At 40.7% G+C, this 72,089-nt stretch overlaps 2 protein-coding genes across 3 annotated transcripts; one reads left to right on the top strand and one right to left on the bottom strand.

Moving 5' to 3' along the window:
* Positions 1-5,648: 5,648 nt before the first annotated feature.
* On the bottom strand, positions 5,649-29,378 carry LOC138953276 (leucine-rich repeats and immunoglobulin-like domains protein sma-10). The gene is made up of 9 exons (XM_070325074.1): positions 29,241-29,378; positions 29,010-29,017; positions 20,021-20,372; positions 19,395-19,538; positions 18,961-19,160; positions 15,040-15,288; positions 12,417-13,149; positions 10,733-11,089; positions 5,649-8,911 (listed from the first exon to the last, which is right to left on the bottom strand). Exons 1-9 carry the CDS (start codon positions 29,376-29,378, stop codon positions 8,315-8,317), a joined length of 2,778 nt encoding a protein of 925 aa, XP_070181175.1. The 3' UTR covers positions 5,649-8,314.
* A 16,355-nt stretch (positions 29,379-45,733) lies between these two features.
* On the top strand, positions 45,734-70,242 carry LOC138952286 (uncharacterized). 2 transcript variants are annotated; one of them, XM_070323919.1, is made up of 12 exons: positions 45,734-45,912; positions 46,313-46,773; positions 50,736-50,899; positions 51,476-51,613; positions 58,871-58,925; positions 59,700-59,757; positions 60,092-60,188; positions 61,297-61,408; positions 63,089-63,131; positions 63,362-63,432; positions 67,740-67,848; positions 69,442-70,242. In XM_070323919.1, exons 2-12 carry the CDS (start codon positions 46,538-46,540, stop codon positions 69,658-69,660), a joined length of 1,302 nt encoding a protein of 433 aa, XP_070180020.1. In that variant the 5' UTR covers positions 45,734-45,912; positions 46,313-46,537; the 3' UTR covers positions 69,661-70,242. The 2 variants fall into 2 exon arrangements, with proteins under 2 accessions (XP_070180020.1, XP_070180018.1); XM_070323917.1 differs by having other exon boundaries at positions 45,734-46,773.
* Positions 70,243-72,089: the final 1,847 nt, after the last annotated feature.

Here is a 72,089-nt window from a genome sequence, read left to right as displayed (position 1 = left end):
AGGAACGCACAGACAAACATACAAGGAACACACAAACAGACAAGGAACGCACAGACAAACAGACAAGGAACGCACAGACAAACATACAAGGAACGTACAGACAAACATACAAGGAACACACAAACAGACAAGGAACGCACAGACAAACAGACAAGGAACACACAAACAGACAAGGAACGCACAGACAAACAGACAAGGAACGCACAGACATACATACAAGGAACGCACAGACAAACAGACAAGGAACGCACAGACAAACATACAAGGAACGCACAGACAAACAGACAAGGAACGCACAGACAAACAGACAAGGAACGCACAGACAAACAGACAAGGAACGCACAGACAAACAGACAAGGAACACACAAACAGACAAGGAACGCACAGACAAACAGACAAGGAACGCACAGACAAACAGACAAGGAACGCACAGACAAACAGGACGAGGAACGTACAGACAAACAGACGACGATGGAACCGACGAACATACGAGGATTGCACATTTTAACAGACGAGGAACGTACAGACAAACAGACGAACTATGTAAAGACACACAGACGAGAAATACACAGTACATACAAAGTTAAGTGTTATCAAGTCCTATAGATTCTACCGAAGCCAAGAAAGGTGACAAACGACCATGATTTCTTTCTTGACAAAGAGAACCTTTAGACCTGTTGTATGTCTAAATATTTTTTTGCATTCCATTCGTGCTTCTTTTTACATTTAGTCAAGTTTTGACTAAATGTTTTAACATAGAGGGGGAATCGAGACGAGGGTCGTGGTGTATGTGTGTGCCTATTGTAGCTTGGTTAACCGACAGATGGTTTTTTTCTTCAGTATATCACAGCCAAATTTGTCATGACAAAACCACAAAGTTTGCAGCCGGTTGTAAATCCTTGAGCTAATATACACAAATCGATAGATATATTTGTCTTCTTGATATATAAAACAATAACGGTATGGAAACATACGTACCTCGCTGCTCAGATTTTTACACTGAAACAGTTTGAAAGGTTTTATTTGACTCACCGTATTTCAGCAGCTGTAGCTTGAAATCACTGAGGCTTTTGACTCTGACCTTGAAGCTGCTAGAAAGTGCAATGTACTCTATTGTGCCCGAGTTTGTGGGCAATCCAGCAGTAAGGGTAGTTCTGTTTGTACCACTCTAACCGACGCTTGTGTGTGTGAGTGTGTTGATATCTGTAGAGACACGGTGTGTGTCCTCGTCATAATTTGAGTTCACGTGCTTGTGTTATCAGGACCACACTTTTATCTCACAGGCGCTGAACAGTAGCTGTTGTAATAAAAAAGTGATTCCTTATCGTTTAAATAATTATGTCACCCTTTAACAGATCCGTCTTATATTTCACGAGTGCAAAGAGCATCCTTTTTTATGGACACATGTCAAAAGTTAAAAGCACATGCATGGGAGGAGATCATCCCTCCGCTTGTACTCTTACCAAAAATAAAGACCCTGGGTACAGTAGGAATTGTTTTATGAATCAATTTTGAACAAAAGTTAATTCATGACAAAAATTCTAGTTTACCACAGCAAGCAGTCAGGGTGTTGAGTTTTGGCATGTGTCCAAGTGGAGGGATGATCTTATCCCATGTAAAAGCCTGGACATATTTGTCAACATGATCGTTTACATAAGAGGGAGTGTGCCTATAAACTTTTGACACAAGTAGTTCATTGAAGGTCTTACTGCTGCGATATAGGTCAGTGTTCCATAAGGCCAAAAAAAATTAGGTCTGTTTAAGGTAACATAGGCCCAAAAAATAGGGTCGGTAGGTCGGGATTTTTTTTTTTTTCCCAAAAACCATATTTTTACGTAATTTATTTTTTTTTATTTTTATTTTTTTTCCCCAAATGCCAAAAAAAAGTCTAGGGTCGCGCGAAAAAAATAGGGTCGGTCGGGTTACCGTAAACAGACTATTTTTTTTTTGGGCCTAAAGTGAAACTAAAGTAACTTACGTCGATCGCCAGTGTACGTTCACAAGCAATGCTTTGGCCTTGCCCTACATAACTTAGTTACTTTTCAGTTGTTGGTATTTTTTTGTTTTTTTTGTTTTGTTGTTATTTCGCTTTCAGCCGACCGACATCACGGACATAATGTCTTGGTTATCTGGTAGCAGACTGCTTCAACGGTTACTACATAGCGTATTGGTATTTTGATTTCTAATCCACCCGGGGCCAAAACCTGATCCTTCAAACAAGGGGTTCACCGCGCCACAGCGTTATACTTATTTTGTTGGCCGCTGAACCTGTCCAGGAATTAATCATGACTAATTATTTTCTACATGATATTCCTTTGATCTTTAAACATGGACAACAGGCCTGGACATTTGAGATAGTTTCATGGCTGTCTTGACTGCCAAAAGTCAAAACAAAACAAAACAAAAAAACAACAAACAACAAACAAACAACAACAACAACAAACAACAACAAAAACACAGAAGAGGATGAAAGTCGTTTGTTCATTTTAATGCGTGTTATTCTCTCAGTTCCCAGTGGATTAGTTCCGCATTTTAACGTTCCATTACTCTTGTCGTACAGCCACGCCGTCTATATATTTACAGCGCTTACGTCCCTTTTGTTCTTTTTATTTAGATATTATGCCCAGAGTATAACTACATGTCTTCGAACCGGTCTTGAAAAGCAAAAACAGACAGACAGACATGCACACAGACACACAGACAAACAAACAACCCAACAACCACACACACAAGCAAATTAGGAAACTCTCGAACAACCAGCCAACCAAACAAGCAAACAAATGTTGAAACAAAGAAACGAAGAAAGAAAGAAAGAGTGCATCCGATAGTTCAGAATGCACTGACGTGATTTGTCGTACGTCAAGCTTAAAAAACAAAGGAATACTGTACTCACCGATACTGATATTTTGCTTTGTTTTTATTCATCTCTAGAAATAAAACACCCACACAATTCCTATGCTTTAAAGGCATATGTACGCGCTCCCGTGTTTACAAAGTGTAGTTTGCCCATAATCGATGTCAAACGCACCATAAGACCATGTAATGACGATATGTCGCCATGCGCGGACCATATACATGCATTACAGCTTGTTTTAGAGTCTCAAAAACTTTGGATGTAAACAAAGACGCGGAGTTATTTCCCTTGCGTCAACGCTACCTCTGTTGGCAGATCAAAATGAAAATTAACATATCTCAACATTGAAGGGGTCCTAGACCACAATATTTTGCAGGGAACTTAATTTAGCATGTCTCCAGCTGTTGGTAAAGCAATTAGCGTGTATAGTCATCGAGTACATATGGCTTTAACCCGACAAGGTTAAAAACAAGTTCATCTGTGATAACCAATTTAGCTTTTAGATTTCTCGCTTTAATGCGTAAAGACAGAAACATTATCTCTCACATGATTTTATTGGATTTATATCTGTAAAGATACTTTTGTTATGCGGGATTCGATCAGGAAATGTGCAGAGTGAGCGATAAGTACGAAAGAGATGAAAAACAGCAAAAGCATCGCAACCCTTATTTTGGTGTAGTTTTGACCAATTGAAGTCTTTAATTTCACATTCATTGAGTTTATTCCTGTCTCACTGTTTTTCGTTTTATTTCTCCGTCTGTCTGCTTGTCTGTCTGACTGTGTGTTACGATCAGTCTTTTAGCCACCTGTTAAAAAGAAGCATGATTACCTCTGGTGTGGGTGTGTGGTACCAGTCACGTACAGTTTGACATTTTGTCATTGTTTGAGCTTGATCTAGGACAAAGACAAGTCTGTTCTCAACATACTATTCAGTGTCAAGGCCATTGATAGTGACGAACTCAGAGGGCGTTATTGATGTTGATTTGGTTTTGTTTGTTTTTGAGTAATATGTGTGCGTTATTTTGTGTGATGGGTGAAATTGATTTGTGAGTTCTTGCGTATTTTTTTATATTGTTTTTGTGCGTGTGTGCCATCCGATACTATACCAATAGATTTTAAATGCAAGACATAAAAACAAACAAACACATTTACGCACGCATGTGCACACGCACACATACACACGCACAAACGCTCGCACGCATGTACACACAAGCACATATACACACACACACACACACACACACACACACACACACATACACACACACACACACACACACACACACACACACACACACACACACACACACACACACACACACACACATACACACACCTTGCAAATTAAACCACACCACACAATTATTATTTATACGATTTTTTATTTGATGCAATTACAATAACAGTATGGACACAGACTCACATGTCAGTATAAAAAGTGTTCATGTTCGACGAATGTTACATTTGTACATTATTTGACATGAACCGTTGAGGTTATTTATAGGTCTACGTAAAAAAAAGTCCGCATGGGATGAAGGGGAAAAAGTGTACACATGCTGATAGAAAAAGCGAGAGAGAGAGAGAGAGAGAGAGAGAGAGAGAGAGAGAGAGAGAGAGAGAGAGAGAGAGAAAGAGAGAGAGAGAGAGAGGGGAGAGGGAGGAGAGAAATGGGGAGAGGGTTCATCTAATTACATGTATTAACACATTTACATTGTACAAATATACAAATAAACAATTAGACGAATCACGAATAAAACTTATATTATCACAACATTAGATACAGACAGAGGCAACTATAAAGGTTATGTTTTCTTTGATGTGAGCAAAAAAAATCGAAAGCTTAATCGAAATTGTCCTTTTCCTAGAATAAAAAACAAACAAATTTGAACACAAAACGCTGAGCACATCTTTGAAACAAAAATAAAGAAGAATGAAAACACGAATTAGGATGCATGTGCTTTCGAACGAATGCAGTTTCGTTGCAGTTCGGTTTTGTTTAGCGTGTCGTTTGCATGTATGAACCAGACAGGTTTTGGTGTTTATGTTTAATATCTGCTTTCATTTGAGGAAGACTATGCGCTTCCTAATCCCCCCCAATAAAAAAAACCCAAAAAACACCATCATTTGAAATGACTTGGGGACAAATAAGCTCATTAATGTCCTGCCAGCGCTGAACGTTTTACTTTTCCCCTAATTTCCAAGAACCACGATACAACAACAACGAAGATAATCGATTATGGCGATGACAATAAAGATGTGTAAGATGAATGAAAAGATGTTGATGCTGGTGTGGGACAGGTTTTCACTGAAAGGTCATGCAAACTTTTGACAGAGTAAAACGTAGGTTCCTTGATCTTGTTACCAAGATTATTACAATGGAACCTGTCCTGGCGAACACCGCTCAACATCGACCACCTGCCTACAACAACCAACAAATTTTTTCCCCTGGCGATGTTTGTCTTTATCCCATTGCGACCTCCTGTATATAACAACCACTTTTGGTCGGCCCCTAGGGTGGTCGTTATCGACTGTACTTTGAACGAATGGGACAGTATCTTTGATCAAATACAATCTAAGTCTTTGCTTACATGTGGTAATGACCGGGTAGGTACCGTCCCCCCTCCCCTCCCCCGGTCCTTATCGGTAAACGTGGCAGTGTAAAACTCTAATAATTAATACATCTGTAATGATTGTTTAAACTAATAGTTTCTGTTTGATTGGTGCTGAAATCCGGTAATAGCAAAGAACTGAGTAAAACACGCCCCCCCCCCCCCCCCCTAAAAAAAACCCCAACCTAATACGCAAACAAACAAAATAAACAGAAAAATAAATAAATGTATAAATATACACACACACACACTGAGTACTGTCTGTACAGAAGAAATCACAGTTAATTCGCACCGTGCTCGCTTAATGTCATGTGCGTCTCTCATGCAGTCGCACCATGTACCAACTGCAACAACAAAGCAAACTGATATGTTTCCTCACCAAAAAAAACATGGCAAAGACGTCTCTGAAATTTACTGAATCCAGCATTCAATACAATAACAAAATGAGACAGAGAAACAACGGATGTGCGAGAGAAGGCGACCCGGGGAATAAGATAAGTGGATTGGTGGGGGAAGGGGGGGGGGGTGAGAGGGAGAAAAAAACAGAAGGTTCATTTGTGATTTAAATTGGGTTTGAGGGCCACTGGTGGGAAATAGAGATGAGAGGGGTGATATAACCGGTAGGTTTTTCTCTTGAATTTGTGTCCCTTTATCACACAAATATGTCGTTATTGAAGCTTATAGAGCAGCTGAGGAACCACCAGAAAAGAAAATTAAGCTATTCCTCTATTCCAAGACCTCCCGAAATGAGTAAGTTAGGTCACAGATGAGAGGGTGTCTTAAAGGCATACTAACGCACTCCCGTGTTTACAAAGTGTAGTTTGCCCACAATCGATGTCAAACGCACCATAAGACCATATAATGACGATACGTCACCATGCGCGGACCATAATACATGCATTACAGCTTGTTCTAGCCTCTGAAAAAGTGAGGATGTCAACAAAGCCGCGGTGTTCTCTCCATTGCATCAACGTTACATGTGTTGCCAAATCTATAAATAGGATGACCCAGATCAAAATGAAAATTCAAATATCTCAACATTTAAGGGGTCCTAGACCACAATATTTTGCAGGGAACTTAATTTAGTCTGTCTCCAGCTGTTGGTAAAGCAATTAGCGTGTATAGTCATCGAGTACATATGGCTTTAACATGAAGGATAATTTACCACAATACTCAACTGAAATCAGGGGATGGAAGGATGGATGTTTTTTTCAAGTAAGGCCATAGCCCCATATGAAAATCAGGGGGAAAGGTCGCAAAAGGGAGGTTTCAAAACAGAGGGTCGTTAAACAGAGGTTCCGTTGTACCAGTTTAATACATCAAACCACACAAACAGGTATTTGTCAGCGTAAATTCTGAAGCAACACGAACAACAATTCTCGCCACTGTTTTAATATAGTCTTTGAAGTAACAGTCATGGTCGCCGTATATTGAGGTACTACGGCTTGACCCATTACAGTCACCAGCAAGATCTTCAGTCGAACTTTGCTGATCTTTATTTCACCTTCCTGAAAACAACACGTAACGTTTGAATCGCGCTTTAGTAATAAAGCACATCCATGGCTTGTATCTGCGGTATGGACACCATTATTTTACGGGTTTCAGATTTCACAACAGAGGGTGGGTTGGAGAAAACAGATATTACGACTGGGGTTTTCCTTCAAAGAAAGGAAAGTATTGTCATTTGTATTAGGCCACAGTCAAGTTAATTCCTTATTGTGACATCATCTTGCGACGTCCGGTTGTCAAGTCATCTAGTGCAAGAGCATCTCTTACACCTCACAGATGGAGTTTTAAATTACTGCGAACACACGCTAAACTTGCTTTGTTTCACACGCAAATGCCACGTCATTATGTAACGGGCCCAGAGTGTAGTCTTTGACGCATTTTGTAGAAGTGTCTTGAGCACAACCTCTCTGTGTACGAGTTAGTATCATATTCATGGCGTCATGTTTCACCGGTTCATATTCAGATCTGAATATATAAAATGCCCGAACGAAAATGTAACGGCAAATTAAAATATATGTACAGTAGGACAAGATATTTCTGCATTTGAAACACTGGGTTGACTGAAACTAAGATACATTTAGTGTATTTTTGTCCCTCATATAGACTGTTTTGCAAGGCACCATTAAGAGGAAGGCACAAGGTCAGGGTTGGCCTACCCTTTCGCCCTCCTCTCTGTAAGCTTCTTCAGAGTTTTTTTTAACATCTTCAGTTCACGACAAATACGACATCCTTCCAGGAGAAAGGATCTTCGCGATGTTTTATCAACCAATCTTCCTCAGCCAATTCAAAGCTCAGAACTTTGATCATCCTATATTTTTGCCTTTCTGTCTTCTTCTTCTTCTTCTCGATCGCTCAGACAGGGACTTCGGAACTTTGCCTTTCTGTCGAAACCAGTCTTGCCTTTTCAATCATGAAACATCGAACTCTCCTTTTTACAGTCACTAAAGTTGAGTTTTCTTGTTCTGGCTTTTTTCAATGAGGAATATTGAGTTCTATGGTTTGGCCTTTTTAAATCGGGAATGTTGACTTCACTTTCTTACTCTTTGAGTCAAAAATGACGACTTCTCTTCTTTTAAGTTTTTCAGTTTTTCAAATGGCAATTCCCTTTTTTTGGGTGTGTTGCTTTTTTAGTTCCGAGTAGTGAGTTCTTGTTTTAACGCTCTTAACCAAGAAACTCAAATCATCTTCTTCAGACTTTGTTTTCCGTCAGGTAAGTAAAACGTTCGGTCATGATTATCGATTTTATTCTTTATGGCCTTTTCAACAGGAATTTCGTTTGTCAAATTCTTCTGGCTTTTTCAATCAGCAAATTCGCGCAGGTACCTATGACGTCACACGGATCCTAGAAGTGGAAGAAGAAGTCGTCGCCGTGCATGTCCGTGTTGGTGACGATGTAGTTGGCAGGGAGGTGACGACGAAAAGAACTGACGGTGCTGCAGCGGCCCGTGGTGGGGTAGCTGTTCTCCATTCCCCCTCCGACAAAGGCAGACCCTCCCACCCGCCCACAGGTAGACGGCCTTCTCCCGAGAGTTCCCCCCAAGGGTCCTTCGCAAGGGTACCCCCCTTGGTCCCCTTGCCCCCCGGCGCAACCCACAGCTCCTGTCACACTCGCCCTGTCCACTACGCTGTGGTTGTTGTCTATGCCGTTGATGGTGACCACCAGGCCGTCGTCGTCGCAGCTGCCGACGCTGGGGGTGGTGAAGTAGCAGGAGGACGTCGTCCCGGAGGTCGTCGACGGCGCGGAGTAGCGGGAACCGGTCCAGGCGCTGTAGCCAGGGTTGTAGCCGGCGTGGACGCACTTCTTCATCCGCTGCCGACGACGGACGACGACGGCGAGGATGGCGCAGAGGGTGGAGGCGACGACGCAGCCCGAGATGTAGGACCAGAGCAGCGTGGTGAAGGACATGGGGAGGACTCCGACGCTCTCCTGAGGCACCAGCTGTGTTGTGGGTTTTGGGGTGGTGCGGGGAATGGTGGTGGTGGTGGTGGAAGAAAGATTGATAGTGTTAGGAATTTTGAAAAAAACCCAAGAGTGTTAAGAAGTATACAATGAAAAAATATACACAGACGCACGCAAGCACGCACGCACGCACGCACGCAAGCACACACCCGAACACACACGCACGCACGCACGCACTCACGCAGGCACGCACGCACGCACGCACGCACACACACACACATACACACACACACACACACACACACACACACACACACACGCACACATGGCGCACAGAAATACTGAAAGAAATGTCATTAATGGCAAATATAAAACATCCAACAAAATGAAAGAAAATGAAATTATCTATTGAGGAATCATGACTATGTTTATAAACCGACGATGAAAAAACTCGAATAGAACTAACAGACCAAGAAACAAACACACAAAATGTCCAAGCGAAATACGAAGGAAATTAGATTCGTGTCAATGAGAAATCAAAACAGAATAAGTGTCTGTTAATCTTAGGTCTATTTGTAATTCACGAGGATCTAAAGGATCGAAGGGCTGTTCCGATAGAGTAATCTTAACAGCTTTCTGATCCTATCCTATGAATGCTGTCATTTATGTAAACAAAATTATGACATAATATTATGTCCTTGATAGATATACACAAACACGTTGGTAGGGCCGAACAAATAATCTGACAACAAAATAAGCTCACGATGCGTACCTCTAAATTAAACTCATGAGGCTATGTATCACTTTAAGTAGAAAACTGTGACCTTTTTTTTTGTTGACTGACATATAAACAGCATGTAGTATTGATCATGAACCTTTGCGAAACTACGAGCGGTTTTCACACATGGTTCTATCCATATAAAATTATATCACACACAATCTCGTTTCATATTCACGTTTATCCTACATACGTGAGAGAGACACCCGTGAGATAATAATCGTTCAAATCACACGTGTGTATATCATGTAAATGAGGTCATGTCAAGCAAGTCTGGCAAGGACCTGTTTTTCCACTGCTTATGATGCCAAAGTCACCGAGACAAACGTCATTATAGAAACACAAATTGCGCTCGCTAATTACCCTCGATGAATCTTTAGAACTAACACGTCACGCCACACTTTCAGAGTGACGTTTCTTTGCTTTGACGTAATAGATTGCACGAGGCTTTAGAAGCGATCGAGGTTCCAAAACAAGCGTCTTCAATTTAGCTGCCTCGAATGCAGGACATTTTCAGTAAAATACACGTAAGTACAGTATGTAGGATAAACAGAATACTACATAGCTTGCTGTGTCGTACCAGATTTACACTCGTTGCTTTTTCAAATAGTGAACAGCTCGCTTTCGCTCGCAGTTCAATATTTAAGAAAGCAACTCGTGTAAATCTGGTACCACACAGCAAGCCATGTAGTACTCTCTATATCACATATAAACCTCTATTCATCACGAAACTTAGAGAAACTTTGCGAGGTTTTCGTACATGGTTTATGAATGTACCCTAAAATAGCACACATACTCTCTCCGTGGATCTTTTACTTGGTGACATTACCCATAAAACTTAGTAAGAGTATTTGCCATTTTCCAACTAATATAAACAACCTATACTCATCAAGAAACTTTGAGAAACATTTGTGTTTTTAACCAAAAATATCATTATGTCTCTGTCTGTCTGTCTGTCTCTGTCTGTCTGTCAATCTGTCTGTCTGTAAATCTGTCTGTCTGTCTGTCTGTCTATTTCTCTCTCTCTCTCTCTCTCTCTCTCTCTCTCTCTCTCTCTCCAGAAATCTTTTACGTATTCAAACCTTATTTTCAGCCATCATGGTCCCATTGCTGGTCGATGTCTCAACGCAGTCTCTTCCCATTGGAACCTCGTCTGTCCCCAACACCGTCACGCACGTCTGGTACGAGAAGTCGCCAATCAGACCGGTGAACAGGTAGCGCGTCACTTCCGTCAAAAACGTCATATCCGCTTCCTCCAGTGAGTCGTTGCTTCTGCGCAGGACGACGCGATATCCGGTGACGGGGGAGGGGGTGGTGGCGTTCCACAGAACGAGGAGGGCACCGCGACCTTTAACCTGCACCTCGACGTCCAGTTTGGTGCCCAGGATGTCTTTTGGCATCATAGGGGATGGGGGAGTGTCGCCGAAAGGAGGGATTTTCTGTGGATGAAAGTAAACAGTGAGAACTCCTTCTCATATGTCTGAAGCTAGAATCCCAAGGAAAATCGTACCGTTAGAGTCCAACGAAGCAGTAAAATTGTACATACTCTGTACAGCAAGATACCCCTGTCACGAGTTCATCATGCGCACAGTAGACAGTGATAATATCATTCTCAACATTGCAGAGGGACACACTTACCCCTTTTTATATTTAGTCAAGTTTTGACTAAATATTTTAACATCAAGGGGGAATCGAAACGAGGGTCGTGGTGTATGTGCGTGTGTCTGTCTGTCTGTGTGTGTGTGTGTGTAGAGCGATTCAGACTAAACTACTGGACCGATCTTTATGAAATTTGACATGAGAGTTCCTGGGTATGAAATCCCCGAACGTTTTTTTCATTTTTTTGATAAATGTCTTTGATGACGTCATATCCGGCTTTTCGTGAAAGTTGAGGCGGCACTGTCACGCCCTCATTTTTCAACCAAATTGGTTGAAATTTTGGTCAAGTAATGTTCGACGAAGCCCGGACTTCGGTATTGCATTTCAGCTTGGTGGCTTAAAAATTAATTAATGACTTTGGTCATTAAAAATCGGAAAATTGTAAAAAAAAATAAAAATTTATAAAACGATCCAAATTTACGTTTATCTTATTCTCCATCATTTGCTGATTCCAAAAACATATAAATATGTTATATTCGGATTACAAACAAGCTCTGAAAATTAAATATATAAAAATTATTATCAAATTTTTTTTTTCGAAATCAATTTAAAAACACTTTCATCTTATTCCTTGTCGGTTCCTGATTCCAAAAATATATAGATATGATATGTTTGGATTAAAAACACGCTCAGAAAGTTAAAACGAAGAGAGGTACAGAAAAGCGTGCTATCCTTCTCAGCGCAACGAATACCCCGCTCTTCTTGTCAATTCCACGGACACTGCATTTGCCACGGGCGGTGGAGTGACGATGCTACGAGTATACGGTCTTGCTGCGTTGCGTTGCGTTCAGTTTCATTCTGTGAGTTCGACAGCTACTTGACTAAATATTGTATTTTCGCCTTACGCGACTTGTTATTTTTTGTAGAAGGTAAGGCAAACTTGTACAGGGCACGACTAAGAAAATTTAATAAGCGACAGAAAGATAGCTCCTGTTTGTGGTTCTGCTCCGGCTAAATCCCTTAACAAACTGCCCAAGACTACAACATATGCTACAAGGTGCAAGACAATATTATAATGTACCCCAAAGAGAAACATGCAAGGATGTAAATCAGGAATAACTCTCACCGACAGAAGCAAAAGCTAAAGTCACACAACTTCAAAATTACCTTGTGAACGTAAGGCTTGGCCGTGCCAGAGAAGTTGCAGACAGGGAGCTCCACAGAAGAGTTATCGGGACACTGCAGGTCAGGCATGAAGAGAGATCCGAATAGCCTCCTGCTCAAACTCTGAGGGGCCGCGCAACGCCATTCCAACTGGGAGCGGTGGTACTCGGGCATGGTCATCTGAATCCAGCTGTGCAGCCACGCGAGACGACAGTCGCAGGCCAAAGGATTGTCCCCCAGCTTTATCGCCCCCAGGCGCTGGAAGTCCTCGAAGAGGCAGTATGACAGGGTCTGGAGGTAGTTGTCGTGAAGGTCAACGGTCTCCAGGGAGGCCTCCAGACCCCTGAACGCGCCGTCAGGGAGCTTCTCAATGACGTTCTGGGACAGGTCCAGCTTTTGGAGGTTGTTGAGCTTCTGGAAGATGAGCTCGGGGACGTTGCTGATGAAGTTCTCCGACACGTCCAGCTCCTCCAGCCTGACTAGCCCCGACACGGCGAAGAGGTCCATGGTGGTGAGGTTGGCCCCGCTCAGGGTGAGCTTCCTCAGAGTGATGTTGACGCCGTGGAAGATCCCTTCGGTGAGGGACCCGCCCAGCGATGTGCTGTCGAGGGCGAGGGTCTGGAGGCGGGTGTGGTCGTTGAAGGTGTTGTTGCGGAAGATGACCAGCGGATTGTTGTCCAGCTTGAGGGTCTGCAGATATTTCTCCGTGCCCTTCAGCGTCTGCTTCGTCACCGCGCTGACACGGACAGTAAATGTGACGAGTTATACACCATAGCTTTAACAGCTGCTCAGAATTGAAAGGAATGAATAGGCGTGCTCAATCATACATCCTTTTCCGAACGAAGATATTTGTCCCGTTCTGAATGCTTGAATGCACTATATACTGCCGGATAAAATTCGGTTAGCCCGATGCTTGGCTGTTAATCTGGTGCATATATATATATATACTTGAGTTTATAAAACAAAGATTTGACCTACTCAAGTTCAGGTCTAGGAAAGGCGCAGACTTACCTCCCACATTACAACACCTGGTCCCAAAAGACCTTAACAAAGTTATCAAGAACATTTACAACAGATTCAATCCAATCAAATTTAGAGATCCCGTCCTTTTCGTGCAAGCTATCTTCTGAACCACCATACACAGATCCATCCAAAATGTCCATAGGGTAGGAGCATCCTTTCATTTTTATAAAGCCTGATATTAATGGGGCACGTGTGCATTGTCTACATGTAAGATCATGCACTTGTGATTGGCCCCATTTTTTTTAAAGACTGCGAGAAGTCTTTGCGAAGTCAACTTCGATCTTTGGGCGGGGATGTAGCTCAGTCGGTAGCGCGCTGGATTTGTATCCAGTTGGCCGCTGTCAGCGTGAGTTCGTCCCCACGTTCGGCGAGAGATTTATTTCTCAGAGTCAACTTTGTGTGCAGACTCTCCTCGGTGTCCGAACACCCCCGTGTGTACACGCAAGCACAAGACCAAGTGCGCACGAAAAAGATCCTGTAATCCATGTCAGAGTTCGGTGGGTTATAGAAACACGAAAATACCCAGCATGCTTCCCCCGAAAACGGCGTATGGCTGCCTAAATGGCGGGGTAAAAAACGGTCATACACGTAAAATTCCACTCGTGCAAAAAACACGAGTGTACGTGGGAGTTTCAGCCCACGAACGAAGAAGAAGAAGAACTTCGATCTCAATTACGGAAGGCCTTCAATTCTTGAGAAACAACAGCCTGGATGCTTCCTGTGGTCAGGAGCAAGAATTGTTGCTGAACACGTTTTTCCGATTGACATAAGGTGTGTCAGTTACGAAATTATTCCAGCAAGAAATTGCCACCCTGCATAGAAGACATCAAGGCAGTCGATGTTTGGTTTGAGTCCAAAGGGAAGGATGCTTTTAGCGCATGCAAAGGTCTGAGTATATTTATTGTGATGTGAAAGAGGTTTTACATTGTAAGCAAACACATCAAATAAAGTTCTACATACAACGACTCACATCAAATGGAAAAGAGACAAATTAGAAAATTAGCCGACAGAAATACAGTAGAAGACACTTAGAATACAACTCTTATGGAAACGGTTTCTTCCGCCAGACCTCGTCAAACGTAAACACGGAAGGGATACTCTAGCGACTGTTAATTGAGTGTAAGACTCAGAACAACCTTGCAAGGAACATAACAGATGGATTTGACAAACGCATATCATATGTGTGTGAAGTGAATGAGAATACAGACAGACACACATACGCATGCTCACACGAACGAACGCATGCACGAACTCGTGCTAGTGGAAAGCAGGGACAAAACTTACGGTCGTTACCTACCCTTTTATTTCCAATACCTCCTTTCTCCCCTCTCTCCACCTTTTACTCTCTCTCTCTCTCTCTCTCTCTCTCTCTCTCTCTCTCTCTCTCTCTCTCTCTCTCTCTCTCTCTCTCTCTCTCTCTCTCTCTCTCTCTCTCTTTCTCTCTCTTTTTCTTCTGTTATGTTCTTCGTTTCATAAGTATGTTGTAAGAACTAGCTGTAAGAAAGGACCATTATGGACCTAATGATATTATAATTCTGTAATAAAGTTTTCGAGTTCGAGTTCGAGTTCTCTCTCTCTTCTCCTCGCCGCACCAAACACTCACCTAATTCCATTATCACTGAGCTCCAGCTGACCCAGAAACTCGTGCTTGTGGAAAGCCCCGCCAGGGATGGACGTAATGTTGTTGGCACTCAGCACCAGGTGGCGCAGGTTGCGCAGGTTGTTGAGGGCCTGGAAGACGTCCTTGGTGAGGAGGTTGTCGTGCAGCTTGAGCACCTCCAGGGAGTAGTGCAGAGGCTTGAAAGCGTCCGCGTCCACCTCCGTCATCCTGTTGTGCGACAGGTCCAGGTGCCTGAAGAACACATGGTTACGAGTTGAGATGTGGTAACCTTTTGAGGGAATGTTGACCGTGCTGTTTACTCTTTGGCGTGTTCCCCAAACTGTGGGCCCTTACGTCCTATACGCACTTTATAGAAGCCGAAAAAAAGGTACTAGAAATGTTTTCACGGGAAGGATTGAACTGGCTTTTCTTGGAGTAAGACCATCCCTCCACTTTGACACATACCACAAATTAACAGCGTAGGTGCTCTCTGTACAGAGTAGGATTTGTTTGAAGAATTGATTTCTTAACGAACAGTCGTGGCTTTTTGTTGAAATATTTAAACAAAATTTAAATGCCACTCTGCACAGGAAGGTGTCAGGATTTTTAATTTGTGTTATGTGTCCAAGTGGATGGATGGTCTTATCCCTTGTAAAAAAAAAAAGCCTGGCCAGATGTGAGATGGTGAGCAAGACTGTTTTCACAGCAAGGACTGTGCCTTTAAACTTCCAAACATTGTCACAAATGTTATGGCCATTTCAGCAAAATTGCCCAAGAAAAATAAAATCTCTGACTGTCTCTTTTTCAGAGCCTGCGGCTAAAACAGATTAGAAGTCAGGTGTCTTCAGTACCTGTTGTTCTGTCTGTCTATCTGATTCGTCGTTCAAACAAATCAGAAGTCAGTCAACCTTTCGGTCCGTCTGTCTCTTTCCCAGAGACAGCAGCAGATTTAGCAGTCAGCGAGTCAGTCTCGAGTGTTAGTTTATCTGTCTGATTCGCATCGCTTACATCTATTGAAAACAGATTAAAAGTCAGTCTATCTGTTGGTCACTTCTGAAAGAGAACAGATCAAACAGAACAGCAGTCAGTCTATCAGCTCGTCTGATTTTTCTTAAAGCCTACACCTAAAACAGATTAGCAATCGGTCTGTATGTAGGTATGTCTGTTTCTCAGAGTCTACAGCTCATCGGTCTGTTTGTTTTAGGCTCAGCTCAAACAGATTTCAGACAGTCTATTCGTTGGCCTGAATGTTTCTCTTTGACAACAACTCAAATGGATTAGCAGTCAGCAAATATGTTGGCCAGTCTTTTAACCGATGTCCTCAACTCTAACAGATTAGCAGTCGATCTGTTTTTGTCTCTATTTCTCAGACCCAACAACTGTCAGTCAGTCTATATGGTCTGCGTGTCTTTTCCTCAGACACTGCAACTCAAACAGATTGGTAGTAAGTCTGTATGTTGGTCTGTCTGATTCTCACAACCTTCAGATCAAACAGATTAGCAGCAATTCTATATGTTGGCCTGTGCCATGGTCTACCACACACAAAAATCGACTCGACGACTTGCGATCAACTTGTCTTGTCCTTGTTTTTAGTTTGCATTTTTTATGTTATTTAATTTTTTTAGTGCCTACGTCTTTCACGAATTGTTTATGGTATCCAACATTGTACATATGCGTAGTAGCCAGAGCAGCAATGTGTTTTCTGAGGTATGACTACAGTATCTCTGGGACATGCATACTGTGTTCTGGGAGCAAATACTCAATGCTGCTGTTTTATTTTTCTTCGGCATATGCGCAGGGGGACAGTTGTCCTTTCTTCTATCCAACGGTAGTCTTTCGAACGAGGAGAAGTAAGGTTTATACTTAAACATTGTTTTAGTTAATGGGTATATGAAGCAAAGGACATACAAATGAAAAAAGGAATAGGGAAAAGTAGGGGGGTCTAAAGGTGTAAGCAAGTTTGTGTGTGTGTGTGTGTGTGTGTGTGTGTGTGTGTGGCTGAGTCAGAATAAGACATGAGCGAAAAGGGTGTTCGAAAGGCAGAAGACCTATCCTTTCTCCGCTCTCTCAAATTAAGGCCAAAAAAAAAATAGGTGTGGTTACGGTAACATAGCCAAAAAAAATAGGGTAGGTAGGTAGGCAATCACTTTTTTTTTTTTAACTTTTTTTTCTAATGTGTACAAATTAAACCTACTTGACAGGGAAATAAGTGTGCGACACGGGCGCTTTCGCTTTCATTGCGTTTTTTGCACTCGTTTTTTTTTTTTTTTTGACAAATGTAATAAAAAGTTATAGGATCGGCCCCTAAAAATAGGGTAGGTCGGGTTACCGTAACCACACCTATTTTTTTTTTAGGCCTAACCATAAATGTTTTGATGTGATATACTCCGGGTCACGTATGACAAAATGAACTAATTCTTTATGATGAACCAGTAAAATAACCTATCCTGTGCTCATTCTGTTCTAAAACTTATAATCTGTTCGATAGCTGCAGTAAGTCTAGCTACCCTGAAACCTCTGTGGATAACTTTGATTTCAGTTTTGGAGAAAATTGGCCAGACCATCTCTGAATATTTCCTAAGTGTGTGATGTACATGACTAACTAAGTTTTTATCCTCATAATCTTTCTGATTCCGCATTAAAGGAACTGTCCTTCTCCCGCAAGCAATCATATGCCCCATCACAGACCTGTTCATGCTCCTACGTGAGATTTCATAATCTCTGAACTTAGTAAACCCACTGTCTACTGCCTGACTGGGGTTTTTTTTCTCGTGAAGACTGGGAATTTGTTTTTATAAACTAATTTCGTAAGCGACACTTTCGTTCATATGCAAAATTACTTTCAACACAAAATCCTCCATTTGCACAGGAATCAACCAGATTGTAGATTTGTTGGTATGTGTCCAGGTGGAAGGACTCTCTTCTTATGTGTAAAAATCCTAGATGAATGTTGATTCACGTGACCGCTTAAACGGGAAACGGTGTTCCTTTATGTCTATATACATGTATTGCTATTCTGATAGACACGTTGGGAATTCGGAGTTTTTGATTGGATAGTCTCACAAAGCACTATTTCGGCGATTATTCCATATTTCTACTGAAGTCGTTCAATATCGTTTATATTTACTTCGCCCTGCAGTCCGGACTGACGATCTAACAGCGAACGACAAGAAGAAGAAGAAGAAGTTTATATTTACAACAACATAACTACACATGGTTCTGGTTAAACACAAGCAAGATGGTCTTTCCTTAGCTCTCACTCAATCTAAGATATGCAATTCTTCTTACCAATGCTTGCCAATGCTAAAGATGAGTATAAAATACCCTAATTTGCTTATTTCCGACGAAACATGACAAAGTAATACAATGTATGTCCTTGAACACAGCAAGTTCTCCAAACTGAAAAACTGTCAAGCGCGGCAAGGGACGTCACCTCATTGTCAAGTCTCTCAGACGCGCGTTTACCTCACTTGAAAAAGAACTTTCGGTCAGTCAAAATGGAGAAGTTTTTCGCTCTTCCTCATCGTTGATTTGGTAGTGGGTTTTTTTTTAACAGGCGGAAAACCTCAAACTTCACATTGTGTTGAGTACGAAATCCGCTGCGTTGTTCAGCCGCGAGAGTCAGGTAAGTATGACTGCGCAATAAACATGCACGAAGAACGTTCGTATGCTCTCGTCAGAAAACAGCCGCATCTAAGCAAAATCTTACATTTTGCAAGTATATAACTCTGTACATAGGTCAGAATAGCAAAATAAACGCTACTATTTTTTAGCGCAGCGATGGGGTCGGATATTTTGACTCAAACAAGTATAATACACCTCGTGTTCGACTCTGAGTATTATACTTCTTCTCGTCAAAATAATCGACCCTATCGTAACGCTCAAAACACGATAGCTGGTACTATTTAATCCTCAATTACTCACTTGAGGTGAAGCAGATGGTCAAAAGCGTGGTTGGGAAGCTTGGTGACACGGTTGCGGGACAGGACCAGATTCCTCAGCTCGTACAGTTTAGCGACCTCCGCCAGATGCTCGGTCTGCAGACTGTTGCCAGCCAGGTTAAGCACCTGAAGCTTCTTCAGTGACGCCAGCCCACCTGCGTCTATGTCCTTGATACGACAACCCTGCAAAGAAAAGTCCCTTTGTAGTTAGTTTATGTTCAGATTAAAGTTGATTTAAACACGATTTTATTCAACTTAAGTATCATGCCGGAATAACATTTAAACAATCAAGACAAGAAGGAAGGAAAAGCTTACCTTATTTTGTCGAACAAGTACACAATTGCACGAAAAAAGCTGGAAATAAGCTGGATGAGCATCATGTCAACTCTCAAAATGTTAGATACAAAAGATTCAAACCTGCAAGTGAAGTTCTACCAGGTTGTTGAGCCCCTCAAAGGCCGAGCTGTTCAGGGTGTCTGCCTTGCAGCCAATGATTCTCAACACCTTCAGTTTCTTCAGACTTTTGATGGCGGCCGACGGTACACCGTCCATGGCGTACACCTGAAGAAACACAATTATCCAGTAACAGTAACGGCTTTGAGGACTTACACACTAAAAAGGCAAATCCGGAGAAGTAACACGCCAAGCAAGCAAAGAAAAGAGAAAGTAAAATACATTACCGACGCATCATATACGTGTAAGACGATGTCCAAGAAAAAAATACAGTGAGAGAGAACTCTGTGTACACGTGTTAAATGAAGATAAAGTTTATAGGGAAAGTGTCGGAATAGAGCCTTTGTGAATGTGCTTTTTGTGTGCAGATTTCAACAGCCAGCCAATGAGAATTCTACCTGCAACTTACGACGAAGTTTAGAAGATAACTAAAGACCGAGATGATAAGAGCGATCAAAGCAGTAAAGAAATATCGGAGAAAAATAGTCATTATATTCAAATTTCTAGAATTATCAAACTTGTCATTATTTCCGAAGCTGTCAAAATTGTCGAGCTTGTCAATCTTGTGAAATTTGTCAAAACTGGCAAACCTGCAGATGGAGCTCCTCCAGAGAGTCCTCCAGTCCTTCAAAGGCCTGGTCGTGCACGTGGCTGATGACGTTCTCCGTCAGGTCCAGACTCTCCACGTGCAGACCTTGGAACGCTGCAGCAGGCAGCTGTCGGATACTATTCTTCCTCAGCGACAGGGTTTTGATCCTTCCGTCAAACGCCAAGAACTTGGGCAGCTGCGTAAGGTAGAGGTACTGGCAGTTGACCACCAGGGCCCCATTGTCCGATTCGCAGACGCAGGGGTAGGCTGGGCAGTAGACGAACCCCTTCTCAACGAGGACTGCTGGGACCGGGCAGTAGGCGAAGACGAGGAGAAGAAAGAAGTCGATTCCTCTGAGACAAGTCAAAATGAACTTGGTTGAAGAGGATGTATATCATGATGAATACTTTCCACACAACAAACAAGGAACAGAAAAGAATGGGAAGACGGCAGATCCTCTGAAACAATCACGATGAAAAAGACCGAGATGATTTTGTTACCTGCGTATTACGAAAGGGGCAGACGAAAAAGTCAAATGCAGCAGAGCTCAAGAGCAAGCAATGGAAGATACTTAGTTATCACGAAAGTGAATAAAGAATACAACAAATACTCTGGACAAATGGACAGGATTGAAATGGACAGGGTTGACACAGATGAATGTTACTTAAGCTACGCATAAAGAAGAGGAAGAGGAAATACGACTCCTGTGAAAGGGTCAGCGTAAATAAAATAAATACAAATAATGATCTACGGATCGAGACAAAAGATGATCGAGACGGCACCTTTTTTTTTAAATATACAAATATTAAAATAATGCAAATGAAACTTTTAGATTACGTTTTCGTTGCATACGGACAAAGGAAGAAGACCGACTGACAAAATGTCTTATCTTTATTTCACAAGGATGACAGATTTAAATCACTTTGACTTGTCTTGCACCCGTCTTGGAACAAATACAACATCAGATACATAAAGCACCAAAGCAGAGAAATATAACACATAATAGGAAAGGAAGAAGACAGTCTTTACTGACAATAAGACATTGATAGAAAGGACCATTCACCCGAAAAAGTTGAAATTTTGAAAGAAAAATTCTTATATAATAGAAAAAAACAATCATACATCTGACAGCACAAGGTAGGAATTTTGAGCCAAAGAGACTGATCGCCCATATGGTGTGGTTGACATATCACGATTTGTTTCTTTGGTAACCGATACGCACGAAACACACAAATAAAGGAAACCAGGCAGCACCACGAAGACTAGAACGTACGTGGAGATAAGTGCCTAGTCTGAATGTTCACAAAGTTGTCAGAGGATTCCATGTTTGAATACCACACGAGGGCGAGAAAAGAGCTGCACAGATGACATCGATTTCGTTTTGGGGTCACAGGTCGGATTAATAAAAAAAGGTTATTTGTGGGTTTTCTTTTTTACAAGTAATGAAAGTGTATACCCTTAAAGAGAGCGAACCAGTTATCGCCCGCTATTCAGACGATAGTCACAATCTTGTGAAAGATAGTTATTTTATTCAAAAGAAATACGATTCTCAAAAGATTACATGATATCATTGATAATATTGAAATGTATGATAGCTTTGTCTGACGGAGATAAACCAAACTGGACATTAATATTGATGTCTGAAACTGGATAGTCTCAACTGCATCTTTCTGCAGTGAAGTAAGATTGGAACCTTTCATATACATGTATGTATGCAAACGAATGCACGTAACTGGCCTAAACTAAACTATGTAAACGATTCTTAAAAAAGTTCATGTGCAATGTTAATATATCAGATAATCTGTCGGTTTAAAAAAAACTTGGGGCCAACGTTCGAAATCAGGATTTCCCCATAGCACCAGTAGTAGTCTTTGCGGCAAAGTTGTTTTTGCTGGCATGTTTAACAGCAAATACAAGAAGATACAAGATGACATGATTGTTTTCGCGCGCTCTCACAAATTGAATCAGCAGAATTACGCTACACAATTTCGACCTTTTTTGTTTTGTTGTTTGTTTCTGGCACCTCTTGATATTTTTCGATCGATTTTTTCTTGCTCGGACCGCTTTCACACAAAACGGTTTAATTGTGTACAAATGTTATTTTTCCAACTTCTCACGTCTCTCCCCCTTTCCTTTGTTGTTTAGGTGTAGTAAACAAAATCTCACCTGTGCAGACTGGTTTTTGGGTGCACTGGGGTCGTGTTATCCTGCCAAACCCCTCCTCCCGGCCCGACAACCCCCCCCCCTATTCTCACCTGTTCCTACGATTAACCTTTCACCCCCCTCCTCCCATCTCCTTAAACTATTTAATTTAAGCCCGTCCAAATGCTGCTGTTGTTGCTGCTGCTCGAAAAAAAGAATGTTAAAAACAACAATAACAACAAAACAATGGTTTTTGACTATTGTAGTTCTCGTCCTTCTATGACCCCAACCCCAAAGGGCAGAGAATCTTGCTTAGTCTTTGTGCAGAGTTCTCTGTCTTGTTTCTTGAGCCAAATTCACAGGAAAGATCCGAACGTAAGTCAGCCCAAAACCAACACCAACAACAACACCAACTTACCGGACAAATTCAAAACAGTTCCAAAAACAACAAAACCAACAGATTACTGAACAAATGTGAACCTGTTCCAACCTAGCTAAAAGAACCTAGGGCTATGATGAGCGGACCCATTGGACTCTGCTCCAAAGACTACAACAACATAGGATGAGCGGACCAATTGGACTCTGTTCCAAAGAAAACAACAACATAAGATGACCGGACGATGAAGATCGAGTTCACCAGCCGACCTTTGGCTGTGTACCCAATGTCAAGGGATCTCGGATTCCTGTGCTATCTATCCTTTTGTCTACATGTCCCTTTTGTGTGTGTTTGTCCCGTGTCTGCCTGACCCTGACATCCTTTGTCTACATTTTGCACTTGCCCTTTTTTCTTTCACCTGAATGTTATCTGGAAAGAGCACCTTTCAATGAAAGATGGCACCGGTTTATGAAAACATGATGTCGCGGAAAGCTTTGTAAACTGTAATATGTGTATGTCTCGGTGTGTATGACCGCAACATCAGGATTCATTTCCAACCATGAGTAGTAAAACAATATGTATTGTGAATGTAATCTGAAACAATATGCCTATGCTCTGGACAGAAATGAGCAGGTGAAGATGACATTTTTACTGTATTGTGACTTCTTTGACTGTAATTGAGAGAATTACTGATTTTCTTTCTCCGTTTGGTCTGTAATATTTGTCTTAGTATCAAGTATCCACAGGATCAAGATTCCTAAAGGAGGTTATATTCAATGAACATTGAATGAATGAATTCAAGGCAAATCATTCTAAATTTAGGCAAAAGGGCAGTAACTCTTCGGTGATTGTACATACACACACACAAATACCTAAAACGAAAATTCTCTCGTAAAGATTAAAGCTGAGAGTGTCAAATAAAGAAGAACAATATGGAGCATCATAGGTTTACTAAAATAAGGGTGAAAGGGCAGCAACTCCTGGACGATGGAAATAAATAACAAAAATCAAAAGAAATCAACAGAGACTCTCAGGGAAAGATTAAAGGTTACCGAGTATAACCACAGCTTCGAATTCCTTCATCAACACCCCCTCCTCCTCTGAACGCCCCCCCCCCCTCCCCCGCCCTCCCTATCCTCATCCCCAACCAAAAATGGTAACAGCAGTTGAAAACTCAGGTGTGCTTCACACACCAGTCGATAGCCATGGTCAACGGACGGCTCTAGCAGCTAGCTAGCCTGCATCCCGAGGCACGTTGCTTACAGAGCATCTTTGCTGTTCGTGCCGCATGTGTCTTATCCACTGTTCCTTTTTACACTTCCCGCGCTAAACCCCTATGCAACACCTCTCTGATCCCTCGCTAAATCCTCACTGGTGACGGTGTCGGCTGGTGCAACTACTGTTTACATGACCACAGAAACTCGTGATTTTTGTTTTTTAATGTGTGCAGGCGTTGATTTTTGTTTTTTATTGGGTCCGTTTTTGTCTGTTTTTGTGTTTATGTTTACTTTGATTGTGATTTTCTGTCTGTGTGTGGGGGAGGTTTGCGGTTTTGCTGGTTGGAAGTATTTGTTGTTTGTTTGATGTGCGTATTTTTGTTCTTGCTTTTTTTCCCCACTGGTTTTTATTTACTTGACCACATGTGGGGGTGAACGGTTAAGTCGTTTGAATATCTCCCATTCCCCTCCCTCCCCCCATTTCTTAGTTTTTTTCCTTGTTTCTCGAGTTGTGTCAGTTTTTGTTTTATTGTTTTGTTCTGCTTCGTTTTGATTTTTTTCCTGTTCAGATTTCTTGTTCTTCACACTTATTTCTTTGCATGACCACGGAAACCTGGAAAAGTAAACCTGTTCAGTGTTGTCGTGTGGAAGTGTTTTGGTGTGTAATTTTGCTTTTCTTTTGATTAGGTTTTCATGGCAGCAGAACATGTTTCTTTGCATTACGGAGGAGGAAGGATCGAGGTAGAGGGGCTGACTCCTTGTTTGAGACTCGGAGTAGATTTTGTTCTTCTTTTCACGTTTTTGTTTGCAGTGCGCTAAACATACTTTTTGAATGTGTGCATGGACGCTGTTTTGTTGGGTGAAAATGTTTTGCTGCATGTTTATATGCTTCCCGTTAAATGCGCACATGAGTGCGAGCACACTTTGAACATCATTTCAAACTTGACACAAGTGTATCTCACAACAATTTTTTTTAGGGGAAATTGGCGTATAATTGTTATTATTGTCCTGGCTTCCTTTTCCGTAATTTTTCATTTGTTTTTTCTTGTTTTCATCTTGTTGTAGCTTCCTTTCCTGTTATTTTCCCTTTTCCGTCTATTTTAATCTATGTTTTTGCTTCTCTTTTGGAGGGGGGGTGCGGTTTTGTTTCATCCTTTTTTCATTTACCATTGCTTTGCGTTGTTCTGTTTAATCGTAATAAATATATTGCTTCCAGAAGCAATCATTTCACACCTAGGTATTTGTTTATTGCTTGGTGGGCAGCTTGGGATTTCCATTTTAGTGTTTGTTGCTCTTGTTGTTTTGTTGGAACGAAGGGATTGTCTAGATCGTTTTGACAATTGCTGCTCAATACAGAGCCGGTCAGGAAACAATTAATCGCGTCATTCGCACAAACATTTGCACAGAAAATGAACTGTACAACTAAATCTGTGTTCGATTACTAGTCTCTTTCTGTCGAAATATTGTCTTGGGTGTTGTCGGTAGCGGTGGTGGTGTTTGTGGTGGTGGTGGTGTCAGTAATGCTATTAATTCTTAAGAAATTAGTCAGGAATTCGTGTTATATGACATTGTTTTATTTACTTTTTTATTTGTTTGTTTGTGCTTATGCTTGTATACTCAGGAGCAAAATGTAGACTTTTGTTAATGTGTACAGTGGTAGTGGTTGTACAGTTTCATTCCAAAGATGCAACGCTGTGTATGAAATCAAGAAGGGGTTGCTCTTTATTTGACCACGTTACGACATACTCTAATAAGTTGAATAAGCCTTTGCAACATCTCAAATATAGTCAGAAATAAATAAATGAATTAAGAAAAAAGAAAAAGAAAAAATGCAAAAAAGAAGGAAAGAAAAGAAGAAGACAAGAACAAAGAAAGAAGGGAAATAAGATAAGGAAGGAACAAAACAAGACAAAAAACTAGACAGAAAAGAAAGAAAGAAAAAAGAGTAAGAAAGAAAGAAACAAAAAAACAAAGAAAGAAAGGGAGGACAGACCATCAGACACAATTTGAATTTATAACTAGAAAACAGGCGTTTTGTTTTTTTATCTGACTTCGGTAGTTTTGCGGGGCTAAGCTGACATTTTTTGTTAATAATTTTAGGTACTTTAATGTAAACTGAGAGATGAAAATATAAATAAAACCAATTGTAACGTCAAACGGCCGTGAAATGTGATTATGTGTCAAAACCAAACCGACGAAGGTCACGTGGATTGTCCAACTCATCACCTATTAGTTTCATGGGTCAAGATTTGTCATTAAAGTCAAGCGTGTTTGAACCAAGACAGAGACTGTGAACAGTAACGACGAAAATAACTCTGTTTTCCCTAAGAAGGCTATGTGGTGGTCGTGTGTGATTACAGAGCAAACGTATGCGACACGTTGATCCTGTTGGTCACTTTTCCACAGACATGTCCACGCGGTTTCTGCACTGGTCACGTTGCTGATCTTTGCTTCGTTACCACTGGAATCTTAACGATGCCTTAATTCATTCTTATCTAACCCATCGTGTATAATTGTTTTGTTCATTTATTACTGCTTTTTCCCTAAAAAAATAAATAAAAATAAAAATAAAAACCGTATGTTTCGAAAACTCATGCTGCGTTTCTCAGAGTTGCTATTTTTGTTCCATCGCTCTCTTGCTCTAGTCTTTCCGTTTTCCTTGTTTTGTTGTCTGTATATCCCCCCGCCCCCTATTTGTTTTTCAATTTCGCTAGAATTTGGGCCCTATAGTTGTGTATTGGTAATATTGGTTTATGTTCTGCACATATGTATTTTGAATAACATTTAGTTACCGGCACGGTTGGCCTAGTGGTAAGGCGTCCGCCCCGTGATCGGGAGGTCGTGGGTTCGAACCCCGGCCGGGTCATACCTAAGACTTTAAAATTGGCAATCTAGTGGCTGCTCCGCCTGGCGTCTGGCATTATGGGGTTAGTGCCAGGACTGGTTGGTCCGGTGTCAGAATAATGTGACTGGGTGAGACATGAAGCCTGTGCTGCGACTTCTGTCTTGTGTGTGGCGCACGTTAAATGTCAAAGCAGCACCGCCCTGATATGGCCCTTCGTGGTCGGCTGGGCGTTAAGCAAACAAACAAACAAAAATACCGTCTCGTGCTGCACACGAAGCAGCCATGTTGTTTTTGGGGTTTTGAAGGATGCGTGTTTCGCGCGTAACAGCCTGAACGTATCTATGGTGGCGAACACGATGGCTTTCACGAGACGCATGGCACCTTTTAAGTATTCTCCACCCAGCATCTACTGCATGGAACCCTGAGTATAGCCGTTCTTTGCTTAGTCTCTTGGGTATTCTGACTCGAGTACAACTGCTTACAACAATTTCCAACCACTCCCACGCCCTCCTTCCCCATTAATAAATCCTTCTAAATCATGATTGTGCGCTGAGATGTCACAATGGTTGCATTTTCAGCACGCTGCCAGCTCTTTCTGGCTTCTGCTGCTGAACTGTTAGGTCTTACATTTACATTGAGACTTTTTGTAAGACCATATTAATGAAAAGCTAATCAATGAAAGCTGTGTATACAGCTGATTCAAGGACAACGTATTATCGGAGAAAACCCCTTTCTGTAAGCATTCCCAAGGGCACACTGGCAAAATCATTCAAGGACCTAAACTTCTACGATGAGATTATAAAAGAAGAAACCAGCAAGAAAGTAAGGAAAATGTGTCTGATTCAATTAACTCGATTATATCACCGTCAGTTGTTTGCTTTAGAAAGACGCTCCTCATGGTATAAAAGAACAAAGCGGTTCAAGTTAAGGTTATATTAAAATATTTATTTATTTGTTTAAGTACTGATTTATAGATTTTTTGATAGACTGATTGATTGTTTTATATTTTACATTGCATAAATATATAATAAATAATTTGTTGTTGATAGTTGAAGATTGAAAAATAAGACATCTCCGGTCCGTTTGTAAGCCCTAATATCTCAGTAGAAAAGCTCATTCCCCAAAGAAAAAGAAACGAAGAAAAAAAGAAAAAAAGAGTTATATTTCACGATGAATTCGAGCGAAGTTCATTCACTCACGCCATTTGTCAGTTAATTATTCTTTTTAAGTATTTACTTCTTTGTGTTTTAATAATCATCAGAGTATAATAAAGAAGTGAAAAATGGTATTTTTATGAAATAATCAAAGTCTTTTACTCACAAGCACCTTGTTAAAAATAAGATACATGTTCTGCCCTGCGCCACACAAGATATATCTTGAACTAATATTAAAGGATGATATCACACGATCTGGCAATGCATCGTAATGTTCTATCTCTTGTCTTAACGCTTGTTTGCTTAAACAAATTTTTTTTTAAAAAGACATTTTCAGTCACACCAAACAGTATTCAACGTCTGGATCGCCAATTGCATTTACTGTGTTTTACTTTGTTTTACTCAACTGATCGTTAGCGTAAAAAAATAAACAAAAAAAGTGACCGCTCCCTATTTGTATCGGACAGACTATGGACACCAATCCCCAACACAACCCCTTCCCTCAAACACCCCACCCCTCCCCTTGACCCCTTCTTCTGCCCAGTTGCACCCTAACAAGCCCATGTCTTGCCTAAAACAGAAAGTGGGGAAAAAATAGAAAAAGAATACCGCAGGAAAGGCGGGTGTTTAAGGAGACAGGTGAAAAATGCCTCGAGAAAACCAATCAATAAAAGGAAGATTCTTTCACAATTGATTTGAAAACACACAAAAACGAAAAGAAAGCAGGAAGCGAAAGAAAAAAATGGGTGGAAGGAAATGGCCCTAGCGGTCATGGCCGCTTAATGGATACCTCCTTTTCCCTTGCAAAGACAACAGAAACAGCTTGCTCCTTTTATCCTTGAAAACTTATTGGATTAATGCTTCTTCGACTGCTTGGACCAAATAAAAAAAAACAGGTTGCTCATTTTACCCTTGAACGCTTATTTAATTATTGTTTTTTCAGCTTCTAGATCAAACAATTTTTTTTTAATGTGCTCATCTTAACACTGACACTGTTAGACAAACAAGAATGAAGGGCTACAGACGAAGTGTCAAAAAATTAACAAGATAAGATAGGATCTGATAAGATAATTCTTTATTCAAAGGGCAAAATACCTAAGAAAAAAGGCCTCTAGATCGCTTCCAAAATTATACCATTATATCCTGCATTAAAAATAATGCTACCGCGCAGAACTGCCTCTACTTTGCATTAGCAAGCATTTAAAAGAGTCTCATTAAACGTAATGAGTTTTTAAATCTCTCAGCGATGTTCGTACCTCAAGCGCTGCAACCGGAAGTGCTCTTTTATATGAAAAACCAATAATGGTACTCTTCCGTTGTCAAGCGATAATGTAAACATTCTACTCGCTAGTAGCAACAACAAACATTGCGTAGCTTAGTTCGTCACTTTGCCGTTTTAAAAAGCTTAATTAAATGTCGTAAATTAGCCAAACAAAGAGCACTCTTTGTATTTTTTTTGTTTTTTGGGGGGGGGGGGGGTTACATACCTTATTTGTGTACGTGGTGCGGTTACTAATCTGCTGCGTCATAGATGGCGTGGCCGTCTTGCCGCCAGGCGGCGCTACTTGACTACTTTTTGTTCCCAACACCGGAGAGAAGCAGCGCTCTGCATGAAGCGCATTCATCCACTTTGATTGAATCAATTACCATACTTGTGGTGTGTTTCTAGCAAAAAGTACTGCATGCGTCTAGATTAAGGAACAGTAGATTCCCCAGATTCTTCAGATTTATCAGGTTCGCCAGAAACTCCCCCAAACTGTCAGATCAATAGTATCCCTGGCCCTCGCCCTAAAGAGGGACTCGCCTACTATAGGGACTCGCCTACTATAGGGACTCGCCTACTATAGGGACTCGCCTACTATAGGGACTCGCCTACTATAGGGACTCGCCTACTATAGGGACTCGCCTACTATAGGGACTCGCCTACTATAGGGACTCGCCTACTATTGCAAAGTAAAAAAACTAAATGTGTAGGAATATACACATCAAAAGAACCGGAATCAAATTTATAAGAGAGATTTTGTTGTTGAATTTAAGCCGGCGGGTACGGTTGAGCGCGCAAACTTGTAGATTTTGACAACAACAGCTAACCCATCAATCAATCAATATGAGGCTTATATCGCGCATATTCCGTGGGAACAGTTCTAAGCGCAGGGATTTTTTTACATTTTTTTTTTTATGCAATTTATATCGCGCACATATTCAAGGCGCAGGGATTTTTTTTATGCCGTGTGAGATGGATTTTTTTTTTTTACACAATACATCACGCATTCACATCGGCCAGCTAACGCCCTGTGTCGACTACTTTTGATCAACTATGGGATGTTACAACTCTTGGCAACAGGTCAAGCAATTCAAGATGTGCTGCCTATTGTCGTTGCGGCAATAATCGCTGACCTGCAGTGTTCGCTGACAACGTGTTTTGATTGAGGTCACGTGGGTTTGGTTTGTGGTCACGTGAGTATGGGCAGCGAATCGTTGCTTCAATGTGCATATTTTCGAAAGTAAAGGTGTCATACTAAGCGCACACAGAATAACATACACATTAAAGTTAGCTGCTATGCTATGCTAAATTTCTATTACTGTCCTCAGTACTAGTGACTATTTTGGGACATGACGTGGTTATGTGCAGAAGTAAGAGTTAGCTGTTCGTCGCGATGGCAGATAAGGCCAAATAAAAAATACATGTTGGTTTAGGATAACCCGACCGATCCTATTTTTTCCCGCCGACCCTAAAACGTTTTTTTCATTTCTCAAAAAAACCCTAAAACTTTTGGCACATTTTGCGAACCATACCGAGTCTAAGGAAAGTAACCTCCTTTAAATGGACTAAATTTAAAAAATAAAGATAAAAAATAAAATAAAATATTGCAAATATAGCCGACCTACCGACCCTATCTTTTTTGGTCACGTTACCCTAAACCAACATATATTTTTGTTTTGTTTGGTCAGCTGAGTGTGTACTTCGGCCTCACTGTCCTGGGCGCTGTTTGTGCCATTCCGCTTGAAAATCCTGACTGGGTTATTTCCGAATATTGTCTTTCCGCGCATTCCTCTACTATGGCATATTTTCATTGTCTCAATTCCGCTTATCAAGCTTCTGCACAATTTTTCAAATGAGTTTATTTTCTGTATTATAAGTGTTCGTGTGTCCACTTAAAAGACCGCTGGGTCGAAGAACAGTGACTGTATCGTTTTGTTCTGTCACAATTAACAGTTCGTATAACATACCTTGCTTGTTTTGTTAATTCTCTATTAACGCAGTTGTCCGTCTTGCTCTGCGTCTACCTTGTAAAACCCCTCGACAGATTTGTTTCCGATAATCACAACGCTTCAGTCCGATGACACCTATTTAATGTTAGTCGAATTAAATCACAATTTTAACATTTCTCTTTTTTGTATGTATATATCTAATGTTTGGTTGAATGTTTTGCAGTCACTCAGTGCAACGGGAACAAAATCGATGATTTCATACACTTTGACAAACACATTAAAAAGAATCAAAAAGATCCTAAGATGGCCGAAGTGCCGGCTTGTGAATGTTTTGAATTGCTGCTTATCAAACGTTCCATAAATTAAAGGCACAATTCTCCCCGTGTAAACAGTTTAACTCGCCGTCTCAGATCTGGCCACGCTCTTACATGGCATAAGGCCATGCTCCATTTGGTCACATACCAAAAATGAACCTCTCTCTGTCCACAGTGGGAATTTGTTTACGAATTAATTTCGTAAAAGACTTTTTTCAGTGGCTTTTTTCAGAAATTAAATTACTTTTAAAAAAATGCCAGCTTAACGCAGCAAGCAGCCAGGGTGTTGTGTTTGGTTATGTGTCCAAGTGGAGGGATGGTCTTGTCCCATTATAAAGCTTGGCCAGCTCTGAGATGGTCAGCAGAATTGTTTTCACGAGAAGGAGTGTGCCTTTAACACATTTTATTTGTTGATTCACGATTTTGGAACGTTAGCAATCTCTGTTTCGGATTGCTATTCGAGACAGATTTGTCCTTTAAACTTTGCCAACTGCCATTCGTATGTGTATATTACAACACCATCGGCTTATCTTTAAAAAAATTTAAAAAAAGGTTTGACGCAGTCAGAAGCTTATATAACGGGGTTTTTTTTTCTCAAAAATGCTGAGAAAAAATCCAAAAACAGATAGACTGCTAACGTTCCAACATTCCACACACACACACACACACACACACACACACACACACACACACACACACGCACACACACACACACACACACACACACTCACACACACACCCACACACACACGCACAGACACACACACCCACACACGCACACACACACACACACACACACATACACACACACACACACACACATACACACACACACACAAAATTGTAGGTTATTGGAACGTTGAATTATTGACAAAACAAAACGTAACATTGACAGTACGTCGACCCAGTAGTCTTTTAAGTAGACAGATAGACAAACACTTGTGATACAAATAATCAAGAAAATCGTCGATGAAATTCGCTTGCAAGATGCCGGCGAGGTAATGATCAATGACGAAAAGATTTCTACTTTTACTCCTGGCGTAAAACAAGCAGTAAGAGCAAGATCTCTTGCAAGCAAATAAGTCGATATGCTGTGACGTTTCAAAAAGAACGAAAGATAGAAAGAAAGCCGGAACGGTCAGATCCCGCAGAAAAGATTTGAAAGACAGACAGCTTCATATTTTTCAAGGAGGGTTGAAAGAATCAATTAATTTAACATAAGGACACACACAAAATGGGCACAGGTTGAACAAAGAAGTCGGAAAAGGAAATAAAAGCTGGAGCGACACAATAGGAACGACTCATGTATGTCTTCGTTAAGGCGTGCAGAAAAAAAGACACAAACTTTAAAGGTGCTTATGAAACAGTTTTCCAATCAAAGTAATATTAAAGGTTACATTTGTTACAGCTGATGCACATGATCAGATGCCAAAAACAAAAGCTGACACCATAACGAGTATGAGGTGAAACACGTTCCAGAAGATTAAAAGAATGAGATAAAAAAAAAACATTTTTAGCATGCACAAAGAAGAAATACGCTCGTAGTAAGTACCAAAAACAAATCCGCACTAAGATGAAACAAAATGACGACACTGACCGCAAATGGGAAAGAAAAACAAAACAAAGAAACTGCTCTTACCTGTTCTGCATGATGAAAAGTGGAAGGATAGAACCGCTTGTGGAACAAGACTTTTTCTTCGGCCAATTCTGCTGTCCGACGAACCAGCGACGATGTGACGAACAAGCTTGGCAAGAACTGAAATGTGTTGCTACTGGCAGCTGGTCAAATGCAACACGATCTCAATAATCTTTCAGCCAACGTATGGCAAATTTTGAGCTGTAGGATAATGTCTTGCACTTGATCTTGAAAATACAGTCACTGACCGCCAAGAAGATCGTTGGCAAAACTGGTCCGCTCGTAAAATATATTAAGACTGTTATTTTAGGTTCATGAATGAAAAGTTGATACCCAGTCTCGTGTTTTTCTGATCGAGGTAGAAGTCAAAATAGTTCGCCAGTGAGGAACGTTATTTACAGCACAGCTTTCTTCTGAAACATCGGCCAAGACGGGGTAGAAGAAGATGGGGTGATGATGATATCGAGGTCTGGTCCGACTGAATGTTTAGGCTGTGGATAATGAGGTAGATGAGAGCAACGGTAGTTTTTGATTCTTTATGGGTTCAGTCACTCAGAGTCTTTCAAGGTTTGTTCACGATGTCCAAGAAGGATAAAGGGCTAGGTATGAGAGATGCTGTAGATTTTATAAACAGTTCTCCGAGAAGTCGTAGTTTGGATGGGTCCAGGAAGACAGGAATTACAAAGTCCAAGAGTTTGCAATGGTGGAACGTTCACATAAAATGAAAACTTGTCTGGATTGCAGAGTCCAGGAGGTCATAAAAGACAAACGTCGTAGAAAATAGAATCTGCTGCTGGAACTCACAAGTCCAACACTCAGAAGAAGAAATCGAAGAGATGCTACCGGAGTGACGGTCCAGTACTCAAATGCTCCTTTGGAGAGAATCCTTATCTGGTACTTCAGTACAAGCTGCTAGCAACGTCTTCAGTCCTCGTCCGTCCTTTCCAAGTCGTAGAGAAAGCTGAGACCACACTCTTAGTCCGGCTTTCCTTCGGTGAGACGGAAATGAACTAGCTATGGTAAGACTCTCCAGATGTGGTGGCGAGCATGTGCGAAATCCACAGCCACGATGCAGAGCCCACGAAGTGCAGACAGGAAATGTGGCTGGAGGTCCGGGTTCTGGACTGTATAACGACGATCCTCTGGCCGCTGGCTGGACGAGGGTCAGCTTCGGGAGAGGGAGGGGGCCCAGTGCGCTGGCTACAGAAAGCGATGGTCAGCTTCGGGAGGGGAGTGGAGGAGGAGGAGGAGGAGGGGGAGGGAGCAAAGGGGCCCACAGCGCTTGCTTCAGATGGCGGAAACAAACATGAGAAGCGGCTGAGATGGTCCTTCGGGTTTGGCGGAGGGCTTTGGACACAATGTGTGTGTTAAGCCTACATGGAGACCCTCGCTTTCTATCCAGGTTCACCTCTCTCCCTCCGTTGCCCGTTGGACCCTTGTCCGAGCTGCTTTGAGCCCTCTCCTACACCTTCTCTGCCCAACCTTCCTCCTCATCCCCCGTCCTCCCACCCTTTTGCCTGTGTCTGTCTCCAATCCCTTGCTCGCCTCTTCCCTGTCGTCCTTGTTTCTATTCTCCCGTCACCAACGTCTCTGCCTGTCCCATCCTAGTTCTTTCGGTTTCTTTTTGCTTCTTTTCTGTTATCGTTCTTTCTGTCTTTTTCCCCCTTCTTTCTTTCCTTGTGAAGTTCTTGTTGTCTGTGTGTCTGTCTGTCTTTCCTTATTTATTTATTCATTTATTTATTTATTTATTTATTCATTTACGTATTTATTCATTTATGTTTTTCTTTCTCTCTGTCTTGTTTTCTTTCTGTCTTATTTTTTTCTCTAACTGACTGTCCGCAGGTCTGTGCGTATGTCTGTTCCTCCTCCTTCAAGTGTCCCTTCAACCTACCCCTCCATCTCTCTCACTCCCCCCCCCCCCCCCGCCACTTCTCCCTCCCCCGACCCCCAAGACCCACATGTTGTTCCAGAACCAACAGCTGATAGTGCAGGACGGGTTCAGGTATGTCTTAGAATAGGGAATTGTTTCAGAATCCAGGAGCGAGTGGGAAAGACAGAAAAAGAGAGCGAAAACAATAAAAAGAAGAGAGAAAAAATAGTGTGTTTACACTATTTGCTCCACGCCTGTGTCCACCTCTTAAGCTTCGCTTTAGACAACATTACAAACTTTTTTACCCCTCCCCCTCCGTTCGATCTGCACCTGTTTTTCTGTCTTGTTGGTTCTGTGTTCAGACGGGAGAACTTCTCGATCTCAGAGAGAGAGAGAGAGAGAGAGAGAGAGAGAGAGAGAGAGAGAGAGAGAGAGAGAGAGAGAGAGAGAGAGAGAGAGAGAGAGAGAGAGAAAGACTCAGACTCAGACTCAGACTCAGAACTTTATTACCAAAGGATAAAGGTTTTTGGCAAAGCCTATTCTTCCAACCTGTCCTTTATACAACACATAAAGACAGACGGACATAAAAAATAAAACTTCAATCAGATAAGATACAGAATTACATTGTATGGATTGCAACACAATGTGCATTTAAGGAATTATATAAGGAGAACTCAAAAATTACAAAATTACATTGACATAGTTAAACCTTTCATTTTGAGAATTAAGTTGCTCAAATCAGCTACACATCCGTTAACACTAGTACAAAATGTTCAACAAAATAACAATCGAACAAGACATTTCATTCACAGAGTGAGGGAGGGAGAGAGAGAGAGAGAAAGAGAGAGAGAGAGAGAGAGAGAGAGAGTGAGGGAGGGAGAGAGAGAGAGTGAGGGAGGGAGAGAGAGAAGGGGGAGAGTGAGAGAGAGACGGACAGACAGACAGACAAACAGACAGACAGGCAGATAAAGACACAGAGAGAGAAAGAGAGAGAAAGACAGACACATAAATACAGACAGGCAGACAGACAGACAGAGACAAACAGAGACGGACGGACAAACAGGGAGGCAGGGAGGGAAAGAGGGAAAGAAAAAAGAAGACTTTTAGAAAACTTAAAAGAGAAGGACGAGAGAGACACAGAGAGAAAGAGAGAGGGTGGATAAAGGAAGAGAGAGACATACTGTTTTTCTGTCTGATATAGACAGACAGATAGACAGACAGATAGACAGACACACAGACCAACCCACACAAAAAATACCATAAAAATAGACAGAGATAGAGACATAGACACAGAGCTTAGCTGCAGATAAATCAGAAGGAAACCGGAAGAACAAGTACATTTTAGAGGGAGAATGAAAGAACCGGAAGAACTAGGCGAAAAAACAACTAAAACTAAGCAGCTTTCTCTTGATGACAAAGAATTAGACAAGACACCTTGTCATCCTAAGGCCCGCGATACAGGTGCGAAGTTTGCTACGAGCAAATCAGAGGGGTCATCATCCGAGTCTGGGGAACTGTGGTCAACGGGCTAACGAGGATCCTCCCGTTGTCCAAACAACACTAGAAACAATGGTCACTGTGTTTCTCATCTTCGTTAATGTGACAGGAAGGAAGAGGACAAAATTTGAAGAGAAAACAATTAAGAAAAAGAAAAAGAGGGAAAAGAAGACGATGATGCAGGAAGAGGGGAAAACAGATTTGATGCTGGCACTGCTAATTAGTTTCCCAGGCTGTTGTCTGCGTAATCGCTGTGATGGCCGGGTTAAGTGCGTTTCTGTGTTATTTTTCTGTCCTTTGTTGCCCCACGAGGAAACACAAGACTACATTTAATGAATAGTCTCGATTGTTTTCATCCGGGTCAGCTGAGGCTGTCTCCAAACACTTCCTTAATTGTGTCCTCCAGTTTCTTGACCCTGGACTAAGGGAATGAAATGGAAGTAGACGAATTCGCAACATTGAGAAAATAATTATTTGCCAGGAAGGTAACAAATCTCATGCATAGTCTGCCCACAGCAACATTTTAGAAGGTGGGGCAGTGTTTTCTATCTGGGCAGACGAGAGATATATGTAATCTTATTCTCTTGTTGCTCATTCTTTGTTCTATATGTCTATCTGTCTGTCTGTCGGTCAGTCTGTCTGTTTGTCCATCTGTCTGTTTGTTTTTTGTCTGCCTGTCTGCCTGTCTGTCTGTATGTATGTATGTATGTATGTATGTATGTATGTATGTATGTATGTATGTATGTATGTATGTATGTATGTATGTATGTATGTATGTATGTATGTATGTATGTATGTATGTATGTATGTATGGATGGATGGATGGATGGATGGATGTATGTATGTATGATTGTATGTATGTATGTATGTATGAATGTCTATCTCACTAATGTTTCCTTTTCTTTTGATCATCCATCTCTCCTTCCCCTGTGTGTCTGTGTGTCTGTGTTTGTCTGCGTCTCTCTCTCTCTCTCTCTCTCTCTCTCTCTCTCTCTCTCTCTCTCTCTCACTCTCTCTCTCTCTCTCTCCCTCTTCCCCCTCTCCCTCTCTCTCTCTCTCTCTCTCTCTCTCCTCTCTCTCAATCTCTCTCTAAGTCTCTCTCTCCTCTCTCCCTCTCTCTCTCTCTCTGTACCTATCTATATATATATATACTAGAGGAATACCCAGCTTCGCCGGGGTGAATCGCGAGACAGAGACAGACAGCGTGGCGGTTCATCACAATCACCTCTGCAGGCGAAGTCCTGTCAAACGGGATTGAGAATTTTAGAGCTTATTTCTTAGCCCTATATTATCTGTTGTGGCTTCTCAAATGCCAGAACATACAGACAGACAAAAGCCGCTAGACCCCATCACAAACAGAACTCTACAATCCACAGGTTTTTGCCCACACACACACACACAAACACACACACAGAGAAGCCGTATATATATATATGTATATCTATATCTATAAATATATAGAGATAGGTGAGAGTGTATTTTTCGCGTGGCTATAAATTGATTCGACCTTTTCACTTTGACAGTAAGAACAACTTACGGGTGCAAGGGAAGCGTTCTGGACAGCGCAGTGACATTCTAAAAATAGTAACTCAGAAACGGGAATTTGGGGTGAACGGCGCGAGACAGAGACAGACAGCGTGGCGGTTCACCACAATCACCTTTGAAGGCGAAGTCCTGTCAAACGGGATTGAGAATTTTAGAGCTTATTTCTTAGCCCAATATTATCTGCTGTGGCTTCTCAAATGCCAGAACATACAGACAGACAAAAGCCGCTAGACCACATCACAAACAGAACTCTACAATACACAGGTTTTTGCCCACACACACACACAAACACACACACACACAGAGAAGCCGTATATATATATATGCATATATGTATCTATAAATATATAGAGACAGGTGAGAATGTATTTTTCGCGTGGCTATAAATTGATTCGACCTTTTCACTTTGACAGTAAGAACAACTTACGGTTGCAAGGGAAGCGTTGTGGACAGCGCAGTGGACAGCGCAGTGACATTCTAAAAATAGTAGTAACTTACAAACGGGAAAGCCACACGAAGGAAGGGAGATAAACGCCAAACACTGGAGAAGATAAGGAAGAGTTACTTATAATGGTGAAATGAACACAAAAACCAAAATCAGTTCAGCGCTGCGCGCTGAGAGCACGTGTTGAAATATCTCATCGATGATATTGTGTCCGGGGTGTAGCTGAATACGGTGTCCAAATTTGAAAAAGATCCACCGAGAACTTTGTGGTGTAGCGGCTATGTTGTGTCGGTATGGGGGCCCGGGTAGCTGAGGTGGAACCAAAATAGCTGAGGTGGAACCAAAATCGGTTCAGCGCTGCGCGCTGAGAGCACGTGTTGAAATATCTCATCGATGAGGTTGTGTCCGGGGTCTCTCTGAATAAGCCCACCAAATTTGAAGCAGATCCATCGAGAACTTTGGCCGTGCATGGCGAATACACAAATACACAGATACACAGACACACACACAGACACAAGTCGTATATATATATATAGATATATATATATTCGTCTATCTATATATCTATATATCTATCTATCTACCTATTTGTCAGTCTATCTGTCAGTCTGTCTGTCAGTCTGTCTGTCAGTCTGTCTGTCTTTCTGTCTTTGACTATTCCTTTTCTTTCTCTCTCATCCTTCTTTTCTTTTTATTCTCTTTTATTTTATTTTTTATTTTTTTTTACTGTTTCTTAACTTGTTTCACCGTCGAGGAAAAGGTAAGGGGTGGGGTGAGTTGTGGGGGAGGGGGTATTTTGGTGGACATGAGAAGGTGGGGTTGAGAACAAGACTTGGTTAAATCACGATCGTGGAAAAACAAACAAGTTAAATTTCGATTAGTTTTTTAGTGCTGCACAACCAATCAGCCCAAGCTGAGAAGCGATGAGAGTTTTTTTCTTCTTCTGTGTTTGGTATGACCTGACTTCCGTTTGATCAGTGGGTGTCTTGTGTTTGAGTTGTTTCTTTAGACTGCGAAAATTAAAGCTTCAGCTCCAGAATTAAACTTTTCAACTTCGTTTTTTGGCTTAGAAAACGAACTTGTGCGTCTGGTGCATTTTCCAAATGATGAAGTAAAAAAAATAAAAGCCCCCAAAAAGACAAAAACAGATGCTCTAATAAAAACTTTCCTTCCCAGAAAAACAACACCCAAAAGTTCTGAACTTATATTGATCAGAGAGCTATACCATGCAGTGTACCACACCGAAATGTCCACGAACGATTGGCTACAAGAATCTGATAAGAGAAGAATCATATACTTCTTTTTGAATTATTCCAATCGCTCCCCCTCTCTTTCTCTCTCCATCTCTCTCTTGAAAATTGTACTTAAAATGCAGTATGACAACTTATTTTCAAATTTGTATCTGTCTATACAGTTATAATGTGTTAAGTTTGCTGTGATAGTTCTTTGATTATATTGTTTTCCGTTCCTGTTGACCCTATCTTAGGGCGAGGGCTGGATGTAAAAAGCATATATTCTTGCTTATTTATAATGAAGATTTTGTCATGTCTTGTCTTGTCTTGTCTTGTCTCTCTAACTCTCTCTAACTCTCTCTCTCTCTCTCTCTCTCTCTCTCTCTCTCTCTCTCTCTCTCTCTCTCTCTCGCTCCGTGTACGTGCGTGCGTGCCTGCGTGCGTGTGTTTGTCTCAATGCTTGTGCGCTTGTCGACATTTTTGTCGCCTGAAATCAAATAACTGAATGACAATATTTCCAACATACACACCCAAAAGTAAAATCATGACAGATCCTCGGATGTGTCCGCCTTCCAATGATCATCAGCATCCGCGTTCGCATACCTCATGCACACCGCCACAAAAATATTTAGGGGCACAACTCCCATTCTTCATTTTTAAATTTCCTTGTTTGATCAATCCAACATGTGTCATCATATTTCAAAACGTTGAAGGTTTTCTCTTAAATTCCATCCTTTCTTTTTGTTGCAAAATGGATTTTCCTTTCAGCCAAACATATTTGATCAACCCTGACTTTAGCAATACAATTCTAACCTTGTCATCATATTTTGAAACGCCGAAGGTTTTATTTAACATTCCATTTTGTCAGTGCCATGACGGACTTCCCCATAACAAAACATACTTAATCAAAACTTTCCCGTTGCGTTGAGATTCCTAACCTTTTAATATTTTTCAAAGCGTCCAAGGTTTTATCTGGCATACGATTTTTTATCAACTTCCTCGAAGCATAACATGTCTGATCAAAGCTTGACCTTTACATTACAATTCAGACCATATCGTCATTTTTGAAAACGCTGAAGGTTTTATCTGACGTTCTCTCCTTCCTGCCTTCTCTCTCTCTCTGTCTCTGTCTCTCTCTCTCTCTCCCTCTCTCTCTCTCTCTCTCTGTCTGTCTGTCTGTCTGTCTGTCTGTCTGTCTGTCTGTCTCTCTCTCTCTCTCTATCTCTCTCTCTCTCAAACATACACACTCTCTATCTCTCACTCTCTCTATCTCACATGCACACACTCTCTCTCTCTCTTTTTCTCTCTCTCTCTCTCTCTCTCTCTCTCTCTCTCTCTCTCTCTCTCTCTCCCCCTCTCTCTCTTGTGGAGGGGGGGGGGGGGTCAATTGCAAAATGGACCTCCTTTTATGAAAACAAATCTGACCAGAACCTTGGCCTTTGCATTCTTTCCACATGTCAGGAAGCTTCCGAAAGCACACAGGAAGAGATAGCAATCAAGAGGACACTCTATTGCTTGCAATATAGAAAGTGTGTCTGTTAACGATCGTTAATATGAGGATGGCGTCAACCTGTTTGGCCGAGGTGGGTCAAGGATAGGAGAAGGGTAAGATGATGACGGCAGACAGTCACCCTGTCTTCTTTTATCTTGGGGGTGGGGGGGAGGGGTAGGGGTGCGGGGTTGGGGCCTTTTAGTCAATGTATCACATAACTAAGGGAACGCTTACATCTTATAGACAATCAAAATAAATATCAGAAATGAATAAATTACAAAAGCGGATTCTTTTCTCTTTTTCTTTCTTCTTTTTACATTTAGTCAAGTTTTGACTAAATGTTTTAACATAGAGGGGGGAATCGAGACGAGGGTCGTGGTGTATGCGTGTGTGTGTGTGTCTGTCTGTCTGTCTGTGTGTGTGCGTAGAGCGATTCAGACTAAACTACTAGACCGATCTTTATTAAATTTGACATGAGAGTTCCTGGGTATGATATCCTCAGACATTTTTTTTCATTTTTTAGATAAATGTCTTTGATGACGTCATATCCGGCTTTTCGTGAAAGTTGAGGTGGCACTGTCACGCTCTTATTTTTCAACCAAATTGGTTGAAATTTTGGTCAAGTAATCTCCGACAAAGCCCGGACTTTGGTATTGCATTTCAGCTTGGTGGCTTAAAAATTAATTAATGACTTTGGTCATTAAAAATCTAAAAATTGTAAAAAAAATATTTTTTTTATAAAACGATCCAAATTTACGTTTATCTTATTCTTCATCATTTTCTGATTCCAAAAACATATAAATATGTTATATTTGGAATAAAAACAAGCTCTGAAAATTAAAAATATAAATATTATTATTAAAATAAAATTTCCGAAATCGATTTAAAAACAATTTCATCTTATTCCTTGTGGGTTCCTGATTCCAAAAACATATAGATGTGATATGTTTGGATTAAAAACACGCTCAGAAAGTTAAAAAGAATAGAGATAAAGAAAAGCGTGCTATCCTTCTCAGCGCAACTACTACCCCGCTCTTCTTGTCAATTTCACTGCCTGTGCATCGAGCGGTGGACTGACGATGCTACGAGTATACGCTCTTGCTGTAAAAATGCAGTGAGTTCAGTTTCATTCTGTTAGTTCGACAGCTTGACTAAATGTTGTAATTTCGCCTTACGCGACTTGTTTTACTTTTTTATACTCAGCATACGCATGGGGAACTTATGAGAAACGAAAACCGGCACGGTTGGCCTAGTGGTAAGGCGTCCGCCCCGTGATCGGGAGGTCGTGGGTTCGAACCCCGGCCGGGTCATACCTAAGACTTTAAAATTGGCAATCTAGTGGCTGCTCCGCCTGGCGTCTGGCATTATGGGGTTAGTGCTAGGACTGGTTGGTCCGGTGTCAGAATAATGTGACTGGGTGAGACATGAAGGCTGTGCTGCGACTTCTGTCTTGTGTGTGGCGCACGTTAAATGTCAAAGCAGCACCGCCCTGATATGGCCCTTCGTGGTCGGCTGGGCGTTAAGCAAACAAACAAACAAACAAGTCGCGTAAGGCGAAAATACAATATTTAGTCAAGTAGCTGTCGAACTCACAGAACGAAACTGAACGCAATGCCATTTTTTCAGCAAGACCGTATACTCGTAGCATCGTCAGTCCACCGCTCATGGCAAAGGCAGTGAAATTGACAAGAAGAGCGGGGTAGTAGTTGCGCTAAGAAGGATAGCACGCTTTTCTGTACCTCTCTTTGTTTTAACTTTCTGAGCGTGTTTTTAATCCAAACATATCATATCTATATGTTTTTGGAATCAGGAACCGACAAGGAATAAGATGAAAGTGTTTTTAAATTGATTTGGACAATTTAATTTTGATAATAATTTTTATATATTTAATTTTCAGAGCTTGTTTTTAATCCGAATATAACATATTTATATGTTTTTGGAATCAGCAAATGATGGAGAATAAGATGAACGTAAATTTTCATTTTTTTTTACAATTTTCAGATTTTTAATGACCAAAGTCATTAATTAATTTTTAAGCCACCACGCTGAAATGCAATACCAAAGTCCGGGCTTCGTCGAAGATTACTTGACCAAAATTTCAACCAATTTGGTTGAAAAATGAGGGCGTGACAGTGCCGCCTCAACTTTCACGAAAAGCCGGATATGACGTCATCAAAGACATTTATCAAAAAAATGAAAAAAATGTTCGGGGATTTCATACCCAGGAACTCTCATGTCAAATTTCATAAAGATCGGTCCAGTAGTTTAGTCTGAATCGCTCTACACACACACACACACAGACACACAGACACACACACACACGCACATACACCACGACCCTCGTTTCGATTCCCCCTCGATGTTAAAATATTTAGTCAAAACTTGACTAAATATAAAAACAAAAATGAGAAACAAAAAGCATATTACATTTTTTTTTGGATGAAGAAAAGGTATTAGATTCAGTCCAGTTTCATGCAAAAGTAAATTCAGTCTAGACGAACCATCTCATTGTATTCGCATATTATCAATGCATGGTCGAAGATATTGCTTAAACATAGACTTGGTCTGTACTTATTGTGGAACCGAAACGGAAGGATTTTAAATAACAGTTGTATCAATACCTCTGGAACTGCCTTTCATGGTTTTCTTCTTTCAACAACCCTATGACTCTCTGTCCGTCTGTCTGTCCCTCTGTCCGTTTGTATGTCTGTCTGCTTCGTCACTTGATTTTACTTATCCGCGGTACGTTTTTTTCCTAGCCTTGTTTTAAAGGGAAAATGAAAGAAAACAAGTAGACAAGCAAACAAAGAAATAAACAAAGAAATAAACAAACAAGCAAACGACCAAAAAGAAAACTCGAGCACAATTTCAGCTTCCAGCAGTTGCTGAGGTCTTGGACTGTTCACATGGAAAGGAGAAAGTAGATGCCGATGGACGGGGAGGTTAACAGTAAAACAAATCTTTTTCCTTAAAGAGGACAAGAGGAAGTCTTTAACAATTCAAAATGAGCAAGACGCGCAGCAGAGAAATAAACCTTCATTTCAGATTAAACAGTCTTAGACCTTGGACATTTACAAGGTAACTAGTTGTTGATAAATGTGGTGTCATTGATTTAATTGTGCTAAGATACAAGAATTGTCAAGCAAAGTTTACCACAGAGTCAAATTAACCGTGAAGAACTCAAATCGACCGTAAATTAGTCTTGCAGTCAGAAAATATAGCGACAAGGACAACCGACAAACCAAAGCGAATTTTAACCAAAATAAACAAAAACGTCAACAGAAGAAGAATCTACATGGAAATCGGATAAAATTTTAGTTGAGTTATTGTTCTGGTAGTCAGAAAATATAATGAAAAGGAACTACTAACAAACAATAAACAAAACACACAAAAAAACAAATCGTATCCAAACTAAACACAGAGAGTAGCCAGCAAAATGTACGTCATTAAGAACAAAATATATACAAGCAACTGGACGTATAGTTATTTTACATCTCTTCTTGGAGTCAGAAAATAAAGAGAACTTTCCCAAACTAAAGAAACAGAGTTGTAGCCTGCAAAATGTACGTCATAAGGAACAAGCCAACACAAAAGCAACTGGACACATTGTTGTTTCAAGTTTGACTCCTTCAGTTTCTTTCCAGTTTTTCTGGCTTCGATTCCAGTTACTCTCACGCTCATGCGTCATCGTTTAAATCATATGCAATCCAAACTTCGTGTCGAAACCCCAAACCCCAAACACCTTGACCTTAACCTCACACACTTGTCGTCATACGACCCCAAAACCCCCCAAAATCATACACCTTAAAATTCCCTTTCTAAGTCTCGCGGCGGAAAGACTCAAATTAAGACGCCGTCTTTTTGCTTGTATTAGAAATCCTTATCCAAGCAAGTTGGAGGATCAGTCATGTTCGCGGTCAAGTTTACAAGCATTTGAAGGGATTGCGAAGGGGATGTCTGGTTTGAATCCCTTCCGTGACCTTTGGCCACTCCGCCGGCCGTGCAGTCACGTTCTCGTCTGATAGCGATAGGTGTTGAGCACGTACTGTCAAGAGTGACGTCACCTCAAACGTCAGTTTGCGGCGTCACAAAGTGGAAGAGTTGGCTTTTGAAGTGAGAGACAAGACAGTGTTTTCGTCAAAATGATTCCTTTCTTTTTCTTTTTCTTTTTTAATTTTTGTGTTTGATATTATTAGTATAACAGGCCGGTTCTAAAAACGTTTGTTCTAGACTTTTTTCCTGGCAGAGGCAAAAGAAACAGAAAGGGATTTAGTAAGTACTATGCAACGTGTAATGCTATTTCATCTGAGTTTTTACTTATTTTTCGAAATGACGTTAAATTGATTCATACAAAAATCTCTGAAGAAAAATAAACCAAACGAAAGTGCTTTTTTCATGCCGACAACCAAACCGTTTCTGTATTTACCATAAAAGAGCCTTCGGCCACAAGTCAGCTCGTGCGCGAATGCCCATCCTCTGGTTATTTGAAGAAGAAAAAACCCACTATTTTTTTCTGGAAACATTCATACTAAAACAATTGTCCTTTCAGAACAAAACAAAAGTTTTGCAACTTTCTCCAAGCTGATGGCGATGTAAGTCTAGACTATACGAGTCCTCATTATTGAACTCATGTAAGCCATCTGCGCCTCGCCGCGCCGTCATACGTACGTCAGTCACGTGACCGCTCGGCATTCAAAAAGCAAAAGACTTGAAAGAAAAGCTGGTCTTAAAACTAAGCAAACTCTGGAGAGCTGGGAGACGATGGCCGCTTTGCATTCTTGACTCGTGTAGTGCTGTGGTGTGACTGGTGACGACTGTGTTAATCCTTGTCCAGTGTTTGACCAGTCCAAGTCCAGTCTTGTCGCCAGATTCTTTTTGAAGGACTGCCATTGACTGCCGTGTCTGTTTGTTTGTTGTACGAGAATCCGTACTGTTTTGATATTTTTGGATTTTTGACAATAGATTTGTGAGTGTTCCGTGTGTATTGGGATTAATGTTTTGGTAGAGAGTATTTAGTATCTGATGATGTGTTGAAGGTAAACAGTATCAAAAGAAGAGTGAATATTGAGAAAAATGACCGCATAAGAGTTGTATAAGACAATATTTTTACAGAATATGGGGAGGACTAAATCTTGACATCTAAGACACCATTTAGACTGACTTTTAAAACTTGTTGTGATAACGATTCCTTATTCTAAACTCACTATACTGACAACAAAATTGTACTGAACAGCTACAATATGGTGATCAAATAGTTTTTGTGATACGCTGCAAACGAAACTGTTCACTGAACATTTTGTATTTCTCATATCAAGAAGTGATTGGAACATTATCTCATTTAAACCATCAAGAAACAAATTAAATTAAATACGCACTAACACGTGCCTGATCAGCTGTGCATTCTGAAAACTACCAGGACAAACAGAAAAGAAACAGAATATCCAAAACATTGAGGACAACCCCCTTACAAATTCAAGATTTTCAGGGAAAACAATATAAAAGAACCATCCACAAAGCAGACGACACAAGTAACTGACGTCATGATCAAATCAAGCCCCGCATCTCTCGTCATCACTGCCGTCATTGCAGCATTGGGCCTCGGTGCCGGAATAATCATTGGATATCTGCTGAGAGCGCCACCGGAAGAAGGACAGTCTGGCGGTATCCATGGCAACCTAAAGCCGCCTGGTTTGACGTATGGGGAAGGCAACGGATCTCTGGCTGACGTTTTAAAACAGTGTCGGAGATCTTCCAGTGATGATCCTGCTATCAGAAAGTAAGTTAGATAAGGACGAACTTTTTTGTTTTAAAGTGTTTAATGTAGTGCCATGTCTCACAGAAATAGGGTTGGTCGGTCGGGAGAAACTTAATTTTTACTTTTCGTTCTTTACAGGTTTTTTTTTATTGTTAACTTTTTGTTCTCTTTCTACCTGTCTGTCTTTTAGTCAGTTTGTCTTTCTTTCTTTCTTTTTTTATTCTTCTCTTTTTTCCCCCCTACTGAGCAGAGAGTTTAGGGTCATGGGCAACAAAGCCTAGGTCGGATTCCCAGAAGTGCAAATTGACTCGTTTGCGAATTAGAGGGGGTTCGGAGACAGGAAGAGACTGAGACTGAGAATGCGGCGAGAAGGTTGAAGGGGGTAGGGTTGGAGAGGTGGGAGCAATGATGACAGACAGAGAGCATCTCCTTCTTTTGTAAACACACTCATTAAACAGTTCTCACTTGCTCTCCGTATGTTGCCCTTGAGCCTGGTCATTGTCTGCCCGAAACCATCTCAGGTACACGCCCGTTAGGCCATCATCATCTTGCGTCATCAGGGGTCTAACGCCACGCGTCCGTTATCGGTGATCGAGACATTAAAATACAATGGAACCCCTCCCTCCTTTAGGAACTAAAAAAACTGAGACAAAATCCGGTTTTTACGGAGTCTTAAAATAAGGTTAATTTACTAAAAGTTCTGAGCAGAACCGTCATTTGGACAAGAAGACAGTTATTAAAACGGGGGCCTATAGGGAAGGGTGTCTTTAAAATGAATGTTTAATGTATCACGCATCATTCTGCATGCTACTTTATTCTGCTGGTTTCGATGTAAAACGTGCTTTCTTCGTATTTGAGTGTTTATTAATTTTTAAAACTATAAAATTATATCTTTCATTAGACAGCTCAGAAAATAAACATGTCAAACCGAACGCGGGAAGTCAAACAACATTCGCTCTCTCTTGATTGCATCATGCTGAAGTCAACACCTTCTTCTTCTTCTTTTTCTTCTTCTGCGTTCGTGGGCTGAAACTGGAATTTTACGTGCATGGCCGTTTTTTACCCCGCCATTTAGGCAGCCATACGCCGTTTTCGGAGGAAAAGTCAACACCAATATCAATGGCCAAAAAATCCCTGTATTTAAACACTAACGATGAGCACAATGAAGTCATGAAAAATAATGCTCATATTGTTTTGTATTCGAAGCGTACAACAATTAACATATAAACAGCTGAAAGCAAACATTTGTTCCCATCATGTCAACAAGAATATATTTGTCTAGGTTCTTAAAAATAACACAAGGATGGAGGGCATTCTTCACCTTGAACACATGTATATATATATATATATATCAAAAAAGCTGTGAATATTCTGCTCAATTCATTTCTCATATTGACACTGGTGTCAGTTAAGAAATCAGTTTACCAATACAAAAAATACCATGCATTCTGCGCAGAAAGATTACATGCCGTTGAAGTTGTATATGTGTTCAAGTTGTCAGTTGAAGGATGTTCTCTCATGTAAAAACCGGGACACATTTTTGTGACGGACATTGTGAAGGATGGTACTATTAAACCCCTTGAATGTCACAATATGTATCAGGTACGTACTTTAGGATAACAAATAATTCAAACCTCTGACAGGGGAAACAACCGCTGCAGCAAGATGATTGTCTCCCATGGAGACCATTCTCTCAGATTTAGTCTAACTGTCATATCTTACATGTTCTGATTTTTGTATTGACTTTTTTTAGCCACATTCTTCCGGCAGCCAAGGAGTATAATGTATGTCAGGTAGAGATAAATGTTCACTCTGCAGTAAGGGAAGAAGAAAACATTGGAAGAATGGAAGAAACGCACACCGTGCATCTGTTCCGTGCATCTGTTCCGTGCATCTGTTCCATCACCTGCTTTCATCTGCACAACATAAACTCAACGTCTATTTCTGTTTATCGGTACGCGGAGATCTTGATCTTGAGAGGTCGATGTTTATCGAGAATGGACAAAGGCCAAATCAAACTGTTGGTGTGTGTTCTTGTGTATGTGTGCGCGTGACAATGACATTCACTTTTTTTCTGATAGCTTACATCACTGTTTACAAGGGTACAACGTACCATGCTTCTTTACGCGCTTCTCGAAAAAGATCTTGATCTTGACCATTCCGAGAGATGTTTGTGAATATGAAGCGAAAACCAAATTCAACACTTGCAGGACCGTTCCGGCGAATGTCTGTTTATAAAAAACGCAGCAGCAACGAACTGAATTTTACCTGTGCCAAGGAGAAAAAAGTTACGTTCACCTTTTTACATTTAGTCAAGTTTTGACTAAATGTTTTAACATAGAGGGGGAATCGAGACGAGGGTCGTGGTGTATGTGTGTGTGTGTGTGTGTGTGTGTGTGTGTGTGTGTGTGTGTGTGTGTGTGTGTGTGTCTGTGTGGGTGTGTGTGTGTGTGTGTGTGTGTGTGTGTGTGTGTGTGTGTGTGAGTAGAGCGATTCAGAGTAAACTACTGGACCGATCTTTATTAAATTTTACATGAGAGTTCCTGGGTATGATATCCCCAGACATGTTTTTCATTGTTTGGATAAATGTCTTTGATGACGTCATATCCGGCTTTTTGTAAACGTTGAGGCGGCACTGTCACACCCTCATTTTTCAATCAAATTGATTGAAATTTTGGCCAAGCAATCTTCGACAAAGGCCGGACTTTGGTATTGCATTTCAGCTTGGAGGCTTAACAATTAATTAATGAGTTTGGTCATTAAAAATCTGAAAATTGTAATTAAAATTTATTTTTTATAAAACGATTCAAAGTTACGTTCATCTTATTTTTCATCATTTTCTGATTCCAAAAACATATAAATATGTTATATTCGGATTGAAAACAAGCTCTGAAAATTAAAAATATAAAAATTATGCTTAAAATAAAATTTCCGAAATCGATTTAAAAACATTTTCATCTTATTCCTTGTCGGTTCCTGATTCCAAAAACATATAGATATGATGTGTTTGGATTAAAAACACGCTCAGAAAGTTAAAACGAACAGAGGTACAGAAAAGCATGCTCTGCAACCACTACCGCGCCAAACAGGCTCGTCAATTTCACTGCCTTTTGCACGAGCGGCGGACTACAGTCATTGTGAAAAAATGCAGTGCGTTCAGTTTCATTCTGTGAGTTCCACAGCTTGACTAAATGTAGTAATTTCGCCTTACGAGACTTGTTATTTTTTGCAATGGTTTTAGGAAGTTGTTCAAATGCGGTCTAGATCTTGGCAATCTGGGATATTTAAGTGTAACAAATAAACTGAAATAAAAGAAAATATTGGTTAACGTTCGAAGGTTAAAAGCATGTGTGTTCATAACAACTGGGCAGGCGACATAAAAATAAAAATAAATTTAAAACACGCTCTTCTACGATGGCGATGCGTACATATTTTGACGAAGTAAAGTGAACTTGCACCAATGAGTATTTTTAAGAGTTCATGATTACGAGAACTCTGCTGGATGTTAGTATGAAACAAGGTGGAAAAACAGCAAATGACAAAGGAAACAGAAAACGAAATTCCGGTTAGACCTTCCCGGTTAATATTTGTTGAGCCGTAAGAACACTGCACCTACTAATTCTAGATTATGTAGATCTTGGCGACATAGGCTCACCTTGTTTCAAATACGGAGAGGTTTTGAACTTGACAGTTCAGAAACATAGCGATAGAGTGCAACCAAATCCAAGATTGAACGGTTGTTTGTAAGAATGAAACAACCCGGTTTTTGCTTTTGTGTGATTTGGCCGCACATATAGCTTGCACTTCGCTATGTTGCTGAACTTGAATTGGGGTTTTAGAACAGCTGTGAAATAATGGTATAGATGCGCTTGCGCTTGCTTGAATATATATACATTGGTGAATAAACCCTTTTGGTGTTTCGTACTCTCAGGTCATGAACCTATGTTTGTTGAAGATACCTTCATTTTCGCGTATTATCGCAGCTATCTGTTGGAGGCGGAGGTCGAGGCGTGCCATGCAGCTAACTGCCAGGTGGATCTACCCCGGGTGTACGTGGTCTACAAACTGGACACTGGTCACATCGACATCGACGGCAAGCTGGACGAAAGGGCCTGGGAGGATGTGGCCTGGTCTGAGCCCTTTACTGGTCAGTTTGTGGTGATGATGGTGATAGTGGTGATGATGATGATGATGATGATGATGATGATGATGATGATGATGATGATGATGATGATGATGATGATGATGATGCTTTAACATGACTACGGCTTACTGAGCAAATGACTCGTTTCCATTGGCTTTGACTGTCAAAAAAAAAGTATTCAGCGACATTAAAAAGGGCCTGGGAGGATGTGGCCTGGTCTGAGCCCTTTGTGACTGGTCAGTTTGTGATGGTAATGATGATGGCGGTGATGATGCTGATGATGATGATGATGATGATGATGATGGTGATGATAATGAGGATGTGTGTGTGTGTGTGTGTGTGTGTGTGTGTGTGTGTGTGTGTGTGTGTGTGTGTGTGTGTGTGTGCGTGTGTGTCCGTGTCTGTGTCTGTGTGTATGTGTGTGTGTACATGTGAGTGTGTGTGTGTGTCTGTCAACGTTTTCAAGTTAATGACACTTAGTCAACAGTCAGTTTCAGTTTCCATTACACATACACCACGGTGTTAGTGGGTTTTTTTTTCTTTTCATAAAAATGCATTATTCATTTATATTATTTTCAGACATCAAAGGGGGCGACACCAATCCCCCGCGATTTGAGACCAAGATAAAACTACGCTGGGATGACCAAAACCTGTTCGTGGGGGCTTACATACAGGAGTTCGCTGTTTGGGCCAACAAAACTCTGCATGATACCACAAGTAAGTTAGTGGTTCCAGTGGCAGTTTTAGAGTGACTGTTTTACCTGCAGGCAATATGTGCATTGACGCATGACTCAGCAGCACCGTGTATGATGTAAAAGGGTCAGAAGTTGTGATTGAAGGCTTCATATGGTACAATTTGAGAGTCAAACAGAATTTTTAGTTTTTTCAACAGTTGTATTTATTCAGGCAAGCACATATTTACAATGACAAATTAAAAAGCATTGTTATTGATATTGATAAGTTACAGCAATTACAGAGTTGACCATATATATTCAGCTACATGGTACATTTTCAGAGCACATCCCGAAAATCATTGGAATACATTGACTGTTGTAGTAAATATACAATATCACTTGTCAAACAGAATAATTATTTAATTTTATTTGGTATTCCTCTTGGTCCAAACATCTCCTGCAACAACTATAGTCTTGTCGTCTTAGTCAATACGTGTTCTTACATTTCGTCTGCTCTGGTGTGGTGCGGTCTTGACCTGTTTCGTATCAATCGCTGAAACCAGATTTGTGTGTGACAACAAAAAGGAAACTGTTTTGCCATCAAGGGCTCCGAAAAGCAAATGGAACGTCAGCTAATGAAGTAACTGGAACGTACATTCTAACTTTAAATGTTCCAGAAAAAGAAGAAAAAAACGAAACGTTAGAACTGAGAATCACATTGTTTTGACTGCACCATATTTCTATCCCTTTGAGAGCACGCCCGACAAGCAGGCCATAAACACAGCTGCCCCTCCACTTCCCCCTCCCTCTGTGTTGCCACACACTCTCACACGAATGATTGAAAATGTCCAACATGAGCTGGATTTCCCCTTTCTGTCTTTCCTGTCCGGATTTCATTTTTTGACCAAAAGGGAGGTAGAGAATGCTTTAGGCCAATGCACAGCTACCTGTAACAATTCTTCCTTCTCGCCTTCCTTTTTCCTGTCATTTTCCTGGAGGTTGATCAGTGCCCAGCATTGATGAACTATAGTATGTCCCTTGTTGTTGCTGCTGCTGCTGTTGTTGTTATTGTTGTTGTGGTTGTGGTTGTTATTGTTGTTGTTGTTGTTGTTATTGTTGTTGTTGTTGTTGTTGTTGTTGTTGTTGTTGTTGTTGTTGTTGTTGCGTAGTGAGTCTTTTATTTGACGACACGAAATGCGCCGGCTCGGTACAGCTTGTTTGTTTGTAAGCTTGCATGATCACTCTTACACCTAAGTACGCAGACTATGCATTCCCTGTATAATCTTACCGAACACTTCTCTCCTTTGTTCCTTTCTGACCTTGTAGATTGTAAGACAGAAGCATGTCCACAAATGATACTACAAATTCTATATATATAAAAATGTAAGGACTCGCTGGTGAAGTCAACAAGGCGAATTTAGATTCTTGGCCGTTCTTGTTGCATTACAACATTTGAGTCGCACGTTATCGTTCAAAATTTAAAACATTTAGAACCAATCAAATCCCACCAGGAAGGAAAGCGAAGGCAACTGACCCCAGGAAACGCAATCTCACACGAATGATTGAAAACGTCCAGAACAAGCTTGACTTCCCCTTTCAGCCCTTTCTCTCCGGATCTCTCACCAAAGAGAGAAGAAGAATGTGGCATTATCTTTGGTAAAACCGCTGCAAACTGTAAATCTTGCTCTCTCTTCGTTCCTGACTCCTGCAATGTTTTGGAGCAGGATCAATGTTTAGCGTTTACTCACTAGAGTTTCTTTTGTGTCTTTGTTCTTTCTCTGCTTCTATATTTAGTCCTTTTTGCCTTATTTGTAGTCTTCCTCTAACAGACCTTACAGCCAACACATGCCACCTTCTCGGGCTCTCGACCTATTTGGGGTTATTCGATTGAAGCACTGTCTGTATAAAATAAGATAAGATAAGATCAGATAAGATGAATAAGATAAGATACGAAAGATAAGATAAGAAAACGTTCATGGCTATGATCATAAAAATGAAAAATGGTCTGTCAACACAATAGTGCATCAACACAAAGGTAATGATTAAAATACACAGTTATACAACTGCATACAAATATCAAATGTTCAGTCAACTATCCCAGTGTACACATGCGCTTCCCGGATGATACACAGCGCACACGATTAACCAATGCATAATACGATACAGATATTCAATATCAACTTTGTTCTAGACATAACAAAAGTATATATGGGACGGCAATTCAGACGACTAACTAAATGTAATTCAGGAAGAGTAGTCTCATCATCTGAAACAATCGCTGTTCATCTGAAATCTGACTCTACAACCTCTGAAATCGCCTAACATCTGACAGTTCTCATGCCGGCTTTTAACTTCCGATCTCCAGAACTTCAGAGTTATCAGCTATACAGAATGCCAGATATTTCACGCTGCGTCCCATCCCTTCCTCATTCCTGTCTAAATGATCACTTCTCAGCAAGGCTTTATCAGGATGTCGCACATGGTTGTCACCATTGGCTTGTTACTCCTGGTGACATCGTCTTTTGAAATTTGCTGAATTTTAACTCCAAATCCTCAATATATCAGAGTGAATATATATCCAGAGTATCTCATAATTATCAAGGCATCCCCCATAAGCTCAGCCCGCAAGCCTACGCATTATATTATCACCGATGACCTGGTCTTGCACACCTTCTTACTCTAACGCTCGATACCAAGGATTCCCATGCCTGCTTTTTAGTCCCGATCTTCAGAGTGACCATCCACAATGTCTGATATTTCTCACAGCAACCCAACCCCCAACCGGACCCACCAGCCTACGCATCTTATTGTCCATGATGAACTTGTCTTGCACACTTTTTTTTAACCCTCAATCTATGCCTGGTTTTAAGTCCCGATCTTAAGAATTTCAGAGTGAGCATCCACAATGTCTGATATTTTTCGCTGGGGCTCCCCCTTCCTCATTCCTCTCTCAGCTGCCGTGGGAGGCTTACGGATGTCGCACATGTTTGTCAGCATTGGCCAGCCCAGCTGGTCGTCCGCACCGGTTGCTCACGACAGCGTCAACACGAGTCGGTTTGTCGGCGTTTTAACGTTAAACCTTCAAACCACAGCCTTAACCCCTCACACGACAAAGTCTAACCCTTAGACCGACCTACGCTGATCCCTCCTTCTCTTCTTTCGTCGCCAGGCGATAGAAGGTTTGAAGAGAGTTCAATTCAAAATGGCCGCGGTGGCTTGAAGGGTATCGGTAAAGTTTGGATTGGAAAAGACGAGAGGTGAAGGGGTTTTCTTCGAGGCTCTTTTTCTTTTGGTGAGATTTGAAAGAGGCTCGTTTGGTTTGGCAGAAGTTGTGCGAAAAACATTAGGAAACGTAACATTCCTTGGCAGAAAAGACAGCAATGACAATAAAGGAGACAAAAATCCCGTTGTGGGAATCTCTGCTACGAGGGAACAACAAATAAACAAAATAGCGTGAATTTCTCTCATTGACAGTGAGAGCTGTTTCTATGTTTAGAGCACTGAATCTGTTTTGCTCGAAAGAATACTTATCTTGGCTTACTGGCATCAGAAGTGTGCCAGATTTAGTGCAAGATGAAGATGACTGACCGTGCACTTGATGCCTACATGTCAAGTTCATCCTTAAAGGCTGACATAGTCCTATTTAATTAGTTGAATTACTTCCAGGGCTTTTCCCATCGTTGCGGGGATGTATAAATTAAGTTTCCTGCAAGTTTTAGGTTTGAAGTCCTTACCAATTACGAGAAATAATTAATTCTTTATTGCATTGTTTAGCAACAGTTCTCCAGGCTTGGGCTATTTTTAGACCGTTGACGTCACTTCGTGACGTTTTGTAAACCAAAGATGGCGTTTGAGACTGTTCTATTTACATTCGACACTATCAACACCACTTTGCAATACTGAAATAATTTTTTTCTGTGTTCGAAAGCTACAGCCAGTCGTTATTATATCCCCTTAGGTACAGTTTAATAACATTATTGGCACATGTAAACAATATGAATTAATTAATGAACGCTCCGAGCATGGCAGCCTTTAATCTGAAAGAACCGGCAAACAATAAATAACCAAAGTAGCGCAACCTCTTTCTGCTTCTCACTTGATGGACGATGTAATCTTTTTACATTTAGATCACTTAATTGTTCTTCTTTCCCGAGAGAACACTTACCTAGACTTGCTGACACCAGCAATACTGCCAGATTCCGTTCGTGTAATCAGTTTGGTAGCTCACTAATCAGTATATCCTCAGTGTAAAGGAACAGGGAAACAACAAATGAGCAACAAAGTTGGTTCTGGTGTTATTCATTTTATCTTTTTTTTTTAGACAGATGTATCTGTTTTTCTGTTAACACCACTATTGCTCAAGAGAATACTTGTTCTGGATTACTCTTATGTAAGGAAACAAAAAATAGAATTAAAAATAATAAAATATGCTGTTGTTAATTGTTGTTGTTGTTGTTGTTGTTGTTGTTGTTGTTGTTGTTGTTGTTGTTGTTGTTGTTGTTGTTGTTGTTGTTTTAAAGGAGACAGAGCTATTTTTCTGTTTCGAGCGCCAAATTTTCTTGCTCTGGGAGAATCCATGATGCCTCTGATTTTTCAATCACATTTATTCTCAGGCTTAAATGGTTATAACAACTTAATTTAAATGTTTCTTTCCCAGAAGAACTATTTTTATATTAGAAAACTAAACCGTCTTACTCCTTTTTACATTTAGTCAAGTTTTGACTAAATGTTTTAACATAGAGGGGGAATCGAGACGAGGGTCGTGGTGTATGTGTGTCTCTGTGTGTGTGTATGTGTGTGCGTGTGTGTGTGTAGAGCGATTCAGAGTAAACTACTGGACCGATCTTTATGAAATTTGACATGAGAGTTCCTGGGTATGATATCCCCGGAAATTTTTTCTTTTTTTCGATAAATGTCTTTGATGACGTCATATCCGGCTTTTTGTAAAAGTTGAGGCGGCACTGTCACACCCTCATTTTTCAATCAAATTGATTGAAACTTTGGCCAAGCAATCTTCGACAAAGGCCGGACTTTGGTATTGCATTTCAGCTTGGTAGCGTAAAAATTAATTAATGACTTTGGTCATTAAAAATCTGAAAATTGTAATTAAAATAATTTTTTTATAAAACGATCTAAATTTACGTTCATCTTATTTTTCATCATTTTCTGATTCCAAAAACATATAAATATGTTATATTTGGATTAAAAACAAGGTCTGAAAATTAAAAATATAAAAATTATTATCAAAATCAAATTTCCGAAATCGATTTAAAAACAATTTCATCTTATTCCTTGACGGTTCCTGATTCCAAAAACATATAGATATGATATGTTTGGATTAAAAACACGCTCAGAAAGTTTAAACGAAGAGAAGTACAGAAAAGCGTGCTATGCAGCATAGCGAAACCACTACCACGCTGAACATGCTCCTCAGTTTCACTCCGTTTTGCACAAGCGGCGGACTACGGTCATTGTGAAAAAATACAGTGCGTTCAGTTTCATTCTGTGAGTTCCACAGCTTGACTAAATGTAGTAATTTCGCCTTACGCGACTTGCTTCTTTCTTTATTTGATGTTTAACGTCGTTTTCAACCACGAAGGTTATATCGCGACGGGGAAAGGGGGGAGATGGGATAGAGCCACTTGTTAATTGTTTCTTGTTCACAAAAGCACTAATAAAAAAATTGCTTCAGGGGCTTGCAACGTAGTACAATATATTACCTTACTGGGAGAATGCAAGTTTCCAGTACAAAGGACTTAACATTTCTTACATACTGCTTGACTAAAATCTTTACAAACATTGACTATATTCTATACAAGAAACACTTAACAAGGGTAAAAGGAGAAACAGAATCCGTTAGTCGCCTCTTACGACATGCTGGGGAGCATCGGGTAAATTTTTCCCCCCAACCCGCGGGGGGCGTCTTACTCCTGAGAGACTTACGTTGGCTTTCTGGCATCAACAGTTTGCCAGAGTTAGTGCATGATGTTCCTGACGGGGTCACCCAGGTTCTAGCCTAGTGAACGTCAAGTTTATCCCAAACAAAGTGGGTGGCAAAAGAAAAAGAATCGAAAAAAACAAAAGGGAAACAGCAAATAAACAAAACAAAGTAAATTGTTTATCAATTTTCTTTTTTAATGTTTTCGTTTTCTTCTTGTTTTGTTGTTAGTTTTGGGGCTGTTTTTGCTTGTATTTGACAGAAATAGCTATTTGGCACTTTTCTTTGTTTAGATCACCGAGTCTTCTTGTTCGAGAAAATACTTACCTTGGCTTACGGACACCAAGGGACTGCCAGATCTAGTGCACGATGTTACCGTTACTGACGGTGTAATCAAGGCTTTAGCCTACATCGGGTCAAGTTTACCCTAAATCAAGTTTACCCTATAAAAACAGCTCGAATTCCATTCTCGTTTTGGACAGGAAACATGTGTACCATTAGACGTCGAATTGTTTTCGATTTGAGTGCCATACTTCGTAGAGGCCACAAAAGTAAGCATGTCCCTCGTTGTCAAGTACAAAACCTTCACGAGGGTAACATGGCTTCTCTGTAAATAGATCTTCCTTGTTCATTTCAGAACGTCTTTTTCTGTTTGCTTCTTTTCCCAAGAGAATGAGGATCAACATCGTCCACAATTCGTCATATACCTTTATTCTCTAGCCAACATGCAGTTTGTATTCAGCGGCATCGAAAGGCATTTCCACAGACCCAAATAACACATGCATGCATGATAACATTTAACATTTATCATCTGATATGTACATCACACAAAGTGCGAGTAGGTGACACCCAACAAAAAGTATGGTACGGTAAACACAACATTGATTTAATTTGATTTGAACAAAATGTTATTAAATTAAATGTTACGAACCAATCTTTATCAAACAATGAGAGCACGAACTCAAACAAAAAGCTTTTCTTGCGTGGCCCAAAGAAAATTGCACGAATTAACATGCTGGTAGGCATGACAAACTGATCTGCCATACAAATACAGTACAAGCAAAAACTAACCAAACCACACAAAAACCACCATTTATACACTTGGTATGCAGAGTATGTTTGAAGAAAATGGCTGCATGTCTTGTCAAGTCTCTTTCAAGACAAAGCTTAGCCTATATCAATGGACGTGACGTCACAATCTTAAATAAAGGGTGCGTTCCTGTCAAGTTTCTTGACATGGCACAAATGTTATATCTGCGTTTCGAATCAGTTCTGTTAGATATTTACTTTTGAATGATAACTGATGAAACCCCTGCGAATATAACGTAAAGAAGATAATCGTGTCTTTCCTTTTTCTTGCAGTTTATCAAGACAACTCTTTCCAGGTTCTCTTGGACACTTCACAAAGTAATCATAAGTGAGTACAAAAATCAACTACCTGGGTGTTAATTAAGTTTTCGGAGCCAAAGGTAAAGCACAGGGGAATGCCTCATTAATGATATACGATACCGATACATGCACAGCCTGGCGGTGACCTTACGATTATTTTTTTTACTGCTGATATATTGAAGTCACCGCGACAAACTTCGTTCTCAACATTCGTTGTCCTTTCCTCGGCAGACATGCATGCACGAGAAATGACAGAATGTTTACGTGACGCCATAATTCACTTTATGACGTAACTATTTCCGAACTTTGTTTGGTTGATGACATCAAAGATTTCACTTCGAAAGAAAGGGTCAAAAATAGACGTATTGGTTGTTGTTGTTTTAAATCGGTATCGTATGTCTTTCAGTAAAGAATAGAGAAAGATGACTAATGTTGTACTTCTTAACAGTTTTAAGTTCATCTTGTTCATGAAATATCTGATGCTTACATGTGCTCGCAGAGAGAGAGAGAGAGAGAGAGAGAGAGAGAGAGAGAGAGAGAGAGAGAGAGAGAGAGAGAGAGAGAGAGAGAGAGAGAGAGAGAGACTGAGAGAGAGAGAGAGAGAGAGAGAAAGGGGTGAGAGAGAGAGAGGGAGAGAGAGAGAGGGAGAGTGAGATAGAGAGACGGAAGGAGGGAGGGAGGGAGGGAGAGAGAGATGGTGTGCATGTGTGTGCGTGTGCTTGTGTATGTGCGTGTGTGTAAGTGAGTGGTGTGTACTGACAAACAGTGTCATGTCCATCATATGCGTTGTTTCTTGTTTCAGGTACAAAGAGATTTCCATCAACGCATTGGGAACAATAGCGGACTTGATGCTGACACGAGTATGTCTTTATCGTCTTTTTTTCTTTTTCTTTTCTCTGTCTGTCTGTCTGCCTGTCTGTCTGTCCGTCTCTCTCTCTCCCTCTGTCTCTCTCCCTCTGTCTCTCTCTCTCTCTCTCTCTCTCTCTCTCTCTCTCTCTCTCTCTCTCTCTCTCTCTCTCTTTTCTCCTTTCAGGTCGGTGCATGAAGAACAGGTTTACAAATTATGGTTAACAAACCTTTCTTAACCTATCATTAAAACAAAAACAAAAAAACAAAAAAAAAGACTATCAGGAGTCATGTGCGCTTAATTATTATTTCGGTTGTGTTTGATTCTGAGACATGAACTTTCCACAGCCTTACATGGATGATGGGGAACCTTTGAATTTCTGGGAGAGCGAACTGGCCAGAGCTGTCTACATTGACGGGCCGATCAACGACCCCACGCGACGAAGTTGGTAGTTTTCTTGTCGGTTTTGTTTTTATCAGAAGCTCATTAAGATGATGGAAATGTGGTTTCATATAAACTTGGCCAAAAAATTATAGCAACAGATTTAAAACCCAAATTAAAGCATTAATCCCCGTGTCATTTCATTAAAACTTTATATGCCAGTTGTCTGGTCGATTTTGAGGGTACCCTTACTTGAGCAGCAGTCACGGGATCCCTGAAAAGGAAATATTTAATCCAAAAGGTGATCCTCAAGGTTAAGTGAACGGCCTTAACTGGCATATAAAGTGGTAATGAAATGACACCGGTATTAATGCTTAATTTGGGTTTGAAATCTGTTGCAATCATTTTTTGGCCAAGTTTAGTTTTCATGTTGCTATTGCCGTTTTTGTTTTATTAGAAGTTTATTAAGATGATGGGCTTGTATATTTATATAGTTTTCATGTTGTTATTGTCGTTTTTTGTTTTATCAGAAGTTTATTAAGATGATGGGCTTGTATAGTTATGTAGTTTTTATGTTATAATTGTCGTTTTTGTTTTACTAGAAGTTTATTAAGATGATGGGCTTGTGGTTTTATAAGCTTCTTTAACATCTAGTCAGGATTCCATAATCTTTCATAGTAAAGATTGGATGGTTACATATTTGCGGGGGGTAAACTACAGTGATGAAAATCCATTCTGCATTTTAAGAATTCTTGCGATATGGTTCAACTGGTCTGTCTCTTTCATTTCATTGCTTGCTTCGTTGTGTCCCGAGAACAAGGTGCTGTTTTGTAATTATTGCAGCAAGTTTAGAGTTTCGTATGATATTGTTACCCGGTAGACAAAGTGATAATAATGTGTGTGTGTGTGTGTGTGTGTGTGTGTGTGTGTGTGTGTGTGTGTGTGTTTGAGTGTGTATGTGTGTGTATGTGTATGTGTGTGTTTGTGGTTTGGGTATGTGTTTGTCTGTGTGCCAGTGTGTGTGTGTGTGTGTGTGTGTGTGTGTGTGTGTGGACAAATTAATACCTACATGCTATGATTTCAGTAGAAGAGGCGATAATTTTGTGTAAGTGTGTGTGTGTGTGTGTGATTTTTGGCGGCAATTTGACGGCCATTTCTTGTTCTATGACAGATAAGTTCTGGACAGTGGAGATGGCCATCCCGTTCAAACAGCTGTACGCCGGACTGGGGAGGGGCAACGATATACCTGTTGACAGAGAAACATGGAGGGCTAACTTTGTTCGGTATGTATACATGTATTATGTTGTTGTTGTAGATTTCAAAATATTAAATCCACATGGAGTAAGACAACTGTTTCAATTCCATTATGAATGTGCACGCTTTAATGGTGTCAGTAGGAAGAAAGGAAACAGGTATAAATTCGCGAAGAGGACTTCCCCAAAGAAGGGAAACAATCGCGAGTTGTGGCTCTTTTTGAAGAACGTTATTCTTCCCTCCCTTCCGTTAGAGGGGGGAGGGGGGTTGGGGATGGGTAGATGGGAAGGATGAGGGCCCCAAAGGGTTTAAAATCGTGATCGTGATTGGCGTTTTTTGACCTTTCTGTGACCGTGATTGCCGAAATTTCCATTTCTGTGATCGTGATGGGACTTTGCCCGTGATCCGTGATGACAAAAAAATCAAGTCTCGTGATCGTGATCGTCATTTGTTTTCGTGATCGTGATGAGCATTATTGCAAAGCATTTTATTTTCAACATACATTTTTCGTTGGGGATTTTGTCAGGCATGCTACTTTTCCGGTAATTGCCGGAAATCCGTTAAAGCCGTTTTTAAAATCCGGTAAAGTCAAATTTATTCCGGTGAAGTTGAAAAATTTCCGCAAATCCGTGTGAATATCGCGCAACGCGACCGGGCGCCGGTCTCAATGAAGCCAGCGCACAGTAGTGTTGTTTTCACCAGTTTGGAGGTGTGTTGAATGGTGGTGGGGGGAGGCTAAAATGGGATTTTTAACAAGATCACAACACTATTACAGCCCTGAAAATGATGCCCAGAATGCACCAGATTGCACAGATTTTAACCGTTTTTTGAAAAAAATTCCGGGGGGCATGCCCCCGGACCCCCCTAGTTGGCTCGCCTGCTTTGCAGGCTCAGGTAAAACCATTTTTGGCCTGTAGCATTCCTGTTTGTTTTTCAAGACCATGAAACCAGGCGATGGTGCACCTCAAATTGTATGGCAAAGTTGAAAATAAAGAACCCATCACACATACATGTACTTTAATTTTAATCCACCCAACTGTTTTTGAGAAAATGGGTTTACAAGAGTTTAGCTCTGGAAATGTGAAATTGTGCAAGTATATATTCATGTGTGTGAGTGAGGGTGTGGGAGTTGAATGTGTATGAGTGGAGAGAGAGAGAGAGAGAGAGAGAGAGAGAGAGAGAGAGAGAGAGAGAGAGAGAGAGAGAGAGAGAGAGAGAGAGAGAGAGAGAGAGAGAGAAACCCAATGAAAACAACATTCTTGTTACTGATTACAAATCATCTCACTTTGTGTTGAATAAACAATAGATCCAGAGGAGCGAATTACTGTGTGGTTGTGTTTACTTTGACACGTGCTTTCTGTACATGCAACTTTTACCGTGACCGTGATTTGCCACTGGTGTTCGTGATCGTGAAAACAAAAATCAAGGTAACTGTGATCGTGAAAGCGAAAACTTCCCTTCCCGTGATCGTGATGATACCCCCCCTTTGGGGCCCTCAAGGATAGAGATACCATCAAGATGTTTTATTTTAATAAAGGGAAATACCGGGACAGGGTTGTGTCTGTCGCCGTCGCCGGAAGAGACATCGACTGTTTGACATGCGCTTTGGCATGTTATCGTGTTTGTCTATCGTGCAAAAGGCAAACTTTTCTATCAAATAAAATATTTGCTGTGAACGTTATAATTGCGACAATTTGCTTTATTTGCAGGTCAGAATGGCAGACGGAAATTGTCGGGAGCAAATATCTGAAGGTATGCATAACATGCTGCATTTGTGTCTACGAAGATCGAAATACTAGTTCTGTCTGTTAAAAGCTTCTGAAGAAGAAACTTGCGAACTTTTGCTTCTGTGATCAACTGTATACTGCTGTCTTATGTTGTTGTTGAATGTCGACGCATTAAAGCTAAACATACAAAAAGTGCTTCACCAAAAAGGCAAATTAACATGAATACTTATGTCGCTGCTTGTGACGTGATTGCAGAGGTTAGACACAGACGCAGACTGGTGGGTATGGCAGTCACCCGGAGTGTCGAACATCCATCTCCCCGACAAGTAAGTAGAATACATACAATGCGCCTTGTACGTTGAATGTATTTGGTGTCAATTTCAAAAGGGGGTGGTGTGCGTTGAGCGAGTATAGTGTGTGTATGTGTGTGTGTGTGTGCGTGTGTGTGTGTGCGTGTGTGACGGTGTGTGTGTGTGTGTCTGTCTGTCTGTGTGCGTATGTGTGTGTATGTGTATGTGTGTGAGAGAGTGAGTGTGTGTGTGTGTGTGTGTGTGTGTGTGTGTGTGCGTGTGTGTGTGTGTTTGTCTTTGGGTAAGTGTGTGTGTATATGTGTGTGTGTGTATATGTGTGTGTGTGTGTGTGTATGTGTATGTGTGTGTGTGTGTGTGTGTGTGTGTGTGTGTGTCTGTGTCTCTGTGTGTGTCTGTGTTTTTGAGTGTGTTTACGAATCTCCTTAAGTGCCTGTGTGCAGGTGTACACAAATCAGTTACAGAACAAAGATATCCAACCTCACAGTTTCTCATTTAATTTACACGTCCGCCCACCTGTTTACCAACTTGAAAAAGTCCCGAGGCGTATATATTAACCTGTTCCCACCGCCTGTGCCGGCTCGTTCAAACTGTTTACACCACCAGCATTCCTCTCTCGTATATTTTCATTGGTTCACTGATCTTCCTGGTCCGTCTCCCGAGTAGTGTTTGATTTTTTCCGTCTTCGTTTTCTCCCCCACGTGTTCCGAGTGTCGGTGACACCAAAACACTGGAGAGTCTTTGTTGTTGTCGCATGAAATAGGGCCACGAAAGCTTCGAGGATGGCTAAGGGGACGGGTATACTGTGTAGCCAAATAGCAAGCGACTAGATGTGGCCTGTGCAAAACCGCTACACCGAAGAGTTCTGTGTTGTTGTTGTTGTTGTTGATGGTAGTGGTGTTGTTGTTGGTGTTGTTGTTGTTGTTGTTGTTGTTGTTGTTGTTGTTGTTTTTGTAGTTGTTGTTGCATGAACAAGTGTCATAAAGCTTCGAGGATGGCTAAGAGGATGTATTACACCTCGCTGCTAATTTGCAAGCAACTAGCTGTACAAAAACCGTTGCATTGAACGGCACTGTATTACTATTGAATAGGATAGGGAACGAAAGCTTCGACGACGGATAAAGAACGGGATACACTGTCTACCATAATTGCACACAACTAAAAAAACGGAAAACGAACAAGATGTTTGTGACCATTTATGTTCTGCTGGTACGTAGTTAAATACAGTGTTGTGCATAGCCATCTCGAGTTACATAATTATATCAATTAGCACATTCCATTCATGATTTGCCAATTGTATTAAAATAAACCTTTCCTCGAAAGAATCTGGACATATTTGTTCTTGCAAAGCTGTTAAACGGATTTCTTGTTTTTGTATTTTTGAGGACTTGTTAAAGGCACAGTAAGCCTCCCGTAAACCATCACAGAGCTCCCCGAGCGTCTACATACAGTACAAGCATACTTCCATTTGAACGCTCACCGAACGGGAACATCCTGGCTGCTTTCTGTCGAGCGTGAGAAATTTTCAAAGAATTTATTTTCGTGGACTTGGTCTTCAACAACAATGGCGCCTCGTTTTGATGCTGGACGGCTGTTATGAATATTCCCGGACAGTAAGCCTCCCGTAAACCATCACAGATACTGTCAGGCTTTTACACACAGTACAAACACCCTTTCATTTGAACGCTCACCAAACGGGAACATCCTAGGTGCCCTACGTAAAGAGCGAGCAATTTTTAAAGAATTAATTTTGCAGATTGTCTCGAACACTTGTTGGACCCATCCTGAACTCAGGTCAAAAATGAGTTACTTCCCTTCGGGTCTCATTCTATCGATGTAAACTGGCGATAGCCGTGGATCGATGATTATCAGAATGTTTTTGGACCGTGGTGCGTTTTTGCGCTAGACCTAACTTTTAAAATCTAAATAATAAATTGACAGCTTGTTACACAAACATTCTTTAATCATAAAAGAATTCTTTTTTCATCAAGACAAGATCAGTACAATTCGAAGTTGTGAAAGTTTGAAAAAAGAAAAGCCCGGAAGCAGGGTCACGCAAGGGTCGTAGCAGACGACGGTTTAGTGCATATCGCCGTTCCTCTCAACAGTCAAAAGCCATCGCTAGAGTTCTTGTGAACCACAGCCGTTTGTTTCGTGCATAAAAACGTGCTATTGTAGATACGCTGACATCGAGTCGCATTCAAATGACTAACTGACGACTACATTGTGAAAAAGGGAAACTGGATCACACGGGTTCACGATGGCTCAGGGGTAAGATAAACCACGCAAAAATAAATTCTTTGAAAATTGTTCGCTCTTTACGGAGGGCACCTGGGATGTTCTCAATCGGTGAGTGTTTAAATGAAAGGGTGTTTGTACTGTGTGTAAAAGCCTGACCGTATCTGTGATGGTTTACGGGAGGCTTACTGTGCCTTTAAGTTGCATTGAATCTGCCTTATATTAAATGTGTCACGGCTGAATACAAGTCGCCACGCACTGGATGCAATGTAAAAGGTAATGTAAACAAATCTACCACACAACGCGAAGTACTGCTTACAGCCAGAAACTGTTACATACTGCAAATTTGATTAGTGTAACTGGTCTATAAGAAGAGGAGAAGGAGTAACAAGAAAAACACAGCAAAATTGGACTCTTGAAAAAGTATGCTTGGGTCCTTTATGTAAAAATAAGAAGGCGTCAAAGTGTAACCTCAAGAGGGTACACAATGTATTCATTCACACCTGTATATACTATTGGTCTATCGTGTCTGTAACCCTAGCGGCGCTCTTGAATGGATGTGTTCAAACAATGTATACGTAGACTCAGTGGTGTGTTCAGTGAAGGTGTATACCCTTTTAATTTCTAATAAAGTTATCTGTGACAGACATACGTTTTAAATACCTTACTGTTGTGATACATACGTTTTAGACACCTTACTTTTGGACTTTGATATTATTTACTTACTATACAGTATAGTATAGTATACTTTTGGGGCATTTTAGACACTTTACTTCTGACCTTTGACGCATTTTAGACACTATGCTATTTTGGACTACATTTTAGATATTATATTTTTGATCTTTAACACTTTTTCTATACGGTACTTTTGGACTCCGAACAATGACTTTATTTCAAGTAAGCATTAGCTAGCACACCTGTGATAGGTAAGCGTTGGCAGTTCCAGACTAATCAAAAACCACCATTGTTTGTCTCGGCCACAAAAAGAAGGCAAGGCGTTGGAGTTAATTCGCTGGAGTCATCGCAACAAAAACCAAAATCCAAAACAAAATGCCCACAAATATTCAGCGAATTTTAAGGGTATAAGAAAATACCGCATAATTATTTATCATATCCTTAAAGCTTGCATGAAGTCGTGGAATTTCTACATTGAAGGAAATACATAAGTGTGGCTCATTTGAACAATTCGCTTTGTTGATAATACAAACAAAATGACTGAGATCTCGTGGTTTGAAGGGTCCTGTGTGAAATGAATCTAAATAAGCTTCCAACGTCGGACACACGCAGTGGACTTGAGTACTCCCAATCGGCGAATCAGACCCTTAATTAAAGAGCCATGGCCCTCTTGAACGTATTCGAATTAGAGCCTCTCGTGTCACACAAAGGCTAATTTCCACGCCCTGCTCTTTTGTTCTTCGTGAGTCAAGAGTATGCTCCACCATTTGGTGATGTGAGTGTGAATAACTTGGCTTTTATTGGCCACTAGTTGAGTAGGAGTGTATTTAACAGAACGAATCAGATTACCATGCTCGTGTAGCATCATATTTGAAACGCAAAACGAAGACACTGAGGAAGAAGCTAATAATACAATGCATTTGAGTTATAGAAGTGATCTTTCATTGTTTAATATCAGATTTTTAAATTCATTTTATATGAAACAAAAATAGATAAATAAATACGTTGATAAATAAATCAAACAATCAATCAATAGATAAATATTTAAATAAATATATGTGACCCCCCCACCACGAAATGAGTCGCATGTCACCTCGCGCGGTTCTGCGCTAGGCTTAATATAAGTCCGGGGAGTGTCTGGTAACAGTGTGAGGGTCACCTTAGTTACACGCTTATAACTCAAACAGTTTTTGCTCTTTTCTAAAACGGTTTTCACCACTGGATAGAGCATAAAAAACTCTTTAGAAAAATGTAAACAATATGAACATCATGCAAAGGTGACATGCGACTCATTCCGTGGTGGAGGGTATCATATTTGAACCTGACACACTTTGAAGCTCATGTCGTAAGCTCGCCTGTATCAGACCACCTTGGCCATCTATAGTGTTATAACTATCCGTGTGTGTTGACAGGTGGGGGTTGATCCAGTTCCGTGACGTCCCTATCAACAGCACCACCTTCCAGCCCGACAAGAAATGGGTCACCACCAACGCCCTCCTCGACGTCTACAGAGCTGAAAAGGTGTGGCTGTCTGGCTGGTTGGCTGACTGGCTATTTTTCTCTGTGGCTGGCTATTTTTCCTTCCCAACCCTTTTATGAAGCCGACGATCAGCTCTCTCTGTCTCTGTGTATTTGCCCCTGCCTCTGCCTCTCCGTCTGCCTGTCTGTCTGCCTGCTTCTCTCTCTCTCTCTCTCTCTCTCTCTCTCTCTCTCTCTCTCTCTTCTCTCTCTCTCTCTCTCTCTCTCTCTCTTCTCTCTCTCTCTCTCTCTCTCTCTCTCTCTCTCTCTCTCTCTCTCTTTCTCTCTCTTTCTCTCTCTCTCTGTCTCTCTCTCTTTCTCTTTCTCTCTTTCTCTCTGTCTCTCTCTGTCTCTCTCTGTCTCTGTCTCTCTCTCTGTCTCTCTCTCTCTCTCTCTCTCTCTCTCTCTCTCTCTCTCTCTCTCTCTCTCTCTCTCTCTCTCTCTCTCTCTGCACGCGAGACCGAATGAGGTCAAGCAAGACCCAATGCTTCACGTTTGAATAATTCCACGTCCACGATATTTGGACATGGTTGAAACCATGTAACCCATGTCATGTTCAACTGTTTGAGGATCATTTAGCAAAGTATTTGCCGCACAGCAACCCGCAAAAAATGTTTGCTGTAGTGTCTGAACAGCCTTGTAATATTTGGTTTCCATGTCCCACTGTTGGGTTCCAGTATTGTAGATGTGCACATAGGAATAGCTTCATTGATAGATATGGACTGAATCAAACATTACCGTAAAATCTCCCATAACGACCCCTCCCATTACGACCCATCCCAAGAACGACGCCTCTCTTTTTCCGACCGATTGTCTTGGCAAGGATGCATCTTGCACTTTAACTGACTCTGGTCTTTGGAACGGTGGGTACCATTCTGATCATCATCGGTCCATGCTGTATCGCCGGCATATCTCTCTGACCGGATGCATAATTACTGCGCGGAATCTATCAAAATAAGAATACAGAGTTATCTCCCATGTTTTTCGCTAATGTTTCTGAGAATAGACGAACTGAGACGAAAGTGATTGCAGATTGGCCGACTTCGACAATGATCTCCGTTCTGTTCTTCACAGTTATGATAAAGACATCGTTCTAAGGCTAAAACAAGTCGAAATGTTGAGACTGCTGTGTGAAGGAGACCGTGATATTGTTGCATCACTCCCAACTGGTTACGGAAAAAAGTGTCGTCTGCTTCGTAGCCAACGTTGATTATCACGTGACACTTTTGCCATATTTAGAGTTGTTTGCACAGTAAATACACCCGCGAAAGATAGCTCGCTTGAAACTGTCTTACATGTCAATTCCTTTGTAATCTAAAAATTACACAACACCATGAAAAATCCTTATCGACGATCGCGAATCTGCTTAAATCAATAACACATTACGAAAAGCTCTAAATGTGTAAAAAAAAAAAAAAATCCATTTCCTCTCCAGAGAAGGAAAACAAAGGCATCCTGTCAAAATGAGACCCGAAGGGAAGTAACTCATTTTACCTGAGTTTAGGATGCGGTGCCAGGGGATGAAACGTCAAGGACTTAAATGAAACTCAGCTGTGCTAGAGGACTTTTTTAAACACTTAGTTTTCTGTCCTCCAGGCGTACAAGGCAGTAACAGGACGATACACAATCAAGAAGGAACTACTTCGTCTGCCACCTTACGTCCTTTCACAGCGCTGCATCCGCGACCTTGACATTCAACTGGACTGGGGCGGCTTCCGGGTCACAGCAAGACCTGCGGAGGAATTTCTGGAAGATGGACACACGCGGACTGATCGTTTTGTGTGGTTCGGTGACAAGAAAGAGGACTTCTTTTAATCATAATTATAATTAGGTTACAGTTTAAGATAATGCTCTTAGAATGACAGTCAGATCAATTCATGAGGATTCCGGGGTTTTTAGTACTTGATGTCAAGTCTTTGAAATGTTGTTTAGATTGAATTTACATTCAGTTCTAGCACTTGGTCTTTGTAGGAACTTTACATTCCAAGGTTGGAATGTTTTTGGTTTTGTTTTGTTATTGTTGTTCTTTGCTTTGTTATTATTTATGGGTTTGTTTCAGTGTTGGGTTGTTGCTTTTTTTGGTCTATTTTAGTTGGGTTTTTTTTGTGGGGCGGGGGGGTATTGGTTGTTGTACGTCGTCGATACTTCTTTAAATGATAAATCGTTTGTATATAATTCCTATGGAAGTATTTGTGTACGTCTGATCTTTCCAGTTTGTACTGATTTAAGGTACAAAAACGGCATAACGAGCTGGTCCTAGATAAACCAAAAGGAATGTATTGTACCTGTAATTTTAGAGATGCCTGTGTGATTTTATTCCCGTGTACTGTGTATTGCATAAGTGTACAGAGCTGTCTGGTTAACAAGTGTGTCGTTTGAATAAAAAGTTTAAATGTGCCTGTCTGTTTGTTTATTTGTTTGTTTGTTTGTTTGTTTGAGGTCGATTGCAACTAAAACTATCGGACGTTCCACGGGAAAGATAAAGAGAACAAGAAGAACAAGAACAAGAACATCATTTATTCTTCAGGCCTCTAGCCCCTAGAATAGGGTCGTTACAAACAAAAATACAAGTCAAAAGTACATACAGCGGCAAAGCAACACGAAGATACAAAACTAAACACATACAGCGGCAAAGCAACAAAGATACAAAACTAAACGTACACGGTAAAGTAATACAGTCACAATCAGTCGTCTTGAGCTATGTTTTCAGTAAACTCCAGGCGAGTTTTTAGAGCAATAAACAAGTAAATGCTTAATCTACGAATATCAGATGATGAGCCGTTGCGGAGAATATTCACAAAATTTAATGAGTTATATCTTGTATTTAGAAACTTAGCCCTGGCGTTTGCATACAATGGACAATCAAATACAAAGTGCTTTTCGTCTTCCACAACATCACAGAGCTTGCATAAAATATTCCTGTCCCTTCCAAATGTTCTTCTAAAACACGAAGCTCCAATAGGCAACACACCCAGACGCAATTTGGTCAAACAATCGCGGAAACATTTTTTGTCAATGAAATCAAAGTACTTCTCACTTTCAAAAACTGTTTTGAATAATCGGTAGTTTTGATAAATGTCATTACTTATAATGGAACCATTCCATTCCTGCAAATACATATCAGCCATTCTCTGTTTAAATAAAGAAATAAATGTTTTTTCACACCCCACCCCTTGTTGCAACCAAACATATCCAAACCCCGTGCTAAACAATGTATTCTTTACATGTGTTGCCCAGCATGTTTTACCTCGCTCGTCCAGGTTTTTTAACATTAAGTATGCCTGTCTGGGAATTCTGGATATATCTAGTGTCAACAGCTTCAGCCAATATTTTATGCACCTTACTGCACTGTTGATGTACAGAGGGTAGCGTCCCAGTTCTCCATACACAAACTTGTTGGATATATACTTTAAGAGGAACACTTAAGAACCTTTTGCATGCAAGTGTGTGAACCTTTTCTATATTGTCTAATCTTTGGAGACCCCACATTTCGGAAGAGTACATTAATATGGATTGCACCTGGGAATCAAAAATTTTGAAAAAACAACTTTTGAAACGGACAGACTTTTGGCTCTGGACCCCCGTAACGCCAGACTGGTGACTAAGCGAGAGCACATCAAGCAGGAGCTAGAACTATTTACAATACAAGAAGCTAAAGGGGCACAAATTAGATCTAGGATAAAATTCATTGAGGAGGGTGAGAAAAACACGCGTTATTTCCTAAACTTAGAGAAAGCTCACGCAAAAAATAAGATACTAGATAGAATAGAAATAACAGAGAATGAATTTATCACAAGTCAGTCTGAAATATTAAAGGAACAAACCCGCTTCTTTACTAACAGATACACTAAAAACACCAATTTTAATAACCTTCTTGGGGACGAATTTTTAAAAAACACTGACATCCCAAAATTATCAGAGGAGCAAAAGGGCAGTATTGATCAAGAAATTACAGAAAAAGAACTCCTTATTGCACTTAAGGGAATGCGAAGTAATTCTGCTCCAGGATTGGATGGAATAACAACCAATTTCATAAAGTTCTTTTGGAGTAATATAAACAAAATGTTATTATCCTCTTTTTGGTCAGCCTTTGAAAAAGGGGAACTATCTGTATCCCAGAAGCGAGCAGCAATCACACTGATACACAAAGGAAAGGGGTTGAAACGAGAGCACCTAAATAACTGGCGTCCTATATCTGTAACGAACACCGACTATAAACTATTAGCGAAATGCCTTGCAAACAG

This window comes from Littorina saxatilis, linkage group LG17 (genome assembly GCF_037325665.1).
Source record: "Littorina saxatilis isolate snail1 linkage group LG17, US_GU_Lsax_2.0, whole genome shotgun sequence".
NCBI classification, from domain to species: domain Eukaryota; kingdom Metazoa; phylum Mollusca; class Gastropoda; order Littorinimorpha; family Littorinidae; genus Littorina; species Littorina saxatilis.
The sequence above is the reverse complement of the archived record's forward strand: the minus strand, read 5'-3'. Positions and strand labels throughout refer to the sequence as shown.

Bases quoted from the DNA above. Each gene is read 5' to 3' on its own strand.
- LOC138953276 (XM_070325074.1), bottom strand. From the start codon at position 29,378: ATGAATGCGCTTCATGCAGAGCGCTGCTTCTCTCCGGTGTTGGGAACA. The intron at 15,289-18,960 runs GTGAGTAATTGA...TGTGTTCTTCAG, and splicing joins GACCATCTGCTTCACCTCAA to GCACCTGGACCTGTCGCACA. The intron at 11,090-12,416 runs GTAATTTTGAAG...TTTCATCCACAG, and splicing joins CCAAGCCTTACGTTCACAAG to AAAATCCCTCCTTTCGGCGA.
- LOC138952286 (XM_070323919.1), top strand. From the start codon at position 46,538: ATGATCAAATCAAGCCCCGCATCTCTCGTCATCACTGCCGTCATTGCA. The intron at 59,758-60,091 runs GTATGTCTTTAT...AACTTTCCACAG, and splicing joins CGGACTTGATGCTGACACGA to CCTTACATGGATGATGGGGA. The intron at 61,409-63,088 runs GTATGTATACAT...CTTTATTTGCAG, and splicing joins TGGAGGGCTAACTTTGTTCG to GTCAGAATGGCAGACGGAAA.